Consider the following 72089-nt stretch of genomic DNA (forward strand, 5'->3'; position numbering starts at 1 on the left):
GTACATAAACGCAGCCACATTTCCATTGCCGTGCATGGAGAATGCGCCCCCAGGAATTAGCAAGCGGGGGTCAGGTAATATTTGCATGTAGCTGTGGAGTGGGCACTAGGCACCCCAGCACGACGCTCCATTGAGGCTGAACTCCCATCTCTATGGGTATGTGCACACACACTAATTACGTCCGTAATTGACGGACGTATTTCGGCCGCAAGTAGTGGACCGAACACAGTGCAGGGAGCCGGGCTCCTAGCATCATACTTATGTACGATGCTAGGAGTCCCTGCCTCTCCGTGGAACTACTGTCCCGTACTGAAAACATGATTACAGTACGGGACAGTTGTCCTGCAGAGAGGCAGGGACTCCTAGCGTCGTACATAACTATGATGCTAGGAGCCCGGCTCCCTGCACTGTGTTCGGTCCACTACTTGCGGCCGAAATACGTCCGTCAATTACGGACGTAATTGGTGTGTGTGCACATACCCTATGGCGGCAGATACGGACCATGACGTGTCAAGCCTGGAATAAGGGAAGTAACGGGCGCTGTGACTATTGGGGGGGAGGTGGGGGCTGTAGGGTATATGCTCCCCGAGTCACGTCCATACAGCAGAGTGGGGTGAGGGATGGAGGGAGGAGATACTCGGCAGGAACAAGATACAAGCAACAGCTCCACGACGCGCAGTTACCTCACAAGTCCGTCCTACGTTCCAGCGCTGACTGACACGCCACTCCGCCAATCAGAGAGCTTCCCGCCTCCCACGTCCGACGTCCTGTCCAGCGGCCCAGTCAGAACGCACCACGAGCGGCTCAGCCGGTGATATAAAGCGCATGCGCGGAGAGCGGCCCTCACAGCGCCACGTCCCGTACACCGGATCCGTCATGTTGCCCTCTGCAGTACTTTTAGTGCTCACCGCATTCCTGGTCCGGGCCGACATCCCCGAGGAAAATGATGTGTTGGTGCTAAGGAAGGACACGTTTGACAAGGCGTTGGAGAATGATTTCTTGATGGTGGAGTTCTGTGAGTGAGCTGGGACTGGGGAGGTGTGGAGAGCCGTATGCACTGGGTGGGATGTAGCGTGCTGCAGAGGCACAAGGGGTGACTTGGGTGCAATTTCCCCCTCCCCCGTCACTTACAACAGGATTGCACCCCAAATCCGGGCTCACCTGGGTGGGATACGGCAGGTCTACGTCCTGTCAGTGATGGACAGCGGCTTCAGCCAATCAAAGGGGTGCTTCAGCCAATCAGGCAGCGAGCTACGCAGTGGTGGGTGGAGCCTGAAGTTTGGTTGACGTGTACTTAGTAGTGGAGACATGTCATCCCTCGCTGGGAGTGTGACGTCTGGACTTTAGTCTGTAGCTGACACTTCATAGCTGCTGCTTCCATAGAAATCTGCCGTCCTATCACCGGGATCTCCTGTCCCGGCCCGACGTGACCCTCATAAGCTTTTCCATTAGCTTCTTCTGGGTTACCTGCCCCCCCCATTAGGCCCGGAGTTACATGGCACCTCCTATCCTGTGATTCCCTCCGTTGGTCAGATGATGCCAAGCTTATGAGATTTAAGGCCTGGTTCACACAGGCTTTTTGCAAATGTGTCACAGCTGTAATTGCCATGAAGCCCAGATCTGTGAGGAACCTGTGCCAGTCTGTGAAGTGAATCTTGTAGCTGGTAGTGCCACGCTCCTTGTGCATGATATAGAATGTGATCGTGTTGCTTGGCATGGGGTTTTTCTTGTGACGAGCTCACGTTACGAATACATAATTTATTGTCCATGATCTCGCGACTATTCCTGCTGTGTGGGACATAAGTATCGGGAAGGTTTATTTAGGTATTAAATCCCATCTGTACCAACTGTTTGTAGCTTAGGCACGAACATCATGGGGGGGGGGGGGGGCAATAATACAATAGCCAACTTACACTATCTCCATGTCATGGCTCCCGAGTATCACACTAAGGCTTTATTCAGACAAGTGTGGTGTGTGTGTGCGTGTGTAATCGACCGTTTTCTACGGCCGATTTGCACCCATGCGGGGCCCGTTTTCATGGATCCCTCATATACTGGAGTCTGTTGAGGGATCTGTGAAAACTGACAAATATAGGACATGTCCTATTGTTTTCATGGGCCCTTCACTCGGGCCCCTAAAACGTTATGTGAACAGCCCAATAGAAATATGGACGATTTACACGTGCGTCTGAATAAGCCCGAACACTAACACTCTGGTTTAAACCAAGCTGGCAAGTCAACCCAGGTTGGCAACCTTTGGAAATTTTCAGTTTAACACCGTAAAAAGTGATGGTCGCACAAAGCAATGGAGTCATCCCCCGTCGCTGCACATCGGCATCAATGCTTATAGGCATACTGCCAGGCTGCAATACACCGAAGCGGAGACCCATGGTGGTGCTGGTGCTGGCACCTGGTGAAGCTCCTTATCCAGTATACATGAGGCTGGGAATAATGTACCATGTAAGTTTTGGGGGGTTCAGCTCCAGTTTTATAATTGGATGCATGTTGGCATGACTTGGCAAGTGTCCCAGTGATTGTCTCCAGGACTTTACCGTCTCACTGAGCACATATCCTGTATGATATGAAGAGTTGGCTCTATTACTGTTTTTTTAGGATCACTATCGATGTGACAACCAACATGACATTACAGGATATAAAGGGCCGATGGCACCATAGGGACATCCTACAGATAGTACACTGTGTTTCCATCTCTTTATGCTAGAGACTCCATTCCTGAGGCTAGGATCCTGCTCATCTGGTCAAGTCAACACTTTATAGTGGGTAAAGTTTTCATTTAAAAATATTGTAGACTTTATGTAGTAAAACGACATGGGTGACTTGGATGAGGCTGTGGCAAGTCTTCCTGCCACACTCAAGAACATACCAAGTTACTGGTTAAATTGGCAGGAAGTGGCGAATCTGAACACTGCTGTGGTCCCAAACCTGTGACTCCAGCTATTGTTAAACTTTAAAACTCCCAGCATGCCCTGATGGTGCGCCACACACAGTGCCAGTATACTGGCACATGGAGTCCCTACAGTTCTGTAATATAAAGCCACTTGGATGTTAAATTCTGGGCCGCTGTCATCCACCTTCTAATCCTTTTTGTTTCTCGGATATTAGGAGCAAATTAGAAAACTATGAATTTGACCGGTTTTCTTTCACTTCCTGAATAATAAGACTCCTTGGATTATATGGCCACATGTGGGGCTAACTCGTCCAGCATTTGCTAGGTTGAATAGTTTAATGAAGGAAAGTAAATGGCGACACGTTGTTTAATACTGGGGGTCGTGTAGCTCTCGGCTCTCCCCGTTTCTGCCTATGGGTATCTGATGTGTTGCTGTGAACTCTGCAAACGGCTTATTTCTATGGCTTAAAATGTCCTGCTGTGAGATTAAAGGGATTGTCCAGACTGGGGGCTGTTTTTTATATATTGGATAGGTCAACAGTATATGATAGGTGGGGGTCAGACACCTGGACCCTGCACTGATCAGTGCACAAATGCTATAATATCAGTGACATATGGGGGGAACATAAGGGCCTCCTACACCACTATGGCAGTCCTATTACAGCTGTGTGCATGAGGCCTAAGTGAGGGTCTTCTCTGAATTCCAACCTTTATACTAGATTACCCATGTCCAGGAAGATGTCACGTGTAATCTGATGGGGCAGTATACTGGGTTCTCTGTGTGCCCGCTGGCATTAACACTTCATGGGCATCTTGTGTACCCTTGTTAAAAGTGCCAGTATCATGAGGTGTTCAAGAAAAGCGTATCTCTTTTGTTATAGGGTTGCCTCTGCTTAATGAGTATCTGTCACTAGTTTATTAATGCCCTATCTCCTAACAAATCTAATAGGCGCTGTGATACTGATAACTGCAGTGTATTTTATTTTTTTTCAAAAACTTTGTTTGCAAAGTTATGAGCGTTCTTCTAAATATGGGAATGTGGCTATACGTGCCAAATAAGAGGTGATTTACTTTTCACTCTGGGCAGTGTAATGTTTTCTATATGACACTGTCTGATCAGTGTACAGCTTCTCCCCCTTCCCAACTGTGTATTCAACTAGTGATATCTTCGCCTGTCACAGCTAGAACTGCAATCCTGTCATGTGGAAGATCAGAATCTCATCTCTCATATGACACCAGAACCGCTCATATGGCACTTGAGATATGTCTATTTGAAGTGATCCCCTTCCCTCCAGCCTCAGTCTCTCATACTGTGTGAAGCAGCTTCATGCTGATAGGACGGCGTCAGAGGCTGTGAGGTAGCTCCACCTCCGGAGAATCGCTGGTGTTGACGCCCACTTGTGTAGTATAGCCTCATTTGCATATTTAGAAAAAAGCTGAAAACTTAAAATCAAACTTTTTGGGACACAGTTTTCACTAGAATTATCAGTGTGACCGCGCCTATTAGATTAGCTAGGACTAGTGACTGATCCTCCAAGTGTAGATTTTCCATATTTTTTATTTATTTTTTTTTGGGTGGGGGGGACTGCATAAACAGCAATTCCCTAATGCAAATATTAGACTTATTCTACTATATGAGAAGGATTCTGGTCATGGGAATTAAAACTTGGTGAGCAGACTAGACTCTAAGGGTATGTTCACACTGCCTATTTCGGCCGTTTTTCAGACTGTAAAAGCCTGAAAAATCGGAAGCAGAACGCCTCCAAACATCTGCCCATTGATTGCAATGGGAAATATAGCGTTCTGTCTCCGATGGGCTGTTTTTTTTACGCGGCCGTTTTTCAAAACGGACGCGTAAAAAAAACTCACGAAGTGCAGGACACTTCTTGGGACGTTTTTGGAGCTGTTTTTTCATAGACTATTGAAAAAAAAACGCCACGGAAATCGCGAGTCTGAATCAGGAACTGTTTTCCCTTAAACAGCTCCGTATTTTGAGACTTTTTTTTTTTTTTTTTTTTTGATGGTCTCAAACACCGACGCGCGTTTCGCACCCTTCGTCACGAGACCATCAGTTTCACTTTGAGACCATCAATAGCCATCATGTCAGCCACAGGTAATTGATATGCAACTATGCTGAGCATTTATGTATGGTGGTCAATGCAGCCATTTTGATAGACTTTCACCCAGATAGTGGGGAGACTGATACGATTTGATCTGATATCAGCTTGGAGACTTTATATACTTCCCGCAATTGGTGTTAATATGTACTTGTTGTATACGATGTATCATTATAGCATATGGGACATGGTGGTGAATTGATTATCTTGGTCTCTGTTCGTTTTTAAGTGTTTTTAATTTGTATGTACTTGTATGGGTATCTTTGGGAGGGCATTCCAATTGTGGGATAATAAAATGTATGTTTTTGGACTAACATATGTCTGGAGGACTTTTTGTCTTGTGTATACATTAATATGAGGCGTATATAGGATTTCTCTATTGAGGCAATGCCTGCAGACCGAATACAGGTTAGGTGATGAATGTTAAATCTGTGGGGGTTTTACATCCCCACCCCTCTTTCATGAACTGGATTTGCGCTTGGGTGTCGGAGCTTCCTGCAGCATTAGGAGCTGTAATCTGTAAGTTTCCCTTTGAAGCCGTTTTAGGAACACTTTTTGTTAGAACGGTTTTTGGCTGCGCCGCTTCTGGTACACGTGAAGTAGAATATTTGGTTGTGGTGATAGATTCTGGTATCATCTTGTCTATCCTCTACCCTGATGTATTTTAGAGCAGTTAGGTTTGACTTTGGGCCCTGACCACTTAACCTGTTGCTTACATGCTAGTCCAGGCAACAGCAGGACTATTTGTAGTGTAGTGCGGTATGCCAGCTCCCTTAGGAATACACAAATACTTGTTGTACACAGCTGTCCTGACTTTTTTTTAGGACTAGGCATTAGAATAAAGCCATCTTCAGCAATGTCCGCTCTGTAATAAACGTAATGAGTGTTTAATGTCTGGTTCTCTGCCTTTCATGTTCTGCACTGTGGATAGTCCCTGAACTCACGGATCTGAGGTTAGTTGTGATCATTCGTGATTAACTCATTATTTTATATATTATTTCTGCTTTTCTTCACAGATGCTCCCTGGTGTGGACATTGCAAAGCTCTCGTTCCAGAATACGAGAAGGCTGCTAAGACACTAAAAGAGGAAGGTTCAAAAATCCGTTTGGCCAAGGTAGATGCCACTGAAGAGTCAGAGTTGGCACAACAGTTTGGCGTTCGAGGGTATCCAACTATTAAATTCTTTAAAAATGGAGACAAATCTTCACCTAAAGAGTATTCAGGTAAAGGCATGTGTGAATTGCTGTTCTGGTGGGGGGAGGGGTTTACTGGACTTCCCAGGAATTCTGTAGGGTAGTTACTTTTTGGGGGCTTTTTCTTGTATGTTTTTAATACTGGTCTTTCTCACAGCTGGCAGGGAGGCAGCAGACATTGTCAACTGGCTGAAGAAACGTACTGGTCCAGCCGCTACTACTCTTGCTGATGAAGCAGCTGTTGCTGCCTTGGTTGAGTCCAGTGAAGTGACGGTTATTGGTTTCTTTAAGGTAAGCTTAACTTTTCTAATCTTCCGCTCTAACAGGGAGTCTAGATCTAGACTGTGTGGGGACAATGAAGACACATTCAGCTAAACCAAACTGCAGCTCATAATAACTTGTTAGGGTATTTTCACAGTGTTTTCGGGCCGTAAACACCTGAAAAATCTGAAGCAGAACGCCTCCAAACATCTGTCCGTTGATTTCCCATTCTGTTCCGACTGGCTGTTTTTGTTTTTTTTACGCGGCCGTGTAAAAGAAAAACGGCTGTGATAAAGTGCAGGTCACTTCTTGGAACGTTTTTGGAGCCGTTTTTCATACTCTTGAAAAAAGCTCCAAAAAATGGCTGTAAAAAATGCAGTGAAAATCGCAATTGGCTTAAGTCTGAAAATCAGGCGCTGTTTTCCCTTTAAAACCGCTCCGTATTTTCAGACTTTTTTGACTCCGCTTGTGAACATACCCTAAGACTACTTTGTTAGAAGACTGCCTTTCAAATGGCTATACTTTCAGGCAGAACTATAAACTTGTATTTACTTTAGCCAAATTACAGACCACTAGTTAAAAGTAGAGATCATTTGACAGTCTTACACCCTAAGGCCAGGCTTACAGGTCTTGTATAGAGCCAATTATTCCCTATATTGAGAGAAAAACATTGTACTCTCCTGGGAGGAAGGTGTCCCATAGGAACGCATTGTGGTGATACTAGACAGAATGCCTGCCCAGGAGACTATAATATTTACTCTCCCAGGAGAATGGGGATAAGTATGATTTTGTTTTCCTCTGTTGATAAACTGACAAAATACAAAGCATATGCAATGGTATAGTGGACGTGCTCTTAAGACCCCCTCCTATGTTGTCAAATCATAGTATTGCATTAATATTAACGCCTGTTAGAGCTTAGTCTCACTCATCTGTTAATAACTTGCACATTGGGGATTTGAAAAATGGTTGATTTAAGTTTATTTTTATTCTCTGCACAGGACCCAGAGTCTGAACTAGCGAAGGTGTTCCTGCAGGCAGCCGAGGCTGTGGATGACGTTCCGTTTGGCCTCACTTCCAGCGATGCTGCATTCTCCAAGTATGAAGTTGAGAAGGACAATATCGTTCTCTTCAAGAAGGTGAGGACTTTATGTAATGTTCTGAAACTGATTCCAACAAACAGTTGTTGGAGACTAGACTAGTGCAATCCTAAAGAGGTCTGATAATCTGGAATACATCCATAGATTTTCTGAAGATCAGGTGTGCACAACTTTTGGTCGGAGAGCCACCTTGTCGGACTGTACGGCCCACATGGGCCACGATACGGCACTCCAGTGAGTCAAGGTGGCAACACATATGCACTGCTCTCTCCACTGTTTTGTTAGTTCCTTATATAAACTACAATGGGAAGTGCTGCGTTCACTTGTAGCCACCCGTCCACCTAATCTCTCCTCCTCTGGAGTGCCAAACTAATTTGGGGATCCCAGAGATGGCTAAGGGGTGCATGTAGCCCCTGGGGGCAGGCTGTGCACCCTTGCTGTAGATCCGACGTGCTGCTTTACTTTGTCTTAAAGAGCAACTATGCTTTCATGAAACTTTTGATATGTCAGAGACCTATCAAAAGTTTGGATCGGTGGGTGCTGAAACAAAGGTGCAGAAGCGCTCAGCTGAGCACTTGGCACCTTCAGCTGTGATCTCCCTGTCAGGCTGAAGATGCATCTCAAAGATGTTCTGTCAAATCACCGATCGCAGCCAAATGTGTAATGTGCTCAGCTGAATGTATCTGCAACTTGGTTTCAGCAACCGTGCAGGTCTCCGCACCTGGACCCCCACTGATCTAAACGTTTTGATGTGTCGCTTTTTCTCTAACTTTAATCTGTTAGTGAGCACCAATATGCCTTTTCACAGTGATCACTAACTGGTCTTAGACTAGGTTGCTGTGAAAAGAATGCAGCCTAGCCTAAGGACTGGATCACACGCCGTTTTTATGCAGTTTTTGGCTTAGTATTTGAGCCAAATTCAGAAGTTGACACCCAGGAGATGCATCCGTCTCTTCTTTATACCTTCCCTTCCTTTTTGGACCCACTACTGGTTTTGTTTAAATTCAAAGTTGACAATGTAGTAGGTATACGTTTCTTTTTATTCAAATATAAATATTCTGCCTGTGTAAACGTTTAAAATAAGTTTTAATTAGCAAAATTTATCATTAAAAATGTAGGGCATAGAGTGGCAAACAGATCCAGATACAGGCGTTGGCAAACAGATCCAGAGTGCACACGGAAGCTTGCAACGTACAGACATACAGATGGCACCTATACACAAGTGCCTGACATGTCCGATAACTCTATTGCATTATCTTGCCACGTGTGCTGACAAATATTCAAATTAATCTGATTGCCACAAGTATAACAGACACACTTCCCGACGCGTTTCTGAACCACATAGGGGAGCATCCTCAGGGGTATGAATTGTCTAGTTATTTCTATTAGTAAAATGCCGGTCAGCGTGTATTACGCTGTTCATTGAAATTTCGGCTCGCACAAGACAGCTGATATCAGTCCTAGTACGCGCCGGGGAAATACTGAAGTCTTATACACTCCAGACCCCACCTCCCAGGCCACGAGCAAACCGAGCCACGACAATAGGATCTTGCAACGTCAAAACCGACGCCCATCCAACCGGCCGGCTAACTAGTAACCACACAGCCAACGGGATCGATGCATCTCGCATCGTTAGTAACGGGGGAGCTACAGGTTCAAACCTGAGCCAAAAACTGCATTAAAACTCTGATCCTGGCCTAAGTCCTGTGCAGGTGCTTGGCGATCTGACAACCAGGCTCCTGCTTTACAGTAGCGATTGAAGTTTACTTAGATGGAGACCATTTAACCCCCTTAGCTGCCTTGGTCACTAATGGCCACGGAATCTAAGTGGTTTACCCAAGCATGCTTTGGCTATATGCCCATTGGGCCACGCCAGAGGCATGGCCTAATAATTGTTTGTCAGTTTACCAAAGAATTATTGCTATCTGTGTAAAACTAAGTATACCAAAAAATTATATCGGCAATCGAAAGTTTACAAAGTGAAGCCCCCCTAGTGGGACTGAAAAAAAAATAAATGAATGTCAAATAAAATTTTGTTAAAGGTGCACAGTAAGAAAAAAAGTTTAACCCCTTCCTGACATTTGACGTATCCATACGTCATAGCCGGGTAGGGGAAGTATGGAACGGGCTCCATATGATGTAACATACAGCCGACACTTCACAGTAACGAGCGGGGATTGAGCTTGAGCGCGATCCGGCTTGCTTAGCTGTTCAATAGCGACCGCGGCTTTTAAATCGTTAGAGGGGGGGGGCGACCACCTCCAGCAGATCATTGCACCCCCTGCAATGCAATTGTGGGGTGGCGATGGTTGCTATTGCTGCCTGGGGGCCTAATGAAGGCCCCCAGGTCCGCCATCTTTGTGCTCCTACTGAGGGTATATTCACACGGCAGCGTCCGTTACGGCTGAAATTACAGGGCTGTTTTCAGGAGAAAACCGCTCCGTAATGGCATATTGAGGCGCTTTTCGTTGCGTCCATTACGGACATAAATGGAGCTGTTTTTCCATGGAGTCAATGGAAAACTGCTCCATTTACGTCTGAAGAAGTGACAGGCACTTCTTTGACAGCGGGGCGTAAAAAAAATGACCGTCGGTGCAGAACATCGGAAGACCCATTCTAATGAATGGGCAGATGTTTGCCGATACTTTTGAGCCGCATTTTCGGATGTAATTCGGGGCTAAAACGCCCGAATTACGTCCGTAAATAGTGTGTGTGAACCCAGCCTAAGCCCTGCCTCTGGCCAGGCTTAATAGAAGCCTGTCAGACTATATACTGCAATACATTAGTATTGCAGTATATCGTGCAAGCGATCCAACGATCGCTGGTTACAGTCCCCTTGGGGGACTAATAAAAAATAAATAAAAGTAAACCTTTGTAAAATAAAGTTTTATGTAAAAAAATAAAGTTAACCCCCCCTTTCCCATTTTCCCCTTAGAGCATAGTAAAAAAATAAATAAAACTGAATTGGTATCGCCGCATCTGTATAAGTCAGATCTGTTACAATGTATCATTATTAACCCCCACAGTGTACACTGTAAAAAAAATATAAAATTGTAAACGCCAGAATCTCTATTTTTGGTCACCTCATCTGCCACAAAAAATGAAATAAAGTGATCGAAACATCGCATGCACCCCAAAATTGTATCATTAAAAACGACAGCTTATCCCGCAAAAAAAATAAGCCCTCATAGGACTATATAGAAAGAAAAATGAAAAAGTTATGGGTTTTGGAAGGTTCGGGAGGAAAAAACGAAAATTAAAAGGGAAGGGGTTAAAAAGTGGTATTATTTTGATGTGTGGTATTGCTGTTCTCACTCACCCATAGAATAAAGGGAACAGGATTATTATCATTGAAAAATACAACTCAGCCCTCGTAGAGCTGTCAACAAATATACAAATGCAACTGGAGAAAGAGAAAAATAATTGCTTGGTCACGAAGGCCTAAAAGAGGCTGGTCAGTAAGGGGTTAAGGCATCTTTACTAACCGTCATCTTTCTGTATGCTTAGTCATTCACTAAATGCCTCCATTTCTACAGAAAACTAAGTCTGTACATAGAACGTGTGACCTGTCAACAGCTCGGACTTGCTCCATACAGTTCCTTGTGATTCTGAGGCTTTGGACTGTTGACTTCTAGGAACTTACCCGGAAATGTGTGGAGCAGTGTAACTTTCCTATGAGCTCCGCCTGGCACATGTGCCACCTTCATCAGCATATTCAATCCAGCAGGAAGTTGCCTCATTTATTCAATTGGGCAATCCACTGGCTTCTGGTCTCGTTTGTCCTTGTCCTTTGTGTGACATGTTTTTGGGTGATGATTGGTTATATGCAGGTGTTTTTAAAACTGGCATAGTGACGTTTTCTGGTAGAATCTGTCTGTAAGAATGTAGGCATATTGAAGACCACCAATCTCGCAGGATGTCTGCATCACGTCGTGTCACTGGCTGAGATCTATAACCGGTTACTCTTCATTTTTACAGTTTGACGAAGGCCGAAACAACTATGAAGGCGAAGTGACAAAGGAACAAGTCTTAAACTTTATAAAATCCAACCAGCTGCCTCTGGTCATTGAGTTTACAGAACAGGTAAGTGAAGGGGCTGCACACAACCTAACTGGACCTGGGCCCATCACATTGTTGTTTTTTTCTACCAGATGGATGTTCTGCGTTTGGCTCATAATTCTGTTAGCCTTGTAGCCCTAGTATTTGCTTTCATGGCTTGCCTGTATCTAATAATTTCTCTTTTCTAGACCGCACCAAAGATCTTTGGTGGGGAGATTAAGACGCACATTCTGTTGTTCCTGCAAAAGAGTGAATCCGACTTCCAAGAGAAACTGGATAACTTTAAGAAAGCAGCCACAAGCTTCAAGGGAAAGGTAGGAATGGTCACACTGCAACCCAATGGGTGGAAAAGTAGACGCACACCCCGCATAAAGTAATGTTGTTCTAATTAAGAAATCGTAATGCTTGCTTCTTTATTTCCCAGATCCTCTTCATCTTCATTGATAGCGATCACACGGACAACCAACGTATCCTGGAGTTCTTTGGATTGAAAAAGGAAGAATGCCCAGCTGTTAGATTGATCACCTTGGAAGAGGAGATGACTAAATACAAGCCAGAGAGTGATGACCTTTCCGCAGAGAAGATCAAGGAGTTCTGTGACCGTTTCTTGGATGGCAAAGTCAAGGTCAGATCTATTGCTCTGCATCCATGCATAGTAGATCATTGTAATTTCTATTGGGTGGAGACTTTTTTTTTTATTTTTTTATTATTATGGGGGTAAGTGTCACTTTTGAGGCAACTATAATCTTCTTTCCATAGCCCCATCTTATGAGCCAGGATATTACTGATGACTGGGACAAGAACCCAGTGAAAGTGTTGGTTGGAAAGAACTTTGAAGAAGTGGCCTTTGATGAGCAGAAGAATGTGTTTATTGAATTCTGTAAGTATAGGCTAAAATTCAATATGGATTCCAAGGTTGAGTTTTTTTAAATGCCTAAACTATACCGACTGCTTTCCTGTTCAGATGCTCCCTGGTGTGGTCACTGCAAGCAGCTGGCACCAATCTGGGACCAATTGGGGGAGAAGTTCAAGGACCATGAGAACATAGTCATTGCAAAAATGGATTCCACAGTCAATGAAATTGAAGCTGTAAAGATCCACAGCTTCCCCACCCTGAAATACTTCCCAGCTGGGACTGATAAAAAGGTTGGTTATGACCCTACCCTATAAACTCCACTGGCGCTCAGTGGGTACGTACACCAGGATGGGTGGTTTGACTAATATGTTTTCACTAGGTGGTCGATTACAATGGCGAGAGAACATTAGAGGGATTTTCAAACTTCTTGACAAGTGGTGGGCAGGACGGAGCAGCTGATGAGGTGAGAAGGTCCCTACAGTCTAATGTGGTCACGTTCTACAATATATCCTGCATGTTCTTAATTCCACTTGTGCTGCTTGCAGGATCTTGAGGATCTGGATGAGGCAGATGAGCCAGAATTGGAGGATGATGAAGATGAACACAAGAAAGATGAATTATAAGGATGATCATGTTTATAACTGCAACAGCCAGAAGACACTAAGAGTGGAGGGGGGATAACTTCTAGGAATGTCTCACACTGTCCGAGCTCTGAAGGAAAATCCAGGGAAACTCACTTCATCCAAATCTGTACCTTGGGGGTTTTTGTTTTTCGGGGTAAAGGGAGCTTTGACCTTGTGTTTTATGGTCAGCAGAGGTTTGTGGTTTATTTTTTTTAACACTTCCTGTAACTTGACACTTGTTGCTTCCTGTCTTGTCCAGTCTTTATAATTTTTTTATTATATAATTGTGAATGTCATTCTGTACATGCAATGAATGCAAATCTGCATGGCTGCTGACCTGAAAAAAAAAAAAGGCTGTGCTTCCCCCATCTCAGCCACTCTTAGATTAAGTAAGTGGGGCTCCATAACAAGAGCTGTATATGCAGTAATGTCTCCACTTCCAGCACCTTTTCATGCTGCCCTTCAACGGTTTGGATGTCTGTGGCAGCTTTCAGTATTTGATGCAGTGTCCGGCCCTCCCTGGTAAAAAGCTCCCAATGGATGCAGCCCCCTTCACCGGTACAATAATACATTAATGCCATTTTGTGTTTTGTCCTGTCTTACGGGACCCCAGCCTCTTGAGATTGCAACGTATGACACTTTTTATTTTATTTTTTTGTTTGTCACTAGAGGTTTGAAATGACTGATTCTGAAAGCATTCCACCATATTTAAGTTGGGGTGTGTTGGCCAAATAAAATAAATTTTAATAAAATGGCTCAGGTTTTCTTTCTGCCACGGTCTGATTTCTGTGGCAAATCAGGTTATTTGTCAGACCAAAAGCTGGTGCCTTCTCATCAAAACAGAAAAACTATCTGTTGCTATGAGTAAAAATTTTAATGAAGATTTAACTTTTCCACAGTAGTTTAAGAAAATAAAGCGGTGTTCACATTGGCAATAATAGCCATTTTTGGGCTTTGGAAAAGATCCAAATGTGATTGGCAAAGTTCAATGGACAGAACTAATACTAACTTCAACACCCTCCCAAATTGGAGTTAGGTCCCTTAATAGAATAAGTCTATCATACCTCAGGTGTTCTAGCTATGGAAGTTTATTACAGCTGGATGCCTTGTAGCTCTAATGAACTTGGGTCACCAGAGGGTTCTATGGCAAACTTTATAACTCAGTCCCTGGATTCTAAATATGATTTATCCCGGATACCATCTACAGTTCCTGTCCCCCCTCCAAGCAGCTTTATTCTCACATCCAAAGCCCAGTGCCCTGGAAGAAGAGCTTCAGGTACTTCTAAACAAAACCAGTAATTTTTCTAGTGTCAGGATTAACTGGGTCAGAGTTTTTATTACCATGTTTTCCTCCTAAAGAAACCCAATGAGATATTCTGGCTAATTATAATCTAAATTGCTTCATAAGATAAAAAATTATTCTAAATTGGGACCTTTGCATCTACAGTGAACTTTCTGAGGGAATATTGCTTTAGGGTTAATAGTTCATTAGGATGCTTACTTTCCCATTCACCCCTAAGATCAAAAAGCGCCAAGTGTGTCAGACTGTTGTGGGCATAATGCATGTTCAATTTTCTGTCCTCACATTTGGGCTCTGCTGTGCCAAGAATTGTAGTTAATGGTTTCTTGTCCGTTGAATCCAGGCCGTCCTCTTCTAATCAGGTACTGCGAAGATCCTGGATTTTCTAAGATGGGTCTCAGAAAGGGCTTTAGAACCAATACACTTTACGCAGCGTATGGATGAGATTTGTTAAATTGCGCCCTCTTTGCATATTTTCCACCCGGAGAAAATGCTGCAATTCGACGTGTGGACAAGCCCTTTTGGTGCAAGTTTCAACTGTCCGTCCCTTCTGGGATCAAAAGCTAATGGAACAGCCTTGTATCCACAGGTGTATTGAATCTTCCCTGAATTCTGCCCCGGTTCCATTTGTACTACCTTGGGTCCTGCACATGGTTCTCTCTGCCTTACGGAAGTCATCCATTGGAGGAAGCATCTTTATCTGACTGTACTAGATAATAGAATTTGTTAAAATTACACCCACCATGTCCCCCAAAAGCTGTATCCACATTTCACTGCCAATAGATTTTGATTCCCTTGTTTTGGCTGAACATAATGGGGTTTTTACCATCAGGGACATTCATGACATATCCACAGGATATATTGTAAATGTCAGATAGCTGTGGGTCCTATCTCTAGTATGGGGCCCCCTAACTCCCATTCTACCTTTTTCTGCTGCTGCCTGACCACGTCCTGATTATATGGTCAGGAGTATGAAAACAGCTGAGCTCCGCTGTTTCTGTAAGTCCCATAGAGCTGAATGGTAGTCACGGAAACAGCGGAGCTCTCATGCTACGCTGCTTCCATAACAGGTATTCACTACTATGGGAGTTACAAAAACAGCTCAGCGAGCTCTGCTGTTTTCATACTCCTGACCATATAGTCAGGAAGTGGTCAGGCGGCAGCTGCAGCAGAAAAAGGTAGAATGGGGTTTAGGGGGCCCCAATCTACCTGAAATTTATGACATGTCCTGCGGATGTGTCAAAGGGTTTTTTCCTGTCAGGGACATTTAAGTCCCAGAAGTGAAGAGACGGTCTTTCTCTGAATGTAAAAAGATGTGTTGTCCTGTACTTGCAGAAAGCAGAATCATTCAGGAAGCACCATCAACTTCTATGCCAAGGCCTGAATGTCAGACTATGCCAGTAAGATCACCATCTCCAGAACGATCAGGTTGACTATTATGAAGTGTTACTAGGACATAGACAAGCCCCCTCCATCTCTAATCAAATTTTACTCCGCTAGGGCAGTTTCTACCTTCTGGGCTAGTCCAGACCAAATACAATCTTCAAACTTTACAGGCTGGATGTCCTCTGCATTCAAATGACATGGTGTCAAAGTGTTGTCTGTAGCAGTCCCTCCTGGGCTAGGATATCCTATATTAGTCCTGGTAGTGCTGTTGTGGAGGGGGTAGGGGAGTCCTATTGAATTACTGGAGAAGGTAAGGGGAGAAGGCTGTTTAAAGGGGTTGGCCGGGGGCACGGGACTGTATTCCATGCTGATAAACCATCCACAGGATAAGTCATCAGTATATGATCAGTGGGGTTCCGACACCCAGACCCCTCCCCAATCAACTGCCCTGGCTGCCTCCGGGTATGGGATGTTATGCACTGCATGCAGTGTTCGGTGCTGGAAGCAGATGGCTCCGCGCACTGCATAGCGGCTGGGCTGCAGAACGCCAACTCTTCCCTGGAGCCATCTGCTTCTGGCACGGAAATCCGGTGCAGCTGACCGATGCAGGGACCGGCTGTGGATAGGTCATCAGTAAGAAAAACAGTTCTGTGCCTGGACAACTCCTTTAACACTGGCCCTAAGAAAGCAAGAAAACCTTCCTGGTAGCGCTGTTGGCACTGTCCCGTACTGTAATCATCTTTTCAGTACAGGACAGTAGTTCCACGGAGAGGCAGGGACTCCTAGCATCGTACATAATTATGATGCTAGAAGCCCGGCTCCCTGCACTGTGTTCGGTCCGGGACTTGCGGCCGAAATACGTTCCGTCCATTACAGACGTAACATGCTCGTGTGAACCCAGCCTCACAGCAAGTTCTCTGATTCTATTACTACTCCTAGATTTGGCTGATTTCTTTGAAGTTAAAGAGATTCTGGATTTCAAGAAGGTTGGAGGGAGGACATTTTATCTTCTGGACAGGAAAGGTTTTGGTCCTGAGGAGAGAGCCTGGGAACCTAAAGAGAACATTGATGCTACCGCTCTCATCTAAAAATTCCTCTTATGCTCTGGACTGAAGAAGAGGGGGGCGTACAGTAGCACCGACTACTCTATTGCTTCCGGCAAAACAACGGGTCTGGTGCACAACAGAGACAAACGGAAACCACGGGCACCGGATCCGTCACCATTGAAATCAATGGTAATGGAAACGGAAACCTCTGGTTTCCATTTGTGTGAGTTTGTGTCTGTGCAGGGTCTCGTTCTGACGGAAAGCTTCGACGGAACGTCAGAACGGGACCCCAACGCAGATGTGAACGAGGCCTAAAAGACAAAATGTAGGTTTACTTTCACAAATTTTTATTAAAGATTTCACAGTGTTCACATCAAGGGAAAAAAGTATCAAATAATAAACATGTGAGGAGCGAAGCATACACATCTGAATACACATCTGCTTATGTTACAATATTAATACACTCTAAGGCCTTATTCACACGGACATGTCCGTTTTGCGAGCGCAAAAAACGCTGCGTTTTGCGCATGCAAAAGGTCCGTGTGTCATCACCATATGGTGCGTGGCTGCGTGATTTTCGCGCAGCCGGCATCATGATGACACTCTGGTTTTATGTTTACAAACAGAAAAGCATGTGGTGCTTTTCTGTTTTCATTCATTGATTTTACTACTGTTGCGCGCATCACGCGCGGCACCCGGACATGCTTCTGTGTGTGCGATTTGCACGCACCCAATGACTTCAATGGGTGCATGCTGCGCGAAACACGGGCAAATATAGGACATGTCATGAGTTGCACGCAGCGGACATACGCTGCGTAAAATTCACTGATAGTCTGAACGGCCCCATTCATTAACATAGGTCCGTGCGACGCGCGTGAAAATCACGCGTATAACACGTTCGTGTGAATAAGGCCTAACACTAAGAAAGAACAATCTAGATAATTGTTATAACAAGCTCAAGAAAAAAAAACAACCATCTTTATATAGTTGATGTAACGGCCGCGGTCGCGGACCGTCGCCGCTCCTTACCTCTCGATGGCCGCGACCGCAGACCTCTATCTTCTTGCCGGTGTCTCCCTCCCAAGAGACGCCAGCACACGTAGCTGCACCACTCTGTGGTTTCCACTAGGGTGTGCACGCTCGTCCCTGGTCAACGCTCACATGCATTAAATTATCCCATTATCCCCAGATCACCCTGGGCTCTGCCCTTTCACTCCTAGCCTGAGCGTTGTTGTTGTATTCCCATGTTAGTCTTAGCAAATGGTCCCTTAGTTGTATCCTGTTCCCATGTGCTGTGTTTGTCCCTGTGTCTTATCTAGTGTTGGAGTCGTGTTGTGTCATCTGACAATCTGGAATAATCTGCCACTCTGGATTAATCTGCCACGTCATCCTCCATCCGCGCCAAAGCTTCTGCTACTGTCTGGACTCTTACAGGTACTCCTGTGCTAAAGACTTTAAATACGCTGTTTTTAACCAGCTGCCACCCCGCCATGACGAAGCGGCCTAGTGGGTCCACATACCTCAAGATCGTGACAGTTGACAAGGTTGAAAAAATACACAGGTCCATCAAGTCCAACCTATAATCCTCTCGTGTTGATCCAGAAGAAGGAAAAAAGCCCCTATGAGTTTGATGCCAATTGCCTCATTAGGGGAAAATTTCCTCCCCGACTCCAAATATGGCAATCAGAATAAATCCCTGGATCAACATCTCATCTCCAGAATCTAGTATGCATAACTCGTAATGTTCTATTTTTCAAGAGATTCATCAAGGACCTTCTTGAACTTGTTTCAAAGACTCAACCATCACAACATCCTGTGGCAGAGAGTCCCATAGTCTCACTGTTATATACCCAGGAGTAGGCATTAACACACACAATAGGGAAAAAGACAAGACAGACAAGGGGAAGAAGGACAGGGAAATATACTCAAAACCATACTATTCAAAAGGGACAACTTATTGATTGTAAGATGAACCTTCCAGACGCGACACTCACAGTTTCCAAACTGAATCACATTTAGTTTGGGAGTCAGTCAGGTAACTTGTTCATCTGTCATTCACCAATATCTATCCTAAATTATTCTTATCTAAGAGCCCTTTTACACAGGCCAATCATTGGGCAAACCAGCGTTTACAGAACGCTCGTTCCCGATCATTGTCCTGTGTGTAAACAGGGAGACGTGCTGCCAACATGATAGAAATGTATGGGGACAAGCGATCTTAGTAACGTGCGCTCATCCCCATACATTGGGAAAGGACCAAACAAGCTCCGATCAATCTAGTTCATCGGCGCTCGTTTTCACGGCCAAAATGGGCCGGTGTAAGAGGACCCTAATTCAAAGGGCACTGAAGAGGTTTTCCAGCTCCCGGCTATGGCCATTTTATCTGTCAAAACAAAAAGTTAATCAATTTCCTAGTGTTCTTAGGTATAACCGGTATGGAGGCATTTAATAAAGCTTGTTCAGGATTTTCTACCAAGGTGGAATATGCAGATCCAAAATCTATGAATGTTTGGGCATTCCAACCAGATGTGATACTTTGTCCCTCTATTACTACACTTCCAAAAACACATTAGGGAGGATGTCGGGAACATATGGGATAATCTGGTGGGAACAAGGTACCACCTGAGTAAGATCTTCAAGCCGGCCTCAACCATTAACGTATTAATGGATATTTTTGTTGTACTTAAGACTTTTTCCGCCCAGTCTGAAACATACAAAGTTCTAGCTGTGTATGCCTCCCATTTACACATATCAAGTAACTTGCCTGAGAATAGGGAGAATGGTATATAAGGAAGATATTACACCTCTACCGCTAACATATCCGAAGCACATGGATGAACGGTCATGTTTGAGTGTCCGTTAATTTATGAATAGTGCGAAAAATGTAGCGAGATTTAACACAATGACTAATTCTCAGGAGCTCCTCCAGGCAAATTGTGAGAGATACAGGGTTCCAGAATACCAGAGCCGCTGGTTATGAGCACTTAGGATACTTAGAGCGAAACCTATCCCATGAGGAAAGAGAATGGAAAAGGGCAGGGCATAAGATGGTTGGCCTTTTCTTAGGAGCAGACAAAGGAAGGAGAATTAGGGCATGCACTAACTTCTGTCAACCACTATGGAACGTGAATTCTCGAGTGGACCTGCAAAAGCTGGACCAATCTGGCTGCATTATAATATTTTATAACTTGTGACTTTCCCAAGCCTCCCTTTGAGCCCCTCACAAAACGGGTCAGGTTCCTTTGCTTCTGCTTCATAGTGGCAAGGGAGACATGGACAGGTAGAGTATGGAAAGCATAAATGAATCAAGGTAAACTATTTTAACATATGCGGTTCTCCCCAACCATGAAACCGAAAGACTAAACCACCTATGCAGGTCCCCCGGGGTGGTTTTCCGTAAATTAGCGCTATAAAAAGGAGGACATAGAGTGAGTTAATACTATTCCCAAATAAGATAACTTTTCAAAATTAATTTTCAGCAGTTTATCTGTAGCTTTAGGTAAATTGATGTTTTTTGAAGCCCGAAATGTCTGTTCATTTCTGTATTAAATGGAATAGGCTAGGGAGGGTATTCAGGGGAGAAGATATCATCAATAGGTTATCAGCAAATAAAGCACAAAATGTATCCCCTTTAGAGCCTATTGTGACGCCTTTAACATCAACTCAACGTCTAATGAAAGAATCCAGCGGTTCCATATGAGAATGAGGGTCCAAAAAAAAGTAGCATTCCCTTGCCATGGAAATTCTGAGCATCCCCTCCCGATTGAATTAAGGAAATAACATCAATCACTCTGCGTGTCTGGTCAGCCGCTTGTCTTTCTTGTACAAAGACAACCGTATGGATATAGGTCGCTGAAAAAAAAAGTTGGTACTTGTAGCCAAGATTTTAGTTAGTAATTATGTTCATCAGAAACATCAGATCTTTGTTAGGTTTTGGCAAAACTTTTAGAATATGGTCATGTGAAGATTTCATTTATCCAAGATATGGTAAAGGGTAATATTAGAGTCACCACTTATGAGTAAAGAGCGGTAGCCATGAGGAAAAAGAATCCTAAAAAAACAGACTTGAGGAGAGTTAGGCGCATAATAACATATAAAGATTATTCCAGTCTGCAATCATACCGGTGACCAAGATATATTATCTATCTGGATCTATTATCGTGGCATGGTGGAACCAAGATATATTATCTATCTGGATCTATTATCGTGGTATGGTGGAACCAAGATATATTATCTATCTGGATCTATTATCGTGGTATGGTGGAACCAAGATATATTATCTATCTGGATCTATTATCGTGGCATGGTGGAACCAAGATATATTATCTATCTGTATCTATTATCGTGGCATGGTGGAACCAAGATATATTATCTATCTGGATCTATTATCGTGGCATGGTGGAACCAAGATATATTATCTATCTGGATCTATTATCGTGGCATGGTGGAACCAAGATATATTATCTATCTGGATCTATTATCGTGGCATGGTGGAACCAAGATATATTATCTATCTGGATCTATTATCGTGGCATGGTGGAACCAAGATATATTATCTATCTGGATCTATTATCGTGGCATGGTGGAACCAAGATATATTATCTATCTGGATCTATTATCGTGGCATGGTGGAACCAAGATATATTATCTATCTGGATCTATTATAGTGGCATGGTGGAACCAAGATATATTATCTATCTGGATCTATTATCGTGGCATGGTGGAACCAAGATATATTATCTATCTGGATCTATTATCGTGGTATGGTGGAACCAAGATATATTATCTATCTGGATCTATTATCGTGGCATGGTGGAACCAAGATATATTATCTATCTGGATCTATTATCGTGGCATGGTGGAACCAAGATATATTATCTATCTGTATCTATTATCGTGGCATGGTGGAACCAAGATATATTATCTATCTGGATCTATTATCGTGGCATGGTGGAACCAAGATATATTATCTATCTGGATCTATTATCGTGGCATGGTGGAACCAAGATATATTATCTATCTGGATCTATTATCGTGGCATGGTGGAACCAAGATATATTATCTATCTGGATCTATTATCGTGGCATGGTGGAACCAAGATATATTATCTATCTGGATCTATTATCGTGGCATGGTGGAACCAAGATATATTATCTATCTGGATCTATTATCGTGGCATGGTGGAACCAAGATATATTATCTATCTGGATCTATTATCGTGGCATGGTGGAACCAAGATATATTATCTATCTGGATCTATTATCGTGGCATGGTGGAACCAAGATATATTATCTATCTGGATCTATTATCGTGGCATGGTGGAACCAAGATATATTATCTATCTGGATCTATTATCGTGGCATGGTGGAACCAAGATATATTATCTATCTGGATCTATTATCGTGGCATGGTGGAACCAAGATATATTATCTATCTGGATCTATTATCGTGGCATGGTGGAACCAAGATATATTATCTATCTGGATCTATTATCGTGGTATGGTGGAACCAAGATATATTATCTATCTGGATCTATTATCGTGGCATGGTGGAACCAAGATATATTATCTATCTGGAGCTATTATCGTGGTTTCGGTGGGAGAAGGAAACACGGTTAGATGAACAGATCGCCTCTCCCAGTTACTTCTGGGCAGACGCCAAGGAACAGGAATGAAACCATATGGGGTAGAATGAAGCAAAACCTAGGTATAAATGCAAATATCAGTTTTAGTATGAGTCCTACCTACAGATATGTTGTCAACTTAACCGGGTATTTTAATTCTATTGTCGAGTTCAATCTTTATCAGCCGGTTTACTTGCTCTTAAAATTGCTTTTAACTTGTTTTGTAACGTAGTCCTTTCATTTCAAGCCGTACGCATTAAAGTCTTCTAATTCTTTTCTTAATCTGTCTTGCAATTTAAACCATGTAGCATTTGTCAGCAGGGAGATTTCTTTCTTGGCACTAGGAGAGCCATTTTTCTTCAGCATTAAGCCCACCATTTGCACTTCTTTGTGATGTGTATAATTTCCGACCTGGCTAGACATACTGACCTAGCTTTATTGACCCCTATTTAGTGAGCTACCTTCTAACTTACTGCTCCGTGGGTGGACAGATAACTGTTTAACCATGTCTACCGCGCTGTCACTTATTACTGTGGTAGCACTCTCCCCACCCCAAACTTGCAGCCAATTTTTGTATCTTGCTTATGACCCTGCGTAGCTCTGAGTAGCAGCTGCTCTCACGATCAGTTGACCTGGTAAGATGAGCCGCTCTTGAACTGCAGTGGGCGTCTGCCCTGGTCGTTTGCCTTACAGTGCGATGAGATGAGAGTCCCTTAAATAGATGGAAAGGCAGAGCTATAAAAAGGGATTTTTGTGTGCCGCTGCTCTGTGTGTGGAATTGGTAATCAGTATTCGGATCTGTGTTACAGGGATACAATCCCTGAAGGTGGCTCGGGAATTCACCACAATTTGTGGGAAAGGAGATAAACCTGATTCTGCTCAAGTGGAAATAACTTAATTGACAGCGCTGGCGCTAAGTTCACCTTCCGCGACTCCCGATCACGGCATCCTCAAGATGAGGTACTACCCTTCCCACAGGACTTCACGTAGCCTAAGGTCGGCGCGGACGGTGCGCTTTCCAAACGACGTGCTTTTTTTGGATCATATCCGACAGGGTGATCTGGAGCAAGTTGGGAGATTTATACGAGCTCGAAAGGTGACGTTGGATACAATCTACTTAACAGGTGAGGGTATCACTTATCATTAGGACTAGAGAAATATATCAAATTTAAAGCAAATACGAGATTTGGAGCAAGTAAGAAAGTAGTGTGTCCATAAGTAAAAATAGCCAGATATGTTATGCACAATGGCTCCCAGCCTCCTCGGACTTGTCCAGTCTTGGGCATATTTGCCAGGGCCTCTCCACCAATGACGGTTGTTTATTTGCGGTTGTTGAGTTGCACGGTTACCCGAAAACTTTCACACTGAAACCTATTAAAAGTCCAGTTGTCTTCTTCAGGTTTTCTAAATGTAATCTTGGCACTGTAGATAAATGTGTTCTATGCAAGTCTGACTATGCAAAGCTCTGAATTTGTATTATAGATGGGTTTACATTATTTTTGATATGTTTTATTTACTGGTGCGACTTTATACCTCCAGAATTGTGGTACTCATTAATATAGCTTCCTGCCTGCACCCCCTCCCAATTCCATAGTTGCCAACATTTATGTTTTTTAAACAGGGATAATTAGGGTGTGTCTTATCTGGTGGGTGTGTCTTATGGGGTGTGGTTTAACTGGTGGGCATGGTTTTCTTCCTAGAATTTCCGCATACAAACAAACAAAAATTAGTTTGGCTGACAACTACTGTGATGGCCAGTATCTCTCTCTGGTTTTCTGGTTGTATACAGGCAGATGATGTCTTACTTTATCACTAGGGCTAGGCGATATGTGCTGACCACTACTGGTAACATAAAAAACAGTGTAAATAGTGCCACACTCAGTGCCCTTTGTAGATGGTGCTCCATACTGCGACACACGGCTTCCTGTAGATAGTGCCACACAGCCCCTTTTTCGATAGTGCCATATGTCCTGTAGATTGGGCCACACACAGCCCCCTGTAGATTGGGCTACACCCCACTTGTAGATAGTGCCACACACTCCCCCCTTTATAGATAGTGCCACACTGCCCCCCTGTAGATAGTGCCATGGTGCCCACCAAACAAAAAAAAACGTATACTCACCTAGCCACATTCCCGCAAAGAACGGAGCTCCAAAGTCTCCTCAGTCCTGCAGAGTATAAGGTGCCGAGACAGGATCCTTGCGTAGGACGGCGCAGTTCAGTGACGTAATCGCGCCAGATTGCACAGGGATCCTGTCCAGCGTTTTATAGGCTGCAGGCCTAGCATGGCCTGTAACCTAGTGAATGGCAGAGCAGGGAGCAGGCTCCCTTCTCTGCTACAGTATTCAATTGTATTGAATACTTCCTGAGGAGGCAGATACAATTGAATGCGGTAGCCGCCAGTTCAAGTTGCCGGAACACGGTCCGGGACAGTAAATTGCCAGGATTGCCTCTGTAAATTTGGGGAAGTCCCGGCAAATTCGGGACTGTTGGCAACTATGCCATTCATATAATTGTGGTATACAACATGCTATTAAAATATCGCTCATTCGCTTCCCCCCCCTCTGACTGCAATACATTTCAGGTTATAGACTGCTGTAAATGATAGTCTCCCCTTATAGTAAGGGCAGGAGTGGTTGCTGGTACTTAGAATACCGCTGCAGCAAACTAAATGTTCTGTTTCTTAAGGAGAAAATTGTGGGGTATTAGTTTATTAGGGGGGTATTAGTTTGCACTAAAAGTGGAGCTATGGTCTAAATGTTTTGTGCAGAGGTTCTTTTTGCAACTGTACCCCCCTCCCCAACATTAAAAAATAGCATTGTTATAGCAGGCTGGTGTGGGGGTGCAATGATCTATCATGCCAACTATGATACAATAATCCTGGGAGAAGCAGTCTCACTATACAAATGAATGTATATAAAATATAGAGTCTATGCTGTGTGAGGACATCATGTTTAGTACTACGTGAAGATATCAGAGTTAGGTGGCTGCACAAAGAATAGCTTTTGAATCACAACTCTAAGAGCTACATGTTATGTCTCTGCTTGTCGGCTGGCCTGAGCTTAAAGTGTAACTAAACTTTCAAAAAACTTCTGACATGTCATAGTGACATACATTAGTAGTGATAAACGTAGATTTATTTCTTTTTTCATTTGGCAGTATATACCAGAGGCTACATGTGCAACGTTTCGGTCGTGAGACTTTCGTCTGGCACTGAGCCGTACTGGGGACTGGTTTGGCGATTATGCTGGCGCTACGGTAATAGAATATGGCGGCTCACCACTCTCTACTGGCGGTGAGCCGCCATATTCTATTACCGTAGCGCCAGCATAATCGCCAAACCAGTCCCCAGTACGGCTCAATGCCCGACGAAGGTCTCACGACTGAAACGTTGCACATGTAGCCTCTGGTATATACTGCCAAATGAAAAAAAAAAATAAAAATCTACGTTTATCACTACTAATGTGTGCCGAATACAATTCTTTTGACCTATAACTGGGTTGGGACCCTATTTCGAGCACCTGAGGAAACTGGTGCTGTCTGAACAAAACCACACATGTCATAGTGACATGTCAGAAGTTTTGATTGGTGGGAGTGCGAGCACGGAGACCCCCACCGGTCGCTAAAACGAAGCGGGCAGAAGCGCTCGTGTTAGCGATGAGCCGTTTGGTTTCTGATCGTGTTTTTTCGGAAAGCCGAGCAGTTGGTGTACGGGCTCAATAGAAAGTCTATTAACCCATATACCAACTGCTCGGGTTTCCGAGAAAAGCCGATCAGAAACAAAGTGGGTCAGCGCTTACGCGATCGCTTCTGCTGCTTCGTTTTAGCCATCGGAAGTTTTCTGAAAGATTAGTCACCCTTTAAAATTTTTATCATAGTCCAAGTATAAAGTGATTTTCTGTGTTTATTTGTCTGCAGAAAAGTATGTCACACATCTAGGCTGCCCTTGCCTAATCATGTAAGAACTTTGTGTGCAATATAACCCAGAGTCTTTATGTTTTACACACGGAGCATTGGTGGATAATATAGAATATTGTAGAGTTATATATCCTATAATTTTATAAATAATAGAATTTGCAACTGAGACATGTTTTATATCCTCAGGCATGGGTGCTCTGCATGAGGCAGTCCTCTCTGGAAATCTAGAGTGTGTAAAGCTGCTAGTGAAATATGGTGCGGACATAGAACAGAGGGATGAAAATGACTGGACTCCATTACATATGGCGTGTAGTGATGCTCATCCGCACATTGCAAGGTAAGGGTATGTGCACACAAGAAGTGCCTTTTGCGTCTGAAAAGACAGACTGTTTTCAGGAGAAAACAGCTGCCTCGTTTCAGACGTAAAAGCTCCTCCTCGCATTATGCATTGCGTCTTTGAAGCTCGTAAACTTGAGCTGCTCTTCATTGACTTCAATGAAGAACGGCTCAAATTACGTTGCAAAGAAGTGTCCTGCACTTCTTTGCGAGGCAGTCAATTTACTCGTCGTCGTTTGACAGCTGTCAAATGACGACGCGTAAATGACAGGTTGTCTGCACAATACGTCGGCAAACCCATTCAAATGAATAGGCAGATGATTGCCGACGTATTGTAGCCCTATTTTCAGACGTAAAACGAGGCATAATACGCCTCATTTACGCCTGAAAATAGGTCGTGTGAACCCAGCCTAAGGCAGCATCATGGGACCCTTGAATGACACCATATTCTCCTTTAAAGGGAACCTGTCACCATCATTTCACCTATTGAACTCTCCTCACCCCTCGCTGGCCGCTGCTGTCAAAAGTTCATTGCCGTTATCCCCTCCCCTAAACTCCTGCTCAGACCGTAAATAACGGTCTGCAAACATTTCGCGCCTTTTATGGTAATAATCCATCAGTCTCGTCCGTTCCTCTTCTTATGCTGACCCACCGCCGAAAACTGGCCCGCTCTGACGAAATGACGCATGTGCCCGTCATGTATGGTCCGACAAACTTCCCTGCTTCGTCCGGGCGTCAAATCTAGTTACTGCGCATGCGCCACTATGGTGAAAATAGACTTTCCGCTGCGGCAATAACGCACCATTTCCTGCGTATTTGACTGCTGAAAATGGTGAGTATGTTGCTGCGTTTTTCACAATGCTTGGAGATGGAGACATCTCTGAAAGACGCAGCAATTCAGTCCTCTTTCCGCAGCAGGAATTGATATGCTGCGGAAAGGAAAATAAATGCACTGCAGGTTCATTTCTGCTCTGAATATTTATGCAGCGTGTGAATGAGATTTGTTAAATCTCACCCACTTTGCTGCTAGTGTATTCTGCTGCGTTTATTCCGTCTGCAATTCTGAACGGAAGAAATGGAGAAATTCCGCTACGTGTGGACGAGCCCTAAAATATACATGCTCAAAAAACTGCACCTTTATTCTGTAGAGCCAGGGAGAGCTGCTTCAGGAAATTTGATTGCACCGCAGCCGCTCTACCCTATTAGGCTCCATGCACAGGACCAAAGATTTTGTCCGTAATTACTTCTAATTTCATTATAAATGAAAGTAGCAGTTAAACCTTAAACAAAACTACTACCAAGCAAAATCTGCACTCCAAAATCCAAATGACAGTCCTTCCGAGCCGGGCAGTGTGCCCAAACAGCAGTTTATGACTACATATGGGGTATTACTGTACTAGGGAGAACCCTCAACTATTAATAGGGTGTGTGTCTCCAGTAGCACAAGCTGGGCACAACATAGTGGGCACTGAAATGGCATATCGGTGGAAAAATTGCAATATCCATTAAACACTTATTTCTAAAATCACCCGAGGGGTCAAAATGTGACTACACCTCTAGATGAATGCCTTAAGGGGTGTAGTTTAAAAGAATGGGGCAACTTCTCAGGGGTTTCCACTGTACAGGTTCCTTCGGGGCAATGCAACATACGTCTAAAAACCATTCCAGCAAAATCTGCGCTCCAAAAGCCAAATGGCGCTCCTTCCCATCTGGGCCCTGCGAAGCGTCCAAACAGCAGTTTACGACCACATTTGGGGTATTGTCATACTCGGGAAGAATTGTGTAACAGATGTTGTGGTGCTTTTTATCCTATAGTCCTTGCAAAAATTGAGATAAAACTACATATTTGTTGGACAAAATTACATTTCATTTTCATGGCCCACTTCTAATAAAATCTATGAAACGCCTGTCTTGTCAAAGTGCTTTCTACAATACTAGATACAGCCCTTGAGGGGTGTAGTTTTCAAAATGGGGGTGTTTCTTATGTTTTGGCAACTCAAGGCCTTTTCAAACATGAAATGGTGCCTGAAAAACAACCCAATAATAGGAGGCCCCAAAATCCACTAGATGCTCCTTTATTTCTGAGTCCTGTGTTTGAGTAAAGTAGCACACTAGGGCCACATGTGGTATATTTCTACAAACTGCAGAATCAGGGTAATACATATTGAGTTGTGTTTCACTGTTGCAGTGTAACTGAAAAGCATTAAAAAGTTTTTACCATATTAAATACACATCAAATTGGAAAAATGGGGCTCCGTCTTTAAAGAGGACCTGTCACTAGGTCATATAAGTTGGTTTACTGACATGAATTGCGCAATATTCCTTATTCCAGCGCTGTTTTTCTTTTAATCCTGGACCTCCTATTCCAGAGATATGGCCCACTGTTGTGTTGGCTTGCTCTATGCTAATTTGCTATAGTTAGCCAACAGGCCGTGAACTACTCAAGCTGTCTTGCAATGATTGGTTAGTATCAGTCAGGGAAGCTAGCTCCACCCCAAAAGTCGTACAGTATATAGGGAACTAACACAACAGTGGTCCATATCTCTAGAACAGGAGAGTCCAGGAAAAAAAAGAAAAACAGCGCTGGAATCGAGGAGGCAGCGCTATTCATATCAGTTAACAAGTTCAACTTATATGACCTAGTGACAGGTCCTTAAGGCCAAAACTGGTTGCGGTGGCAAAGGGTTCTCTGTTTTGGAAAATACTTACTAGTTAGACAGGTCCCTTGACAATAAGCTGATTACAAAAAGTCCCCCATGTAGAACCCTCATGGATCAGCTGTTATCTGTGGGGGAATCCTGGCAGTAACAGGATCAATTTCACTGCAGCGCCACCACAGGGGAAATTAAGCATTACACAGTGCCAATTGAAATAAGTGGATTGTCTGAGCAACGCAGGACAGGACAGGTCCTCCAGAGCGAGAGACGCTCTTTGTAACCACTTCACTCTGGCCAAGAGATGAGGATCCTGTACAGAATCCTCTAATAGGGTATAGGGAAATGTGGTTTCTAATCCAGGCAATCACTTTAATTTCTTATATATGAAGGAGGTGACCTGTTACTTGCCGTTCTACATTTCACTAGAAGGAGCTTTGAAGAGACGTCCGGCATTGCATGTCTCCCTAGACTGTCTGCCCACTCACTAGACTGCATTTCCACCCCTTAGTTTAAAACTCCTGGAGGTCGACGTGACTCTTATAATTATTGGAGGTACACCTCACGTATATTTTTTGTATAAATAAGAGTAACAAATGCTCTTGAAGAGGACCTGTCCGCTCTTTTTCCTCTGTGGGAAAAAAAACAGCGGCGTGTACCAGTCCTCTCAACAATGGGGTCGTCACTTGTCAATTTTATAATTTTCCCTATAGAGGTAATAGGATACCCAAAATTTTGCCTTTAGGAATTACTTACTTTGCATGTGCAGCTTTTTAGCCAATCACATGGTAAGTAGATTTGCCTATTTGTCATATGATTGGTTGAAAATTTCATTGTGAAATAGGCGGTCGAGATACTTCGGTTGAAGGACTTGGGAATTTTTTTTTTTAACTGGTTGCCAACCTCCGGCTGTATATAAATGGCCGGCGGTTGAGGCCCTTAAAACCTGCGCCATAGTGCATATATGGTGCAGGTTTTAGCTGGCTGCCCCTCCCATTGGGCATCTAAATGTCAGGTGCCCGGCAGTCAGTGACTGCTGGGGATCCTGTAGAGAAGACAGAAGCAGCTTTCACTGCTTCTATCTTCTCTGATTGCTTGTACACAGCGCTCAATGAGAAATCACGTCGCTATCCCAACAAATAAAAAAGTTATAACCGTTTAACAAACACGTGCTAAAAATGGCTGAACACAGTCTGGTCCTGAAGGCTCAAAATAGCTCGGTCCTGAACCGGTTAAAAACACTGCAATCTGTAACGAATTAAATAATAATAATAATAATAATTATAATAATAATAAAAAACACAGCACATTTTATTTGATAATAGTTTCTTGAAAAGACCAAAGCCTGAGTAATCTCAAGATTTAAGTAATTTGAGACAAACTGGTTCCTAGGGTCATGTTGCCTAACAACTCTGTGATTGTTAGGCAGCATGTCCCTAGCAACCAGTTTGTCAGGCAATACCCAGCTGTTCAGAACAGAGCTAAATTTGCACTGTGTTGAAAGCAGATGGGGATGCAACTTGGCAAAAGTCAAGATACATTGTTTCCCATCTTAAATTTATGCAATGGGATAAATTACAACTCATATAATGCTGGAATGAAACCTTCATATACTGCATGAGGAAAGATCATGTGTTGGGCTTGTATCTGTCCTCTCTCACTCCGCCTCACATGATAGTCTTCTGCACAAGACCAGTCGTGGGTTCAAGAATAGGCTTTCCACTTCTTAAAAATGTCTGGTGGTATGTCCCCCCACCCTTCTCCTATTCCTTCTCCAAATCACATGTTAATGCAGAGTAGACATACCTATGGATATATAGCACCATCTAGTGGACACTTCACATATTATGACTTATTGTCAAACCCTTGGTTTCGAAGCATTAGTACGCCTCATGTAAACTTGTTTGACGATATATTTGGAGTAGATATTCACAGTAAAAGGGGGTTTTACACTGGGCAATTATCGTGCGGATGAGCGTTCATAGAAGCGATCAGCAGATGATAGCGATCAGCAGATGAACGAGCAAATGCTCAATCATCTGCTGGTTGTATCGTTTTAAAAAAGTTTAATATTATCGTTGTGGGCAGCACATCTCCCCGTGTAAACCGGGAGTCGCGCTGCCGACATGATAATAATGTATGGGGACGAGCGCTCGGAGTAATGAGCGCTCGTCCCCATACATATCTCCTTGTACCAGGAGCGGTCTCGTTCATCGGCACGCGCTGTACCGGTCAAAATCGGCCAGTGTAATAAAGGCTTAACTCTAGTCATTATTATAATTAAAACAAAGTAGGTCATAAAATTGTGGTCAGTGGGGGGGGGGGGGGGGGGGGTCAAACAGCAGCAGGGAGTGAGGGGCTGCTCAACTTCCCAACTTGAGATTAAAAAGAGGGGCAGGTATATGCAGCGAGATGTGTATGCCACATGATTTTTTGCAGTTGACCCATAACAAGGCTACCACAGTGCAACCCATAACATTCAGCCACTCTGACCCCACGCAGACTCTCACAGCACCCCTATAACAATGTCTCATTGACGCACAACAGACCGCCAGTGACTTCTAACACAGTCAGTAACACGTAATGTTCTCAAATTGTACATATCTCAAAAACCAATGCATCAACCAAGTTATTTAGCATGAATTGCTCTGCCTGGGGACTCCAGCACTTATAAAGTGGACATGTTCTGATTGGGAACTCCAGTGATAGAAAACCCCTGAAGTCACTGACCATATATGGACAGTGACATCAGGAGCAGGGCTGGAGTCCCCGGGCAGAGCATCAGCTGATTCTCTGCTCTCACCGAGCAGAGAATCAGCTGATGCTCTGCCCGGGGACTCCAGCCCTGCTCCTGACGTCACTGTCCATATATGGTCAGTGACTCCTGTGCTGCTGCCAACGTCATTGTCCATATATGGACAGTGACGTGGGCAGAAGTGCTGGAGTCCCCACCCCGGGCAGAGCATCAGCTGATTCTCTGCTCAGGGACTCCAGTGATAGGAAACCCCTGATTTGACCAAATATGGACGTCGGGAGCAGTGCTGGCATCCCGAGCAAAGCGCTAGCTGATGCTCTGCTTGGGAATCAAGCAATAGGCAATGTGACAGCCCCTTGCGGTCATGTCCACGAACAGCACATGAAGCAATCCCTCAGTCACATGGGGCCATGTCGGAGCGTCATCATTATTAGAAAAGCTCCAGCACTTCCGGTAACAATTCACAAGGTTTGAACTGCACCATTTAGTACAGAATTTTAAATTAAAGTACATTAGTAAGTTACTTCGTTTCACATAAATATAATATTGGAATGCAATTTTTGTTCCCCTGATAACCCCTTTAAGGCCCACTATTGTGTTACAACCTGGGCCCACCAGAGAATCCTCCAGTTTGACCCTGGATGAATGAAAGATCACATACCATGGATATGCCATAAATGTCTGAGATGGGAATAACCTAATAATGTAGAAGTGATAAGAGGAGAAAGTCATGGTTTAAGTCCTGCCAAGCTTCATTGCCCTTGATCTGCCCTCAGTTCAGTGGTAAATCTGCATTGAGCTGAGTAACTTGAGATTCTAGGGATGGGTCTGAAAACCCCATTAACAAACTGTGGTTGTAAGGCTGGATTCACACGGGCGTTGCGCATCTCGGACGTGAAAAACTTCAATTTTCCACGTCCGAGGTGCATCCATGCTCTGCGCTGCGGGACGCGATATCACGCATCCCCCATGGACTAGAGTCTATGGAGGGATGCGTGAAAAAATAGGACATGTCCTATTTTCTCACGGACCCCTCACACGGTCTGTTGAAACAACGGCTGTGTGAACGGCCACATTGAATTATATAGGTCCGTGTGACGGCCGTTGTTTCAACAACCATCACACGGATGTATAACACGTTCGTGTGAATTAGGCCTAAGGCAGTGTATCCCTTGTGACCAGACTGTCAGACATGAGCCAGCTGATCAGCTTAGTTGGATTGGCACTGTGTTGGCAGCAGAGAAGGAGACAAGCAACTTGGCAGCCATTGTGCAAAAGTCATTTAAAGGGTAATTAAAGTTTAAAAAAACAACTTCTGACATGTCATAGTGACATGTCATAAGTTTTGATCGGTGAGGGTCCAAGCACTGAGACCCCCACTGATCGCTAAAACGAAGCGGCAGAAGCGCTCGGGTTCCTGATCGGCTTTTCTTGGAAAGCAGAGCAATTGGTGTACTGGCTTAATAGACAGTCTATGAGCCCGTAAACCAACTGCTCGGTTTTCCGAGAAAAGCTGATCAGAAATGAAGCGGCTCAGCGATCACCCGATTCTGCCGCTTAGCTTTAGCACTGAGACCCCCACCGATCAAAACGTATGACATGTCACTATGACATGTCAGAAGTTTGTTGAAAGTTTAGTTAGACTGAAGTATCCGAACAAGTGCACATGTATAAGGTAAGCATTGGGAGCTTTTCACAGCGTATGCGTTGAACGTAAGGAAAAATGTGATGTGAATGGCCATCATAAAAAAAAAGAGATAACTGTATATACATTCATAAGACACATAACCCCACCAAAATCCTTCTGTTTCCACCCAGGTACCTTCTTTCTCTTGGAGCAGAAAAAGATGTTGTGAACAGCGAAGGAGAGAAGCCATGTGAACTGATAGACTCGGACTGCGAGGAGCTAGTTCAGCTCTTCTCGACAAAGGAGGGCGACTGACGTGAACTGTATGCCAGCCCCTGCAGGGTGGGCCTTTTTAACCTTTGCTGACCCATTAAAGGGTGAGAGCTACAACGCAGACTGCAGAGATTTCTTCCTGAGCTCTCACCATCTCAACCTAGCTGATGCCTGAGGAGTTTCTATAATGTCCAGCTACAGACACACAAATACTGGAAAGGACAGGATGATGAAAGAGCAACGCTAATCTTTACTGCTAAATGGATAGCCTGTATGGATTCCCTGTAAAAGCCGGGTGACTATCTGTGGACTTTTCACTGGTACGGAAGAGGACCTTCCTGGAGATGCTAGAAAATGGGCCACCACTTTGTACAAGGCTGTGTATGTTTTTGCACCGTGTACTAAATAGTCTTGGAATGTACATACATTTATACAGTATATATAACTGTGTGTTTAACTAGTCTGTGACTTCAGATTAAAGGAACAGGCTTAGAAGTCATAGTAATATTTATTAAACACAATGTCAAGTGCAGAGAAGATCTAGATCCTTACAGATTCTGAATTCCCACATGGGGTTTACAAATTGGTTGGTGCCCACAGTGGAAATGGCAAAATGTTCCCCCTTATAATCACTATGCCAACTTTCTACATGTAATAATCACACATATCTACATAGTGTGATTTAGGGGGTTAATCATCGTGTTCCTGATCATACTTGATGGTCTAGAGTGGTTTAGAAGTTAATATCGATTATCTCCAGTCAGCATCGGACTGGGGTTCCTTGGGCCCACCAGAGGAGATGATTCTGAGGACCCACCCTCCATCTATAGAGAACATGTACACGTCCACTTTAATTTCATCACGGTCCTTGTTGTTATCATTGTACACACGGGATATATCATGAATAAGGTCTAATAAATAATTTGTGATTCATCCCATAAGAAATAGTCCCTCGTGGCAAGTGATTGGCTCCACATGGGGTTGTCTTCTGCTGGATCTTTAGGGCCATTATTGTGTTAGAGCCTGGGCCCACCGGAGGATCCTCTGGTGGGCCAGTCCGACCCCGTCTCCAGTGGTGCAGAAGTTTAGGTAGTATTGGTGGTGCTACAGGGTGGTTGTGGATTATCACCGAATATTCCTGGTGGTGTAGAGTGATTAGGGGTTAACAACGAATATTTCTGCTGCACTGGGGTGGCTTATAGGTTAACACTTATTATAGGTTAACACTTAATATTCCTGGTGGTTTAGGGTGGTATAATCCAGTGTGGCCTATGGTAGCAAAGAGATGGCTAAAGTGTACATACAATATAATTTTATTTAATTTAAATCGATTCAAAATTCTATAATGATAAAAGATATAAAAGTATCTTCAGAATGGTTGGAGCTCTGTTTTTCTGACACAGATCCTCTGCTACCTGTTACAAAGCCATAGTTCAATGATATGATAAAATTCTGTCTGCCGGCAGCCGCCACCATGGTGAGCTCCGCGCATACATCTTCATACAGCTTCCACTGTACGCAATACTAGCTGCAGACGACCGCGTTCACACATCGCGTAAATATTCCGCAGGTCTACAAATCTGCACCAAAATCAGCGACGAAATCTGTTGTGTTACATAGCCAGCGGATTTCACTCTTTGCATAGCAATATATGAAATCCGCAGTATAATCTGTGTCATTTCCACAACAGGGGCATGATGTAGGTTTGAAAATCCGCTACAGATTTTTAAGGCTGTGAGTGAACGGAATTTGTTAAAAAGCCAACAACTTACATTGTGCTGTACTCAGTTGCGGAATTTCGGCGCGGATTTCAAAAACCAAACTTCTGCAACATATATGTGATGTGTGAACATAGCCGAAATCTGTAAGCAAGGAGCTCCCCCTAGTCATGGCTGCAGGTAGTAAGAATGTTATCTATGCTCTACAGGTACTTGTTAATAAATCGCTTGTCAGTATTTCTAAATGGAGTTCTATTAGCCATTTTTCAGGCGACCGTGTTCGGTCCGTGATATATGGACTGTGTGTTGGCCGTTTTTTCTGGACCAACCACAGTTCAGGGAGCCAAGCATCATAGTTATCTATGATGCTAGGAGTCCCTGCCTCCCCGCAGGACTACTGTCCTGTACTGTTATCATGTTTTCAGTACGGGATAGATAACTATGATGATTGGCTCCCTGATCTGTGATCGGTCCTGGAAATATGGCCGACACACAATCCATATATCACGGACCGAACAAGGCCTAACCCTAGGAAGTAGACCACCCCCATGCTAGGAGAACTTTATATTTACCACTTGCCACAAAGCAAGTCTGGAATAGTCTAAAATTGGGAGATCGCACAAACGGCATGTAGAGATATTTTTTATAAATGGTTATATTTATACATAAATGCTGATTGTATCCATGTATACATCTTTAAGTGGAAGCGTTCTTAGGACACAGCACTGTATCAATGCCCAGCAGACACTGATGTAGCTCAATGTCAATGTGAAGCTGAACTAGCTCAGTAATTGCAGGAGTCTCAGTCCAGCCTCAAATGGTGTGTGAGGATTGTACATCCCCACGGTATGCCGGAGTTCTTCCTATGTCCGTGTGCTTATTTTGTAAAGTGCATATATCATTTTTATTTGAATAAATCTGCTTTTGTGTGCACCCTGCTGAATTCTGAACAGCCTGCATTGTGGGATATATATGCCCTAAGCTAGTCATGTTGCTTACATCTTCTTAGATTGTGTAGGAAACGGCTTGCGGCGAGGGACAGAATTTGCACCCAAATAGGTGTATGTAATGCGCACCCGCCTCCACCTCTCCCCGCACCACCAAACCTGTGCCCTCTGTGCTGTGCTAAAGACTTAGGCTGGGTTCACACGAGCATGTTCGGTCCGTAATGGACGGAACGTATTTCGGCCGCAAGTCCCGGACCGAACACAGTGCAGGGAGCCGGGCTCCTAGCATCATAGTTATGTACGACGCTAGGAGTCCCTGCCTCTCTGCCGGACAACTGTCCCGTAGTGAAAACATGATTACAGTACGGGACAGTAGTTCCATGGAGAGGCAGGGACTCCTAGCGTCGAACATAACTATGATGCTAGGAGCCCGGCTCCCTGCAGTGTGCTCAGTCCGGGACTTCCGGACGTAACATGCTCGTGTGAATCCAGCCTTACGACTATTGTCCTCCTATATCAAAACCTCCAAGACTTCTCCCATGCTGCCCCTGAACTCTGGCATGTTCTCCCTAACATTCATGAAAGCGGATATTTCTTGTGGTTATTGTACTTCTTACACAACGCTGGGATAAGACCGGTCCTTCATTTTTATACCTTTTCTGTTGCAAATTTACAAAACACAACTACTTTTTTTTAACCTCATCCTCCTCCCCTCCCCTATGCCATACTCCTCTCCTCAGTCCTCTTTACACCTTTCCTTGAACAGATCAAAGATGGGTGACTGGGACAATTATTTTTATTAATGACTCCCTGGTGCTTACATGTGACTAATGTCAATCTGGGTCATGACTTTCATTCTGAGGTGACACATCATGTGACTACGGTGTACAGCAATTAGCCGTAACCCTATCACGGCATTCACCGTGCGGTAAAAACGGCATCTTAACTTCATTCTGCCGGTCAATACGATTATGGCGATACCAAAATATATGTCGTTTTTTTTTAAGTTTTACTACTTTTACAAGGAAAAAAATGATTTTATTTTTTGTGGGAGATGAAGGGACCACGAAACAGCAATTCTGACGGTTTTAATTTTTTATTATTTTTTTCCGCCGTTCACCTTGCGGACTAAATAATGATATATTGTAATAGTTCAGACTTTTACGGACGCGTCGATACCAGTTATGTTCGTTTTTTCTTTTTTTTACATTGTGCTTGAGGGGAAATTGGAAAAGTTTTATTTTTTTCTTTTAATTGTTTTTTATTTATCAAAAAAACTTTTACTGTTTTTTACTTGTCCCCCTAGGGGACTTTAACCAGCGATCGCTAGTTAGATCGCTTGCACGATATACTGCAATACTAATGTGTTGCAGAAAAATAGAAAAAGATGATTGCAAAGGTTCGCACAACGCTTTTCCACTGCGTTAGTTGATTCCACGTCTTAGGTATTACAGGTGCTCGAAAATACTCCAAAAAGAACCCTGAGTCGACAGCAGGTATACAAGGCAATGGAAGAGGACAAAAAATTGTTGTATCCAGCACTCTGGTAAAAAAAAAAATTGGCTTTATTTGGTCATTTTAAAATAGAACAATTAAAATGAAAATCCCGGGACCACGGTTACGCGTTTTGAACCTCTGGGGTTCTTAATCATAGCTTAGAGGTTCGAAACGCATAAGCGTGGTCCCGGGATTTTCATTTTAATTGTTCTGTTTTAAAATGACCTTACAATGATTTTACAAACATTTTTTAAGCCAAAACCAGAATTGGTTCCAGGAGAGAAGACATCCTTTATACATTTCTTGTTTAGGTTCCATTAATGGCCGCCAATACGCCTTTTCACAGCGCTATGTCATAAGCCTGGCACGGATGTCCCGTGACGGCAAGAACGGGTGCGTGTAACATCCGATCCTGGACATTTAACCCCTCAGATACTGCGGTCAATAGCGACCACGGTATCTAAGTAGTGTCTACCTATCGGCACCCCCACAACACGATCGCAAAGTGCCGATGGTCATGGCACCCGGTGACTTTGTGGAAAATCTGCAGCGCATTACAGCGACAGCAAAGTGGATGAGCCCTGGTGACGGTCACATTGCCTGCAGCGTCATCACTGGTGGTCAGCAGCACGGAGACCAGAGGTCGTTATAGCAACGCAAGTGAAAGTAAGTGGTCTTTTGGATATAATCACCCACGGGTCCTCAGTTGGATACGAACCCGATTATAGCGGCATTAAAAAAAATACAACTCATCCTGCAAAAAAGAAGTCCACGAAAAAATAAAATGGTTAAGGCTTTTGAAATGCAACGATTAAAAAAAACGAATGGTCATTAATGAAAAATCTGCACTGTGTGAACAAGGCCTAAATGCCTATCGGTTAGCGAAAGAGAGCGACTCCATTTACGGAAAGTGGTAAAACATGTGCACAGCTCGCATAGAACAGGTTCTGAGGGAAAGACGTAAATATATATTCTAATATGTTGCACTATGGATATAATTTCCAAAGGGTAGAGTCATAAACAAATGGGCACTGCCATGAACCAGACATGGCCTTGTGAGAAGCACTGGCACCTATCATAGAATCAGCATAACTGGAGTCTATCGCGCAGGCGCACGTACCAACAGACGTCACTCCTCCTCTCGGGGAAGCGCGCTCCACCTCTTGGCACTTCCGTTCAGGGGCGCGCATGCCGTGACGTCACTTCCGCTCCGGGCCTGCCAGCTGGGAACCGGAGAAACAACAACAATAACAGTGGTGGTAAGACGCCGGAAGTAGCGGTTATAAGCCGGAAGTAGTGGTTATAAACCGGAAAGTGGGGTTTCATCGTGCTACGGGGGTTTTCTTGAGCTGGTCGGTATAGCGTGAAAACCCCGGGGGTAGCGGCTGTAGCTCCGCTATGTGCGTTTAGCCGGGTCCGGTGTGTTGCAACTACAAGTCTCAGCAGGTTCGACATATCTGAGACTGTTCGGTCCCGCTGCTATAAGCGGCTCTTGAGTTCATGGCCGCTATGTCCGTCCGTGGCCCATCTGATCCCATTCATACCCCGTGCCCGCTCTTCAGACAGCTGCCCGTCATGGTGCCCGGAGACGTCATATTTTTGTTAATGAACCAGTTAATTTCATGGTCGTTATAAAATATAATATTCCTACTGTCTGCAGTACTAAAATAATAAGTTCTGGAAATCTACTCTGTCAGGCACAATCTTTGCCATTTTCAAGCTCACTGCTTGCAGTCAGTGAACGCAAGCATTCTTGTTCACATATAGAGGCCCATTTCACTCTGAGTATACCTCCGTTGTATGCCTTTAATGTGTGGCATACGTCGCCTGCAGGCTTCCAATGTAAGGAAAATAATAAAAATGTACACCGAGTGGTATACATTTTTTTTTTAATGGACAGGTCCATATGGAATAGCGTAGTCCGCTACATACCTCCCAACTTTGACATATTGTAAGCAATGTCACCGAAGTGGCACATGAAGTGCGGCGTGGCAATTTTTTCTCCCGTTAAGCCACGCCACTGGCCATTTCATGCAGATACACACCCAGTTCAGACCACACAGTATAATGCCCCCATATCCAGTATAATGCCCCTATAGTGGCTAATGAAAATAATAAAATACTCACCTAACCCTGTTTCCATGACGATTGGAGGAGATCCCTCTTTAGGCCTCCTCTAGTCTATGCTCTGTGTAGCTCGGCACAGACAGGCATGATGATGTCACTGCATCGCGCCTTTCTGCGCCAAGCCACTCACAGCTAGCATTACGTAGTAAATGGTGGAGCAGGCAGCTGACGGCTACCTGCTCCACCATTGGATTTAACTGTAACTGCGTCCTAAGGACGCAGATGCAGTTTAAACCGAGAATAATATGATATATATCGTAACAAACAGCAGCCAGCTGTGTGCAGGCCTAGGTCAGAGTGGGTTTTTAGCCTCTGAATCTAAACAATGACTCTTACAAAGCAAGCAGAGATCTTTTAAAATGGCGAGGAATTGACAGACTGAGTATATTACAAAATGACAGAACTTTTTTTTATTAGGCAATAATAACATTATATACATACGACTGAGCAATCCAATTAAAAAGGGGTTTTCGGATTTTAATATAATGACGAGGCTGCAAATCCCTAAAAAGAACTAACAGTAATGCACTTACCTTTAAATGATGAGTTCTCCCTGCGCCGTGGTTCCTTTCTGCGCCTTGTATACATCTGCGTGGTGACGTGTTGTACACACAGGTGACCAAGCCAATCACTGGCGCTGTCTCAGCCATGCCTGGTCTTATAATGGTCACAAGCCTAGAACAGACGACAGTCACATACAGTACACAGCGGATCCTGGTCCTGGAAATAATCTTCAAGAGGATCTGTGTGGACTGACCCTTATACAGCATAGTAATGTTAATTCTCCCATAGTGGTGGGTATGCTGGCCTGACCGCTGTGCCATGTACATGTCCGTGCCATGTGGATCTGACTGCTCTTTTCTTCTTCTCCTCAGAATCTCAAGCCTTCTGACCATAAAGTGCACATCGCTTTCCAGCAAAAACCCTGACTGCTCAGCAATGACCAGGTGAGCACGTGTTCACGATAATACAAAAAAATAAAAATGCTATATAGTCACTGAGATGAACATGTATGTGGAATTCTCCTTCACAGGGATTTTATGGCATAAGGAAAAAAAGGTATGCTATTTTTGCAGAAACAGCACCACACTTGTCCATAGGCGATATCTGGTATTGCAACCCAGCCCCATTCACTTGCATACTACAATACCAGACACAGCCCATGGACAAGAGCGGCCGTGTTCTTGGAAAATAACCTACCTTTATTTCCTTATGCAATAAAATCCACCTACATGTTAATCTCAGTGACTATATAGCAGTTAGGTCCTGTTGACGAATGCTTCTCTTTTATTAGCTCCCCAGTGTCTCGTGTAGTGTATAACCCGAAGCGGACCACCAGCAGCACGCGCTCTCCCAGCAGCAGCGAGATATTTACCCCGGCTCATGAGGAGAACGTGCGCTTTATTTACGAAGGTAAGAAAAGTCATTCCACTGGAAAGTTCTCTGGTGTGTCCGGCGATCCTGGCGATTTTCTTAAGTGTTTGGTCGCAGCCTGACTATTCCCCACCTTCTGCCATCGGGAGACGAGGATTGCGAAAGTTGGATTTCAGCATGGTCAATACATTGCTCCTGTTAGGCCCTGATCTACATTCAGCGTGTACTCCAGGAAGGCTCTCAACGTACAGAATAAACATTTCCATAGGGTGACATTAGCCCGTTGGAGGCCAAAAGAGTATCATTTTGGCCTCTGTCTGGCCGGTATACAGTAGTATACCTAAAATAAAAAAAATTGAATAGCGCAGTAGGCGGTATTTAGCAAAAAAAAAGCAACACATGTCACCACAATTGGCTGTATCTGTCAATATTCTTCTATTTACCAATTTTTTATGGAACTAAGTATTTTATCTCCCCTTCTTCTACCTGCCAGAGTTTAAGTGGGTTTCCCATCTTGGGCATTTATGGGATATTCACAGGATATGCCATAAAAGTCCGGGACCTGCATCTATCTCTAGAACGGGGCCCCCTGTCCCCCAATCTACCTTGTCTCGCTCCTGCTGCTCTCCGGCCACTGTCCGACGATGTGGTTGGGACTTCGGAAATAGCCGAGCTCTTACTGTTTCCGTAACTCCCATAGAAGTGAATGGGAGTTATGGAAATGGTGTAGATCAACGTTCTATGCTGTTTCCATTACCTCCATTCACTTCTATGGGAGTTACAGAAACAGTTTCAATCCGGCTATTTCCGAACTCCCGACCACCTCGTCAGACAGAGCAGCGGTAGCGAGACAAGGTAGGTCAGGGGGCCCCGTTCTAGAGATAGGTACATCTATCGGAAATTTATGGCATAACCCTGTGGATATGCCATAAATAGCCAAGATAGAAATAGACCTTTAAAGCAACACAATAGGCACAACTGATATCCTGTGTTATGCTAAATGCATGGCCTGAGGCAGAGGGTTTTCTCTGGTGTTACTGGGTCGTGCTCTGACACCACAGGCCCTGCACACGGCACAACACAGGGTATATCTACTATTTCTAGAGTTTGCAGGAGCCCCTGTAGGCAGTTTTTCTTTTTATTATTTTTTTCCTCATTAATTTCCAGGTTTAGTGCTCGTTTACGGGCTTTGTTTTGCAGTTTTTGGTCTCTAAACATTGTCTTCGGCATGCTTTTTATTCCTAGCGTGGCAGTGTGTGGAGCGGGACTTAAGGAATCAGGTATCTGGTGTGGACCGTGGACTTGTGGAAGAATATGTGGAGAAACAGCCGAGCAACAACCTGAAATGTGAGTATTGTCAGTATAAAATGAAGAAAACATGTAGTAAGGTTCATGTAATCTAGTATCAGAAGGACTCTGCGGCAGTTTACTGATGTGTCACTTCTATGTGTCAACGTATCCGTACAATTGGAAATTCACTGAAGTGATAATGAGTAAAATGTATAACTTTTATTTCATAACTCTCTAAAAACAGGGGTACAATCACCACTGTGAAGAGCCCAACCGTGTATTTAAAAACATATTAAACAAATACTCCAAGTCCTAATTCGTTTGCGAACCCTTTATGACTGGGTATATAACAGAGATATCAAATATGGAATCGGCGTTTAAACATTGGTGTAGCAGTGGTTTAGACCCTCGTACACACAGGAGCCTGCGTTAACCGCACCTGAATCTCCCAATGTACAGATGCACAACAATGCCACTGCCCCCTACGCAAAATTCCCTCACTTCACCCGAACCTACGCGTTTCTATACTTATCATCAGGGGTCTGTAGCTTGGTCAGTCTGGCCAGGATGCCAGTGATATTTTCTTCAGCAGCAGATATTCTACTGCACAACCCGGAAGCATGCACGCATAGATGTCAGCGGCATGCTTCACTACGGGATTCAGAGTCACTATGAACTGGATACTCCTCCCCCTGGCCTCGGCGGCATACTTCGAACCAGCCAATCACACCAGCCCACCACATCCGTGACGCTCAACCATGTGACTCCCGGCCGTCAGCTGACATACCCGGAAGCCACAGTGTAAACACCACAGAGCGTGCAGACTGAATGAGAGGCTGTACAAGTATCTGCTTGCCGCACTGAGCCTCCTACTATTCAAGGATAGAGTATAACAATGTTGGGTTGGATACATATTGCGGATCAGCTCAGGACCGCAATTGGACTACCACGATAGGAGCACCTACCCTGGAAATATATACTGTATGAATGGAAAGACGATGTTAATGTCAACCACACTTAGGACATTTGAACCACTCCTGGACTAAATTGCCAAGCCTGTTACTTTTAAATGGTATACTGCAAGTAACTGTGCTTGGATTAGGATTAAATTGCCATACCCCCACCCAGGGGACCGACAAAACCCTGTAACTTGGTCTAAGTTGTACTTTAAATAAAACAGGTATAATTTGTTTGCTCGTTTAAACCTTCAGGATGTACGCAAGCCAGTCTGTAGATCCATTGGGCCTCTTTGCGCAAAATGAGGTTATCCCAATCCCCTCCCCGTTTAGGAGGACGTACCAATTCAATTGCCTGAAATTTCAAACAGTCTGCCCGGCCTTGATGTTTTCCATGTACATGTTTTGATATGGAAGTGTCTCTTGAATTTGTAACATCTCCAACATGTTCCCTAATCCGGCGCCGAAACTGCCGTATCGTTTTGCCCACATAGTTCAGTGGGCACGGACATGTAATTAAATAGACTACCCCAGCCGTTTTGCAGTTCACAAAATCTCGGATGTCATACTCAACCTTGGTGGTAACACTTTTGAATTTTTTCCCACTTTGGATAAAATCACAGGCTCTACAACTACCACATCTGTGTGTACCCGGTATCTGCCTATCCAACCAAGTACCCGTATGGATTTAACTCAGAAGTAGTAAGCAATTTTATTGAACCTAGACTATCCCTAGCTGCTTATTTAAAGGGATTTTCTCATAACAGACAAACCCATTTAATATAAGACTGCACCGTGATCAGCGGATTGCCGCAGGTCCGGCTCCTGCAGGGTCAGATTGGATTAACTTGAGCTCAGCAGGACGTAAGACTGAGGGTCCCTATCCAGCTATACAGAACAGGTGTTTGTCCCCTTTAATTGCATTGTAAACTATGCTGAACCTCATAGGTCCTGTCGTGACTGGGGCCCATTACCCTGTTAGAGCTTGGGCCCATCGGTGAATCCTTCTGCCCTCTGGTGGGCCAGTCGGACCTTAAGGAGCTGATTTTGCTGGAGGAAGTTGCCATGGAGTGGACAGTTTCCCTACAGTGTCCTCTACTGAGGATATGTGGCATTACATGAGGCCATGTAAGACATGGTCTGTGAGAGCCATTGTAAATGTACAGAGGTTGAACCAGAAGGGCGGTAACTCCTAATTTCTTCAAGATTAAGGCCTCATGCACACGACTGTAGCCATGTGCACGGCCACGATTTCCGGGTCGGCCGGCCACGGAGTGACAGCCGCGAGCCGCCCACAAATTGCGGGCTGTGCACATGGCCGCGTCTATTATTTCCGATGAGTCTGGACCGCAAAACACGGCCGTAATAAGACATGTCCGTTCTTTCTGCGGTCCGGGCTCCTTGGCAATGCACGGACAGTGGAAACCACGGTCATGTGCATGGCCCCATAGGAATGAATGGGGCCGCAATTCTCCCGTGGATTTTCGGGGGAATTGCGGCCGCAAAAGCACGTTCGTGTGCATGGGGCCTCACACTAACTGGAAAAGTAGCTCACTAGATTGTTCTGCGTGAATTTGCGTTGACACATTATACGGCATCCACTGTCTCAATAAACAACTATGATCTACTGTTATTTTTATTTTCATACAATGAAGCGCTCCAAATCTAGAACACACCTCTGAACAGTTATTAAACTGCTCCCCATAGGCAACAATGGAGACAGTGGAAACTGTCCCAGGGCTTGCAGGGAGGCAGCAGTTGAGCTGTAGTAAAGCACGTCTGGACATCTCATTCAGGAAATGCTTACCTATTGTATGTATAACTAAACTAATAACACACAGATGTACTCTTATTGTCTTTTATTGAGCACATGGAGTAAACATCCACAGTGCAGGGAGAAAAAGTAAGTGAACCCTTAAATGTAATAACCGGTAGATCCTCTTTCGGTGTAAGTGATTACTTCCACCGAAAGTTTCCTGTAGCTGGAAATAAGATTAGCACATCGTTGAGGAGGAATTTTGACCATTCCTCTCTACAAATGTTTCAGTTCATCAATATTCCTGGTATGCGATGTGTGCACAGCCCGCCACTGCATCTCGATAGGGTTACGGTCGCGACTCTCATTTGGCCATTCCAAAACATACATCTTCTTTTCCAACCATTCTTTAGTTGATTTACTTGTGTGCTTTTGGTCATTGTCTTCTCTTCAGCTTGACATCATGGACTGCTGCCCTTATATTCTCCTAGAAAATATATTGATCCACCTTTTTAATTCATTGTTCCCTCAATGATCGCAAGGCATACAGGTCCTGAAGAAGCAAAGCCGCCCCAAACCATAATGCTCCCTCCACCATGCTTCATAGTTGGGATGAGATTTTAGTGTTGGTGTGCAGTGTTCCTTTTCCTCCAAACATAACTTTGTGCATTGTGCTAAAAAGTTCCACTTCGGTCTCATCTGTCCATAGAACATTTTTCCAGCGGCATTGTGGAACATCCAGGTGATCTCTGGAAAACTTGATCCGGCCCGTAATGTTTTTTTTTTGGACACCATGGTCTCCTTTTGGACACATGAACAGAGGTTTTTGCAGTTTGTAGAGTCTTCAGTAGGTTTTTTTGCTGTTAGTCTTTGGTACTTTCTCACCTCTAAGAGGATTACCTGTTGTACTCTTGGTGGGGTCCGACTTCTATTACTTCATCTTTTCTTCCCTGACAGTCACACAGAGATGCTTTGCTCCTAGGACCTATAACCCAGTCTTGTATAAACTTTTGTCATCTTTGCAAACTTAAAGGGGAACTAAACGTTCAACAAACTTCTGACATGTCATAGTGGTATGTCAGAAGTTCTGGTTGGTGGGGGTCCAAGCACTGAGACCCCCACCAATCTCTAAAACGAAGCGGCTGAGCGCTCACACGAGCGTTTCTGCCGCTTCGTTTTAGCGATTGATGGGGGTCTCAGTCCTCTCTATGACATGTCAGAAGTTTATTGAACAGTTAGTTACCCTTTAATGAATACTGATTTTCTAACCGTGTTTTGCCCTCTGTTTCCTCAGCTTTTAAGCCAGTTGATCTCAATGACTTGAAGAGAAGAAGCACACAAGATCCGAAAAAGTCGTAATTGCTGATTGTTCCTTCCGCTGACATACTTTGGACTCAACTTTCATTCTCTTCCATTGATGACATAACAGGACAACTTTGGGACTGTGCTGTGTGGACTTGGCAGAGTTGTCCTTCTCTAGCCCCCCCTTAAACCTCCAAGCCCTTTCCTATTCCCGTGTGTGTTCTCCCTTTTACCCACCCCAAGCATCTGATGCCCACATTCTGGTGGATCGTTGCAAACCCTTTTAATTGAGGAACTGATTTTGCGGGTGGTATGTATTAATGCAGTCTTGCATTGTGCTATACCCGGGTTACTGTTCACCCCTGCACCGAGATCTGCAACATCGTCAGGTTATTAAATGGCTTATAACAGTGTTCGGTGTTTGTCTGCAATATCATGCACTGTAAATGAAATGTAGCTGCCAGTGACGTACCAGTCACACCACATACCCATAATGGGTGCAGTGATACAAGTGTATTGACTTGATGGTCATTGTTCATCAGTCCTCCCCCGTTGTGTTCTTTTTTTAATTGTATGGTCAGTTTTTTGTGTTCTACCTGTCCAAGTGAAACCTGATAATCCGTAATGAAATGCACATCATACTTTGTGAAGGATAATAACTGGCCTTAGTTTATACTCCTAAATAAACGGATTGTCTGCTTTAGTCAACCCCTTTTTTTTTTCTGACTTATAAGGTTGTATTTACACCTGGCAGATTTATTGCAGAAATTTCTGCCACTGAAAAGCTGTTCCAGAAATGTAAATTTCTGCATCGTCTGCATGGATTTCTGCCAGCTTCATTCAGATGAAATTTCAGTTAAATGTCTGCAACAAATATGCCGCATGTGAATTAATGACTAATCACCGACGCTAGTTTAAAGGGGTTGTCCATGCACGGACAGCAGATGACCTGTCCAAGGGATAGGTCATCAGTATATGATCGGTGGGGGTCCAAAACCCGATCACGGGCGCTATGCAAAGTATGGAGCCATCTGCTTCCGGCTACGAATACTGCATACTCTGCATATCATCCGGAGGCAGCTGATCGGTGCGGGGTCTGGGTGTCGGACTCGCACCGATCATATACTAATGACCTATCCTGGGGATAGGTCATCAGTTGTCTGTACATGGACACCCCCTTTAAGCCATACAGTGGGTTTAAAGCTCCATTGATTTCAGTGGGGATCTAAATAAGGTAAAATTCCATGAATCCTGTACCCCTTAATGCAGAAATCTTTATAATCCAGCATTTCTTACCATCACATAACCATCAATTTCATAAGACCAGAGCAGAGAGAACCAGTTATCTCTTCTCATTAAAGAAACAAAGTGATAGATGTTGTTTTAGCATTTTATTCTGGACCGTCTTTCTCACGTCTCTTTCTCAAGGGGCAGATTACATTACGATGCACGGGAATGAGGTTTTACAAAGCACCAATCATATGCAGTGGAAAAAAAATAATCTGCACCAGTTTTGTAAGGGTAGACTCCGCATGCGCTGTATGTTGCAAATTTGGTCCGTATTTTTGCCACGGATTTCACCCTTTCTATAGGAAAACATTTTCACTATGTCTGAGTGTAGCATATGGCTCTGTTCACACTAGCATGGTTTATTATGAAGCCATGGCAGCTGTGACCGATATGTTTTTTGTTGGGATTTGGGTATTTTTGATGGCAAGAAAGCGCTTTAGACTAGGCTATCCTTGTAGTCAAAAGCAATAGAACCTCAAAAAAAAGGAACAAAGTCCTTAACGTCAATGTCACCCTTTTATCATTAGTTTTTTTTAGGTCCAAAATTTTGCGTTAATGGAAAAAAACAGCACCATAATCTGAGACCCATAACTTTTATTACTTTTGCGTCGATGGAGCTGTGTAAGGGCTTGTTTTCTGCGGGGCGAGCTGTCGTTTTAGTAATACCATTTTGGGGGTACAGGCGACTTTCTGAACACTTTTCATTCCGTTTTTTGGGGGAGTCAAGGTGACCAAAAAAAAAGCAATTCTGGCTTTTTTTTTTCTACGCCGTTCATCGTCTGGGATAAATAACATTATATTAGAATAATTCAGAGAGTGATGGATGCGGCGATACCAATTATATACATTTTTTATTGTTTACATTACTTCCAGGGAAAAGGGGGATTGTTTTAAATTTTAAATATTCTTTTTGTATGTTCCTAAATCGTTATTTATTTACATTACTTACATTGTTTTTTTAGTCCCACTAGGGGACTTGAACAAGCGATCATTAGATCGCTGGTACAATACACTGCAATGCTGCCTTCAATAAACCCCCCATGCATGTGTTATTAAAGTGTCCACTAGATGTCACTAAAGTAGCACTATTACTGCCAAGTGTAAGAAAACATAAGGGAGGCCTACTTGTTTTTGCTCCTTTACAAACATAACTATAAACAAGAGGCTACATTTTTTAACTCCTTGCCCTTTAAAGGCTACATTTTTTTATTTTAAGCACTTTTTTTAAATTGATTGTTATTAAAAATGTTTTTTACTTTTTACGCTACAGCTTGCATGTATCCTGTATGCAGAGTAGAAGCTGTATCGTACGCAGCTGATTCCGTCAGTTTACCTGAACTGATGGCTCGGCTGGATAGCAAGTACTGTGTGTCTCTGACACACACGATCCACCTAATATCGATCGCACCTAAGCTATGTGATCGATACTGGGTGAAATCCAGGTTTAATAATACTCACAAACCAAAAAGTAAAACAATTTAAAATCACATGAAGTCCTTATTAATTTGAAAGCGCCAATCCCGTTTTTCCCATTTGCTGCTTCTTCCGAGACATCACCCTATATATCAACAATACTGTTTTTTGTAGTCTAAATAATAAGGTCTTACATATGCGTACTCAATACAATTTTTCAAAAAGATCCATAAAATGTAATCGGAAAATGAAACGTCAATATAAAAGGTTGATCGGTGCTTAATGAGTATCTGTCACTAGTTTATTAATTCCCTATCTCCTAATAGGCGCTAGGATGCTGGTAACTGCAGTGTAAATTGTGTTTCAAAATCTTTATTATTTTCAAAGTTATGAGTTTTTTTCTAAATGTGGCTATATTTGCCAAATGGGAGGTGACACTTTTTTCTGTAGGCGGTGTTATATTTTGTCTCTATGATGCTGTCCAATCAGCTTCATACAGTTCTCCCCTTCCCAGCCCAGCATGATCTCAAGCTTCAATTGCAAGGTCACACTGTGCTGTCACTTCAAGCCGCAGGTCCTTCAACACAGCGACTCAGCGCTCCTACAGGAAGACGGTCCCTGCATCACCTCCAGCCGTGCCGACTCTCATCCACAGCAGCAACTGTGACCGTCTTCCTGGAGGAGCGCTGAGTCGCTGTGTTGAAGGACCTGCGGCCCGAAGTGACATCACAGCGCGATCTTGCGATTGAAGCGGAGCTCACGCTGGGCTGGTAAGGGAAGAGGAGAACTGTGTGAAGCTGATTGGACAGTGTCATGCAGAAAACATTACACCGCTACAGAGAAAACGAAGAGTTACCTCCCATTTGGCTAGTATAGCCACAGCATATTTAGAAGAAAGGTGATACCTAAAATAATAAACGTTTTGTGACACTATTTACACTGTAGTTATCAGTGTGACAGATTAGTTAAGAGATAGGGCATTAATAAACTAGTGACAGATCCTCTTTAAGGCTATGTTCACACTGAGTTTTTTTGCAAGCGGAATTTCTGTCTCAAAAACGCAGCGAAATGCACTTTCTCTGCCTCCCATTGATGTCAATGGGAGGTCAGAGGCGTAAACGCCCGAAGATAGGGCATGTCCCTTCTTGAAATCAATGGGAGGCATTTTCGGGCCGTTTTTGACGAGTTTTGCTGCGCGGTTTCCGCGTCACAAAACACTGTGTGAACATAACCTAAAGGCCCTTTATACAGGCCAATGCAAACTGTATGGGGACGAACAATCAATAACATCATTCATTCAGATCTTTCAGTCCCTATACAGCTTACATATTGTCGGCAGCACATCCCGTTTACACTGGAAGATGTGCTGCCAACCACAATGATTTTATAGGCTGCACAAAAATGTGATAAAATGAGTGTTTGCTCATTCGTCAGGTGATCGCTGACAGCTTTACACATAGGCCAGTGATTGGAGACGGCAGGGGCGGACATACTATTGGTGCAACCTGTGCAGCTTCACAGGGACCCATTATGTAAGGGGGCCCACTGTCAACTTATAGCAGCTTTCCTCTTTCTATAAGATTGCATGTATATGCCTGAGTTAATGAATTTTATGGCTAACAATTACTGATGGATTTTTAGAAAGGCATAAGGTGGTGATCTATGATCAGAAATTGGAGAGCAAGGGGCCCATATACTGTTCTTGCACGGGGCCCTTAGCTTTCTGTGTCTGCCCCTGAGAGATGGGCGTTCCTCTGTCCTATGACAAGTGTCCTTTATCAGAGTATTTCAACTCCAGTCCTCAAATACCCCTAACAGGTAATGTTGGCAGGATTTCCTTGGGGGCCTCTTACGTGGCCTGACGTGGGCCGTGTAAACGAGCGCTGATTAACGAGATATCTCATTGATTGGCGCTCGTTTGCTCTTTTCACAAGGAGTTACGTTTAGGGACGAACCATCGTTACTACCTCAGATCGTGGCTCGTTTGCCCGATAATTGGCCCGTGTAAGAGGGTCCTTAGTGTTGCACAGGTGATTTAATTATGGTCAGAGTATTAGGCATTGCCACAGACGTTCTCTCTATGGGATATCTTCATATCAAGAACTGTTGGGGGGTACTTTAGGACTAGAGTTGAGAAACACTAACATACTATAGATGACCATTTCTAGGCAAAAAATAGCATACAACCAAGTCCATTTCTCCTTGCAGTGGAGAATTACCTAGCCTTAAAATAGCTTACAACCAAGTCCATTTCCCCTTGCAGTGGAGAATTACCTAGCCTTAAAATAGCTTACAACCAAGTCCATTTCCCCTTGCAGTGGAGAATTGCCTACCCTTTAGACACTGCACCTTGTTAATGCATAGTTGGCACTAGAAAATTCAATTTATCCTCATAGGGCCATGAAAAGTACTTAGTCTTGATACACCCCCTGAAAATAAGTTGATACCTCCTGTAATCTGTGGGTGAACCTGGCATCTATTGTTCCGCGTCACCACGGGGGAAATTAAGCATGACATAATGCCTACCTGAATCAATAGACTTTCCGTGTAATGTACAGACATGCTGAGACCTCCAGATGCAGAGACACTATTTGTAGCCGTTCTCCGGTCTGGCTAATGATGGTGGTCCAAATGGGGGGGGGGGGGCACACTCTATTAATGAAGAATATCTAACAGAGTATTTGCAATGGGTTTTCCAAACCAGACAACCCTTGTAAGAATGTGACATTTTGTGGTAGGATATAAAACACTTTTTTCTTGTACTATTCCCGAAAAATGGCAACTTGCCACATTTCTACTTAAGAAGTGAAATTCACTATTAAGGGTGAATCTGCTATTGCGATAAAAACAGATTCATAATTTGGATAAAATTGAAGAACCTGCATTTGAGCAGAATGAAGGGGCAGAGGCCATTGCTATAGACGGAGCACAATATTGGACATACTTGGAAATGCGGCTTCTAAGAAAGAAATCAATGTTTAGTTCTCCTCTTCCTGTCTTATTTGGCTACGGCTGGTATTATGTGTCATGTACCGTGTATTATTATACGGCACAGTGTGTGTGCCCCGCTGGTGAGAGCGGGCAGCTCTTGTGTCTAATGACCATAACTCAATGTGCCTCCAGGGGCTGATTACTTTACATTTATTTACCACAAACACAATCAGGAGATGGGAGAAGGGCCATGATGATTTCTTTATGGCCGTCTAATGTAGTTTAATCAGGATTTGCAGCTGTAACTAGAATCTATCCCATCAAGTGCTGCCCCCACTTCTGCCCTGAGCTTCCAGTCCTGACTTAGGAATGGACTGAGAAAAACAGAATCGAGGATTTGTCCTTTTAAAGTTGTTCTTGTTTAGATCAATGTTCTAGTCATTAGTAAACAGGAAGTTAGTCATTAGTAAAAAGGACAATCATTTCAAGGAATGAGTCTCATGTGACACCTGTAATCGTGGAAGGAGCGCTGTAAACACTCTACAGTTTACTATTTCTTCTCAAGGGTCCGCAAATCCCAGACATCCGCCATTACATTCAGTGGAATTAAAAGTTATAGTGGCATCAGGGGCCCAAGCAGATTACTCAAAAAAAGAACCTGCACTCACCACCTACATAGGACCTGCACTCACCACCTTCATAGGACCTGCACTCACCACCTACATAGGACCTGCACTCACCACCTACATAGGACCTGCACTCACCACCTTCATAGGACCTGCACTCACCACCTTCATAGGACTTGCACTCACCACCTTCATAGGACCTGCACTCACCACCTACATAGGACCTGCACTCACCACCTTCATAGGACCTGCACTCACCACCTGCATAGGACCTGCACTCACCACCTACATAGTACCTGCACTCACCACCTTCATAGGACCTGCACTCACCACCTTCATAGGACCTGCACTCACCACCTTCATAGGACCTGCACTCACCACCTACATAGGACCTGCACTCACCACCTTCATAGGACCTGCACTCACCACCTGCATAGGACCTGGGCAATTTTTCCAATAAACAAGTCAATAATTTGGAAAATGAATGGTACCGGCCAGAAAGAGTGCACTTACATATCCCCGTCTAATCCACCACAGATGACAAAATCTGTAGGCCACTGTGTGTGCGAGTGGAGATAATATGATTTTTGTTGCTTTTTTGTGTTTTTTTTTGTAGTTGAGGTACAGTTAAAACTGCATAAAAAAATTGCGGTAAGAGCACATGCGGTTTTTCGATGCAGTTTTAACCGAACCTCAATGGCAACATCTGAATACACTCTGAATGCCTCCCCAGGATGATAACCAAATGTACACGATGGGATAGAAGAAGGAGGTGCCCGTCTTGTCTTCTAGAAGAGTGATCATGCTACCAGAATCACCTGTATGTTAAATCACCCGTCTACGGTGATGATTAGAAGCAGGACTGCTAATCAAGGCCTTTGGTCTGAGCCTGAATTTGGTCATCGTTTAGCTTTGCCTGGTTAATTGGGGTGGAGTAATTTGCTTGGGCCTATATATACTTCAGGGCTGGATCACTCATGTGCTGGTTATGCTCTTTCTAGTTGGCGACTTTGTTTTTTTCTATCTGTTTGTACTGTGGGACCTGTCTATTCATCTGTTAACTCATGACATGCTATTCACCTGCCGTCCACTCCATTTATACATTGCCTCCATCTTCTACTATCGTCCGTATTCTCGTGTCGCTTATCCACTGGTGAGTTATTGGTGCCTTTTGTTTTCTGTCTGTATTGATGCATGTGAAAGCTGTACCAGGATGCCTGCCTACCATGTGCCATTTACAATACAAGTCTTCTTATGTTGCAGAGTGGCCTTTGGTCCCTCTAAACCCCTAGGGGGTCCAGGTACGACTGCTACCTCTGCACCCCCTAAAGCTACACCCCTAAATAGAGGAGTAGATAGGAAGGGCTACAAAATAATTGTGAATGAGAAGTAAGGAGACTAGAAAGTGAAAGGGTCTCGGGTGTTGGTCTTTATTGTTCATTTTATATAGATTGTCTGATATTCGAAAAACAAGTTCTGCTGTTTTTCCAAAAATTCTTGGCACTGAGCTGTGACTGGTATTGTTGATCACCCACAATTATGTTGCTGTATGTGACCCAGATCTTGAATTACATTACTTTGCACCTCAGGATTGGTGCAGGAACACTGCTTGCATATTATGGGTCTTTGTAGAGCAATGTTATATTTTGGCCATCATGTGGCTTTCTGACTGGCCACATCCTTTACTCAATCGTGGGGATGTCTCTTCTGGTCTGTAAACGTTTCTTCACTGACACCTTCACATCTCCAGCTCCCTCACTGCTATTGCCAATATTTGGTAATCCAGGATTAGAAGAGCAAACCTTTTAACACCATCTACTAGCAGGTGAGTCATAGATTACAAGGCTCATGGCAGCCCCAAACTTTCCTTACTTTTCCACCATGGAAGCACTAACATTATTGTGCACATTGACCTTTTATCATATCACCCACCATGTCAATAAATCTTTTGAGGAGCTTTGACTGGGCATGACTGGTATATACTCTTGGCAAATATATCTCCTTCAGTGGGATTTGGTCACAAATACTTTAGTAGTAGGTTCTAGGCGCCCCTTTTGCGGAGAAACGGCAGGATTAAATCTTCATACTAACTCTCAAGTCTCCTATTAGGTCCAAATATCAGGAATCATCTTAAAACTTCGAACAAATGGTACAGGGTTCAGTTTACTTTAGAGAAACTTTTTCCAAACAGTACGCAATATTTTTCAGGCTTGGCCCACACCCAGGATTTTTGGGGATTTAGATGAGATGGTACAAAGACTGATCACGTTGAACCCATTTCTCCTTTCTCATGTGCCATTATTCTATGTTATTCTATGTTAATTTACAAGTATAAGAAATCCCTCCAATACCACCCCCTATACCTTCCTAAGGGGCTATTCAGAAGAGCGTTGTGCATGTCCGAGTGTAGAACTGACAGCACACTGACTGAACACTGACACATTAAAGTCAGTAGGCCAATTCACATGTTCGATTTTCCACATTGACCGTTGGTATGTCCAGGGAAAATTCCAACATGCACTACTTTGGTCCGATTCGCGCGCTAAATTCAAGTCAATGGACAGTGAACAAAACGAACAGCACACGGATGCCATCTGTGTGCAGTTAGTTTCTCACTGACGTGTTGCTAGCAGATCTATAAAAAGTGGCCTTTCTTCAGATCTCAACTGACGTGAAAAAACGATGATCACGGATGCTACACTAAAAAATGGACACAAGGAACAGACTGACACAATACAGATTGAACTCTGATATAAAATCGTCCATTGTTCCCTGAAGAAACACTGACAAGTTTTACAACTCTCATCTGAATACAATCTTAGGGCACTTGCACCGACCGTGCGTACTGCCCGTGTCCCGTCTGTGATCTGTGGAAAGATAGGACATGTTCTATCTTTCCACGGATCGGAGAGTTGGGTTCGTCTTCACGGACCAGATTCACCCACTGAAGTGAATGGGTCTGTGAAAACTATTGGGTGCCACTTGGATGCCGTAAAAAAAACGTCCCGAGTGGCAATTGGTCGTGTGCAAGATGACAGTGTAATTTGTATTCCAATCCGTTTTTCACTTTCCGAGTTATGAGCCATTGTCGTATTATGGTAATTAGGCTATACTAGCCCAAGGGGCGGTAATGCTGAGGTTTCCCTGTGGGCGGTGTCTGTGTTGGCTGTATGATGCTGTACTATCTGGGTCATACAGCTTCTCCCTTCCCTGCACAGCATGATCTCAGCTTCTATTGCAAGATCACGCTGGTCAGGGAAGGGGAGAAGCTGATAGGACAACGTCTTACACCCAGCACAGACACTGCCCCAGTGAAACCTCAGCGTTCACGCCCCTTTGGCTAGTATAGCCTAATTAGCATGATACGAAAATGGCTCATAACTCAGAAAGTGAAAAACCGATTGGGATATAAATTACAATGACATCATCAGCATGACAGCGCCTATGACATGAGGTAGGAAATTGGGCTTTACTGAACTGGTGACAGGTCCTCTTTGATACTAGTACTTTGAGTTCATGGCTTCCTCAGAATACAAATCCCTTTGGATGGTCATTCTCCTTTTCACAGTTGGTGGCTCCTGGGTCCCAGTGGAAAATCTGTTATTACATTTATTTTCTCTTAAGTTCTCACTGTTCTTTGTAAAGTAATGCAATGTAGAAAACTCAAACTTTTCGCCCTAGTTTGTAACACCGTACTTCATTATAATAATGGTCGAATGGCTTGGAAAGGGAGAGTGATATTGTCTGAGATTGAAAGTGTAATGATAATCCTCCAAAATGTTGGCCGTAATGATTTTTACGCTTTCTTCTGAATTTCAGGTATATTTCTTGTGATAATGAGTGTAGACTGATATAAACCAGGTTTCAATTCACATCAGATTGTGCTAGTGGGATGATGCTGAATGAAGGCCTCAATGGTAATGGTCTATTACTGCACAATTATGTTATTTTTATTGAGCAGGATAGCAAATAAATATTTTCCTCATTTTCTACTATACATACAGTTGTTTTTTTTATGCAATAACAGTGAATTTGATTGTTTATTTGCAGTCAAGACATGGCATAGAATTAAATAAACACATAAATGTAGGTATCTATTCAGACATTAATGAAATGCTTCTTAGTAAGCCACCATCAAGCAGTAGAGGGTCTGCGCCTGTTATGGAGTCTTTGGTGTCTGGAGTCTCCACTAGATGGTGCTTACTGCATATAGATTTATACAGCACCTATTGAGTTCAATGCTAGCTGTATAAATTCATATGCAGTTAGCTCCCCCTAGTGGTGGTTGCAGTAATTCAAAACTGTATCATTTATCAAATCAGCTCCCTATACAGATATATTACGATTTATGAAATTAATCATCTCAGAATTTTGGACCTAAAAATGGAATGGTGGACATGAACTTTAATATTCTTTATTTCTGTAGCTTATATAGCGCCAACATATTCCCCAGGGCTGTACGGAAGTTGTCATTACTCATTTTCCCCAGTGGGGTTCACAATATATGTGTGTGATGAAACCCTTGCCCTTGGTCTGATTCAAACCCAGGACTTCAGTGCCTAACACTGAGCCACTGTGGGTACTAAAGTTGTAGTTCATTTGGTGGAACTGTCATTGGGGAATTGGGCCCACTCTAAATCTTGCTATGTGAGTTCTATGAGTTTTGTGTATGTTCTTGCCACGAAGAGACTACAGAACATATTTCCATACCCCCAACTTTTAGAAATGGGAAGAAGGGTTTCTTACACTTTGGTGAATTTTTTAGATGACCCTTTTTAAATGTTTAGTGATCTTGAGGCTTTATATAAAACATTATACAACCTGATTTTTCAGTGTTGGACGGAGCTATTTTTTAACTGCACAATAAATATAATCTGCTTCTTCAAGAAAAAAAAACCAGTAGTTAATTACTAACCATTCTTTTTAGCAGGAGCCATACACGTGACTCCTGAGGTGTCATACGGTTTCCCCAGATTGGGCGGGGGAATGGAAGAAGAGTGGTGTTTTAAATGATAAAATTCTGCCACCACTAGGGGGAGCTAACTATGTATGGATGTATACATCTGGAAAAATTCAGTACGTAGTCAACTCTCCCTAGTGGTGGCTGCAGGACAAACACTATGACTGTTCAGTTACAATGGGCCCTGTAGCAGTCATGTGGTTTGCCTATGTGGTAGGTGCCATCGGGAGTCATCAGAAGAATACAAATTAGCTTAAAGGAGTCAAAATTCTGTAAATGAAATGCTTATATGGGTAGTTGATCATTGCATTGAGAGTACAGACTGCCATAAATAGTACCTAGGTTAATATTATTATCATAATCACTTTCTGATCTTTTCTGATCATAATCTTGCATAGCCCAGGGAGTTTCAATTTCATCCATTTCTCTGCAGGTTTATTATCATAAAATATTTGGATAATAAAATTATACGGGGGAATTGCTAGTCATTCAACTCCTTGATATTTTTCTTAAAGTGGTGGCACACCACTTTATGAGATTCTTGGAACTGACACCATTATATTTCTCTTTTCAGGACAGTTTATAACTAAACTATGGTGAAAAAACTGTTTGATGTACCACATTGGACTCCTAATAATTTACAGTTGACACGCCACCAGCAGAGGGCAGAGCAGATCAATCACTTACGCCGTATTCTCCTCGACTGTCGCTGTGTATTTAAACTTGAACCTTATTGATCCGCGACCCTGTGACATGTTAATATTTGTGAAACAGATATGACTTAACCATTAATATCCATTAATGTCCTGCTGAGATGTTGGTGTGTTTGCTCTCCACACGTCTCTGTATGTATAATACTTACTGTTGTGTATGTCACACTTGTCAGTACTTGTTATTCATATTTACCTACAAATAAGTCTGGTTAAACGAGGTGCCATAGTGCCGCCACTTTCTAGATGTTGGTTTTCCATCAGTTTATACTATAGTTTGACCTAATGTGTTATTTTCATGCATAAAAACATATGGCCTCTACGTATTTCTGTGAAGTCAATAGAGATCCGACAACATAGTTCGAGATCCCGAAATTAGACAATCGTGCTGAAATCTGTCTCGTCCCCTTGTTTTAGCAACTGGGGGGTGGTTCCAGTACTTGAACCCTCACCTATTCTATCTTCTGACATGTCTCCATGATGTAACAGGAGATGGTAAATTGTGAACCAACATTCCCCTTAGGTATACTTGCCTACTTTTGAGAAACGACATCAGGAAGATTACAAGAAGTGGTGTCATCAGCAAAATTGCTTACCTCATGGCACGTCCATTTCTATAGAACATGCCTCCAACGTAATACCTTTGAATCTTGAATCAAAAGTAGTGCATGTGGACCTCACATCATACCCTAAAGTGAATTCAGACCCAAATCCAAAAATGTTTTCGGACCTCAGACCAGACCCGCAGTTAGTTACCTCTCCTTGCTCCCGCAATGTGCAGTTCTCTTCACTCCCGATGCCGCTACCTACACAATGTCCTGACAACGAGGCCGTGTAAGGGAATGCTCGTTGGTCCTGGAGTCAGTATGTGAAGTCCAGCTTGGCTGTTCTTCCGGGAGTCTGGAAGGCCTCTCTTTTTTTGTGAGTCTCATGGAAATTCTGGGAGTGTAAGCAAGTATTTTCTAACGTGGTTTTAATAACATTTCATTAATAAAGTGGTTATGTTGTGACCAAAAATTATTAGTAGTGTAGTCACTGCGGTATGTGAGTACATGCGCTAATAAACATTACGGTCTTCCGTCATGCTGATTCTGAGATTTTCATAGATTTTTATAGCGCTGCCGGAGGGTCCAGAAGTCTAGTTACACAGTCTTCTTTTATGACGATACAGCTCTTCGTCACATGACCGACCGACATCAGATTATAGCGGGGCCAGTCACATGACGAAGAGTCGTATCGTCATCAAAGAAGACTATGCAACTAGACTTCTGGACCCTCCAGCAGCGCTATAAAAATTCTCTGAAAATTTCAGAATCAGTGTGACGGGGGACCGGAAAGTATATTAGGGAGTGTACTCACATACTGCTAATAATTTTTAGTCCCCACATAACTCCTTTAAGGAATTGTTACTTGAAAATGTTTTTCACGTTGCAGTTTCCCTAAGTGCGGAAATGAGTGGGGTAAGTGAGAACAGAGCTGCGTGTCCTAGTAGTATTTGGTGTTGTTTATGTGGGAGAGACTGGTCCACTTTTAATAAGACATCCGTCTCTTCATCATGTAAATACCTGAAAGCTGTTGAGGTCTAGTGTGTGCCAACAGTGGGGGTGCGTGTGTGTCTATGGTAGAAGGTGTGGGATGTTTGCCAGGGAAGGGAGGTACGGATCAGGGGGAGATAGTGTATGGCATGTAAATGTGTGCCAGGGGATTACCATAAAAACAGTCAGGGAGCACAGGCTTTAGTGATATGTACAGAAGGATGTGATGGCAGTAGAATTTAGACAGCGTGCCAAGTCTATTGCTAAATTAAAATCAGACAGATGGCAAGGTCTGTTATAACAGCAGTGCATTAAAAATAGACCAACGTATGAACTAAGTAATCAAAGAAATGATGCAGGCGGTGTACACACCTACACTACAAGTCTGTGGTATAGGCAGCTCACATGTAAGAAGATTTGTATGTGGAAATGTTACATGACACATAGAGATCCATCTGTGTTTGGGCACATATACATGTTCACGCTGAACGGCAGCGCATTGACAACGCTCTCAGACACCCGGCAGCGCTTCCAAGATGGCATAGACTACTCTGATACTGGATAATACCACATGGTCCTCCCTGCAAGACTCGGCTGAGTTGTGCTACTCATCCACAAAGAGCTCCCCTGTATGGAGCAACCACTGATTAAGGGATTATTCAGACCACAAAGAAAGTCGGCCGTGTGACGACCGTTTTTTTAACGGCCGTCACACAGCTCCTGCGGTAGGGAGAGACTCTACTAGACAGAGCATAGGATGGAGGGTGAAATACAAGCCCCCAAGGGGAAGAGGGCTGCAAAAATTGCCCAGCAGTTGCTGAAGCAGGATCTATGTGTGGACCCCTTTAAGGATGGGGGTTTTCCCCACATTCTAACAGACCTGCAAGCCATAGTAATGGAACTATTCCGACTACTGGCTCCATAATATCCCGGTGGAGCACCTTGAAATGACAGTATTCTCCAAGCCTTGATGGCTAAGAAAGTTGGGGGACTCCCCTGTGACATCATAATACAGCTCCATTTCTTTTGCACCAGGGAGAATATGCTTACTGGCAGCTTGCAAAGCATTCCTTCTCTTTCCAGGGGCATATGTACCAACTCTTCCCTGACCTGGCCCCCTCCACTATAGCAAAGAGATGTGCACTGAAGCCCTATCCAGAAGTCCTGCAGAGGAAGAATATTAAGTACAGATGGGGTCCCCTGCCCTTTAAATAGATTTTCTCTTATAATGATAAGGTTCACCTTATCCTTTCCATCGAAGAGGCAAAAAAGTGCTTCTCACAACTTTGACTGGATTTTGGCAACCATTAACCATAGACAATTATTGATAGGTAAAAAAACAGGTTTTATTTACACCTTGTAGGCTGGCATCTTTGTAACTTTTGTAAAATACAAGCTACGATGTTATTCCTGGACATCCACAAAGTATTCGACTCCTTTTCCTGGTTTTACCTATTTACAGTACTGTCACACTGAAACTTTCTTGCTGATTTCCTAAACGGGGTCAGGGGGCTTTATAGGATCCCATTAGCTTTAGTACGATATGGCGGCTACTGGTCTTCTCAATCTCGTGGTGCTCTTCCCCCTCCTCTTTATCATTGCCCTCAAATCCTTGGCTATACACCTCAGGTTGAAGTCCAACTATATATAAAAAGATTTGGGTGCTTGGGTGTGACCCGATCAGTTTTGGCAATTGGGGGGGGGGGGGGTGAACAACTGAGCTTACAATCTCCATCGATAACATCTTCTCACATGTCACTGAGTTTGTACCATGCCAATAAATGGTGAATTTCCCCTTTGAGATAAGTTTTCCATGATTTTCATTAGAAAACAAAATATATAATAATTGGATGATCAAATGCCAAACTAAGTTCTGCTTTACTGACGATCCTCCTCCACCTCCCGTCTCATCAAAATCTCGGACTGCCGCTCTATTCCTCCCCCATTCTTTAGACTGCAGCTCTGCACTTTTCCTTCTCTACTGTGTAAATACAGGTCGTGCACAAGCCCAGCAGTACATCATTTATAAACAGTTGTCATTTTGTTAGAACCATTAGGCGAGAATTTCTCTCTAACCAAAAAATAGATTCATAGTTTACCCCCGTGTAAGCTTGCCCATGCTTGAGATTAGGAAATTAGATAGTGACTCCCATTGGGGGCAGGGACCAATGGGAATTCATTTTCTGTTTCTTACCGTGGTACAGTTATATATTTTCAGACTGAGAACCCGTCGTCTTATTCCCATTCCAATGCAGAAATATGTATGAACTTTTTTTTCCGCCTAAACATTTAGTTTTATAATCCGAAAATATGGTGAATAAAGCATATTGAAAAAAATGAAGAAAATCAGAGAACACAAATTCCACTTGTGATACTCCGCTTCCCTCATGAATATAGCAGACGCATAACTATGAGTCCACTTTATTCTATGACACAATATTTTTGGTGTCATTTGTGCTAATATTACAGTGGACCTGTCCATTATGGCAAAATACTATGGTGGCAAATCTGCTTTATTTCCTGATAAAATGTATAATCGTAGGAAAAAAGTCACGTTCCAAAATAAAAAATCCAAATATAATATTCACTTCCCCCCAGATTGTGTGTGACACCAGGACATGGGTCAGAGAGTTGTGTTTCAGCCTATGTCCTGGATATTTTAACTTTGGCCCTTTTATTAAATATATCATCTTGTGTTTCAGAATCTGTGCCTTGTGGTTGTGTTTTTGTTTGCCAATATACTGTATGTATTCATATTCATTCACCTTTTAACACCATTTAATGTTTAGGTCTAAAATTCTGTGAGGATTAATACTATAATACTATATATAATATAGTATTATAGGGGTTGCAGCTCCGTTTTTCTCATACAGAGCTCCAAATACTTTGCTTAACTTCACACAGTCATAGTGTACGGCTTTATTTGGACGAAAGTGTGCCAAATCGGCCGTGAATTTGCACCCATGCGGGACCCGTTTTCTCAGATCCCTATTGAGAGATCCGTGAAAACGGGCAAAAAGAGGATGCGTCCTATTTTTTCACGAGTCATGCACGCGGTCCGTTAAAACAACAGCCGTGTGAATAGCCCCATAGAAATACATGCAGCCGCGGGATGGCCGTTGTCACACGGACAATTTCACCATTCCTCTGAATAAGCCCTAACATGGTAAAATTCTGGTTGCCTGCAACCACTACTAGAAGAGGCTTATTACATATACATTTATACAGCTCCCATTGAACTCAATGCAGGTTTGAACTCTCTATCCAGTGAGCTCCCCCTTTTGGTGGGTGAAAGTAACGAGAATTTTGGAATTTAAAGGGGTTTTCCTATCACAGAAATTGATGGCGTATCGCAGGGGACTGCAACATTAAAGTAATGGGGCTGTGCTGCGGTACCTTGCACAGTCCATGGCTTGGATCACCAGTGTGCCAGGAAAAACTGTTAAGGGGTCGCAGCACTAAACCAGCGCAGCAGCACCTTCATTCTGAGTTTTATGGGGGTCCCGGGAGTCGGACCCCACAGATCAGAAAGTGATGGCATATCCAAATGATATGCATTCAGTTTCTGCAATGGGACAATCTTTATGACTTTATGACCACGTGAAGGGAAGCAGCTGGAGAAGATGTTTGCTTCGGTGGAGGGAGATACCCCTAAAACTAACCTTAGGGTAATGTCCGACATTAGATAATGCACACTCACTATATGGTAGTATTAATATGGTACATTATGACACTATTATCTTTTAGTATTATAGCAGTATTACTATCCACAGATTTTAAGTCAAGGGAACAATCACTTTACTATTATTACTATTATTATTATTATTATTATTATGCATACATATAAAATTAGAATTGAAATACAAATGATATCAGAAAGTTGCAGAATTAAGTTTATTTATTTATTGGATTTTTGAAACCATCTTTCATTTATTGACTTTCTATCCCTTATTAGATACGGACATTACATCTTACATTTGACATAATATGTTGGCCTATTTGTTTTGCAGTGAAAAACTCTACTGCCCCGAAAAATAAGGCGCTCTAAATCTGGCCTTAATATGTATGGACAGCACTCCAAGGTCCAAAACATAGAAGATGTAATGCACGTCTTCTGTGGACTTGGTCCGTTTCATCCACGGATATATCCAATGTAAAAATCAACTTAATAAATTATATGTTTAATCCGGACATGCGATGTTGCAGCTACACCCATCCTTTGATAACATGAGAAGGCTATGAGTAGCCAAAACGTGGCATGTCTGAATTAGGCTAAGTTCACATCTGCGTTGTGCCATTCCGTTGTTCTGCTCTGTCAGAGGAGCAGAACAAGGGAATACTGGAACCAACGGTTCCGTTGCACAACGGACACCGCCGTTTGCGGACGGAACCCATTGACTTTATTAGGTTCCTTGGGCTTTCCCTTATTTTACCCTACACAATAGCGCAGCATGATGTGCTATTGTTTCCGGCAATCTCCGGTAATCACTGCCGGATCTGCGACAGATACCCTTACGGAGCCTCCGATGAGATCTAAATGAAGCCTTAAAAATATTGTAATGACGGGGTAGGGAGACAGACAGGTGAGTCCTAATCTACCCGCCACTCAGTCCCTGCCTACTTGCAACGACCCGTCCTAGGCGACAGGGTACAACTGGGCGACGGTCCCTACGCTCAGTAAGTGCACGACAGACAAACAGACAAGGGTACACAGAAGCAAGGGAAACGGGGCAGCTGCCCACGGAGACACCGTGAGCAACGAGAGTAGTGAACGAGCCGAGTCAAACCAGGAGAGCACAAGGTACAAAACGTTGAGCAGGAGAGTGGTCAGTAAGCCAAGGTCAATAACAAGCAGAGGATCAGTAGTTCAAGCAGCAGAGCCAGGAAACAAGCAGAGCAGAATCACAGCAAAGGAGGAACAGGAAAGGCAGGTATAAATAGACAGTGGGCGGGAGCTAGCTCCATCTGGCCAGGCTGTGATAGGCTCTCCCACTCCTAAGCCTGCCATCCTGAGTGGTGGAAGATGGAGTCAGTCTCTCAGACATAGGAGCAGGTGCAGACTGATTACCCACGGGCGTCGACACAGAAGCTGTGCCTGGCAGATCCTTTACACATATATTTCACATCTATCAAGTGAGTGCTGTACTTCATTATTTTTTTGACATTGTAAATCTGGCCATGTCAGTGTATCAGTATCTGTTCACATGTAAGGGTCCTCTTACACAGTCCGACAAGGGCTGTCTGAACAAGCGTCGATCAACGAGACAGCTCGTTGATCGGCGGTCGTTTGCTCCTGTCACAAGGAGCTATGGATGGAAACGATCGCTCATTACTACAGTCACTCGTCCCCATACAGTTCTATCCTGTCGGCAGCACATCTCCGTGTTTACACAGGGAGATGAGCTGCCGACAACGATAATATTTATTGCTCCATAAACGATACAGTCAGGCAATGAACGAGCGTATGCTTGTCCATCGGCTAATCGTTGCCCTCCTTACATAGGGTGATGATCGGAAACGATCGTTCTGTGAACGCTCGTTTGCCCGATAATTGGCCCGTGTAAAAAGGTCTTTACAGCCATAAACTTTATGCATGTTTCCGCCTTTATCCTCAGTACAAACAGCAGTGACTTCATTGTCTCTTTGTGCAGACAGATAATTGTAATCTGCAATTATTTAAAGAGCCACTTTTAGTCAAGTTGCATTGTGGGATTTGTAAATAGATTGAGATCATTAAAGGTCTGTTCCATGAAATATGCACTTCTCCCTTTTGTCCTGGAATCACTAGAACCTTTCTACTCATGTTTACTGTGTGTATGGCTGCTATGAGATGAGTGCGCTGTCACTGCACCTGTATGCATCATATAGGGTCATACATGGGTCTCTCAGGTCTATATTGTATCATTGCATTATGTATTGCTGTTCTCTCTCCATTCATGGCTATCATACATAATGGGACTGAAATGGGCCCTTTTTCCCTGTTGTCATACAGTTATCCTAGATTTCCTGCATGGCAAACCTGCCTGGTTATACAACGATACACAATTCCCTATATCACTGTGTAAAAAGACAGACTTGCTGCAATAAGAATTTTTGATTTCTAATATGAATCTGTTTCCCATTAATTCTAACAGCAGCACAATAATGGAAATTTAGCAAAAATTAACCTTATGGGAAGGCCTTCATGTAATAGAGAATTCAGTATGGACCACCCAAATGGCGTTCCATCTGAAATCCGTGAATTTAACCGGTAATAATAAAGGTAAAATGTGGGCTCCAAGAACCTGCACTACAAATCTGATCCATCTCTGCCCAGGAGATGAAACTTGCACGAGTTGAATGCAGGTGGATCAATATTTTGGGAGATCAATTCTAGTCTAATTACCTCCTTAATGCACCTAGCCATGGTAGGTTTTTAAGCTTTAAGGACTTTGTTGCTGCCTGAAAAGGGTATGAAGAATTTCCCCAATTTCCTGATCTAGCAAGACTTGTCTAGATGGATCCCCAAACATCTGGAGTGATCGAGGGAATGTAACTTCATCTCTTCCTCCTCTGAGGACTCTGGATGGAAGACAGGAAGGGAAACAACCTGGTTGTTCAAAGGAGGTGAAAGTAGGAAAAAACCTCAACAATACTCGAAGGCGGGAATGATTATATACGGTTCTGGCGCAGAAAATGCCTGAAGTTCCCGCATCCTCTTAGCTAATGTTATGGCTGGTAAAAACATGAGGCTAGGGCTACATAATGACTTTGGCCGCGACACGCATCGCAAATAAAAGTGAATGTGGCCACGTTGCGATCGCGACACGACAATCGCCATGTAGCCCTATCTTAAGGGATAGAATCTCCTCCAGGGGCTCAAAGGTTGTAGAACACAGGCCTTTCAAAACGACAGGCAGGTCCTGGGATTTGGGTCTGCCTAGGAAGGCGGACATAGAGGCAGTCTGACTCTGGACTTTCAGGGTAGATGTACTAAGACCCATGTCTAGGTTGTCCTGAAGATAGGGGATACATGTGTTTTGTGGGACAACCCCTTTAATGGCAGAACGGGGAGATACCTCCCTGCTCTGCCGTAGTGTTCAATAGTATCTGCGTGCTAAGGACGCAGATACTATTGAATGTAGCGTCGCTACCGCAGTAACAGCCATGGAGGCTGCTAGTGGCGCCACCGGTCATGGGGGGCGCCGTGACGACGGGCGGTACGGGCCCCCTCATGCCGCGGGCCCTGTAGCCATCGCTTTGGCTGCTACATCGGTAGTTACATTACATTACATTGGGACTGAATGTTACACCTGAATTCAATAATTAAAAGGTATGTCCCAATACTTTTGTTCTAGTTTATATATAGGAAACCAACAAAATCAACAGTGTGAGCATAAAACAAGAGATCTAAATACAGCTAAGTTGAGCAGAGATGTTCTTTAAATGGTCTCAAGCATTGCTGATCACCAGTGATGGGTCAGGATTGTGATAAGTGGATATACGGGTGAGAAATCCTTTAAAGGATGGGTGTCGCGAAAATTTTTTTTTTTAGATCAATTTGCTTTTAGTGTTTTATAAAAAAAATTGTATTTATTTGTGTGTTTGTGTTTTATTTTTATTTTTTTTAAACTTTTACTTCTCTATGGGGCTGCCATTTTTTTTTCATCTCTGTATGTGTCGATTAACGACACATACAGAGATGGAATACGGCACATACATCCCCATAGAGAATGCGAACGGGACCCGTTCCATTCACTATGCTGTACGCCGACTGTGTTGTGCCGCTCCCACACAGTCCAAATGGAAGGTCTTCGGCCGAGCGACATCCGGCGCCATTTTCTTGTGGACCGGAAGCCGCGGCCGGACAGTAAGATGACTACTTCCGGTCGCGGCTTCCGGACATGTGTTCTGAAGCAAGCACTAGGAGCAGACGGAGCGTACGGACCGGAGGGAGTGGCGGCGGCAGGAGCAGGTAAGTTATGTCAGTGTTTGTTCGTGTTTTACTGTGTGATTACTACTGTATGTAAGCCTACTACACTGTGTATTCGCTCAAAAAATGGCGGCACACAGTGTAGGAGGCTTGAACATTCAATCCCCTCCTTTCTCCTGGCACTAGCCAGGATAAGGGAGGGGGGATTCTGTGAGCACACTAGAGCGAGTGTGTTTACACCAAATTTGCAGCATAAAGCAATGTGGTTGCTTTACCACATGCCAATGCTGCAATTTTGGGAATTGCTCCCTCTTGTGACCAGCACAGGGAAATATCATAAATTAGAATCTAATTTATAATATTTCCTGACTTGTGAATTTTTAAAAAAAAAATTATAACAATGTCTAATCATGTATACACTAACTGTTTAACTAAAAAAAGAAATAAAAAAATTCTAGCGACACATTCCCTTTAAGCAGGTGAAAATCTCATACCCAGCAGTTTGTTGAATCAAACCTTTTACTGAGCATAGGCATAATCCCATGTTACTGTTACCTTGACAATCTGGACAAGATAATAATGAGTAATTATATTTACCTGCCTAGAAAGTGCCTGGTGCTGCGCTAATTTGCTTCAATTACACCGTGTATCCACGTGACAGCTCTGTGGTGATGTCAAAGGGGTCCAAAGATACATCAATCCTTCCATTTGTGTTTGTCTAAAAAAACATTGGTTACTAGAGGCTTGGTTGAGGGGTCTATTCACAAATATTTTTTTTTAGTTTAGGTAAAAGTTGAAAGAGTTAACTGCAGTTTTGTACGGAAATAGCCAGTAATGCGGAGACGTGAAAGATATTCGATCTTTTCTCAATCTTAAATAGTATTGTAGAGAATCCCATTAATTAGTATAACTTCAGCATTTGCAGATAATACTTGGCTCTGTAAAGTAATCAACACAGAGGAGAATAATGTAATACTACAGAGGGATTTGGGGAATCTGGAGGTTTAGGCAGAGAAATGGGAAATTAATTTTAATGTGGATAAATGTAAGGTTATGCACTTGGGCCGAGAAAACAAATTATACAATTATGCATCAAATGGTAAAACACTGGGTAAAACTGCTACTGAAAAAGACTGGGGGATATTGGTGAACAGTAAATTTAATTTTAGCAACCAGTGCCAGGCAGCTGCTGCCAAGGCAAATAAAATCATGGGATGCATAAAAAGAGGCACAGATGCTCATGACAAGAACATAGTTTTGCCTGTATACAAATCACTAGTCAGATCACACATGGAATATTGTGTACAATTTTGGGCACCTGTGTATAAGAAGGACATGGATGAACTTGTACGGGTGCAAAGAAAAGCGACCAAGGTAATTAAGGGACCTCGTGGATTGCAGCACCAAGTCAAGTTATCAAACTTGGGACTGTTCAGTTTAGATTTAAAGACGGCTTAGGGGAAATCTAGTTACAATGTACAAATATATAATTGGACAGTACAGAGATCTTTGTAATAATCTTTTTACACCTAGGCCTGTAACAAGGACAAGGAGGCATCCTCTACTAGAGGAGAAAATATTTCCCCACCATCACAGAAGGGGATTTTTTTACTGCGATAGCAGTGAGACTATGAGACTCTCTGCCACAGGATGTTGTGATGGTTGATTCTTTACTGTAAGAGCAGTGAGACTATGGAACTCTCCGCCACAGGATGTTGTGATGGTTGATTCTTTACTGTAAGAGCAGTGAGACTATGGAACTCTCCGCCACAGGATGTTGTGATGGTTGATACTTTGAACAAGTTCAATAAGGGCCTTGATGAATTTCTTGAAAAATATAATACTACAGGTTATGAGTACTAAATTCTGGAGATGGGACGTTGATCCAGGGATTTATTCTGATTGCCATATTTCGAGTTGGGGAGGAATTTTTCCCCTAATGAGGTAATTGGCATCCAACTCATAGGGGCTTTCTGCCTTCCTCTGGATCAACACTATAGAATTATAGGTAAAACCTGATGGACCTGTGTCTCTTTTCAACCTTATCAACTATGTAACTATGTAACATCATAGTGCCACTGTTATGCATACATCAGAATCCGTATTTACGGATGAAATTCCAGACCCATTAATTTTTATAGGCCACGGACACCTTTCCCTATATTTACAGATGTGTGTCCGGGCCGTAGAAATTATCCGCAAAATATAGAACATGTCCTATTCTTGTCCGCAATTGCGGAACCGACTCACCCATAGATGTCTAAGGGCACTTCCGCAATTACGAAGGGCTACGGATGTGCATCCAGATTTGTAGATCCGTATTTGTGGACAGTAAAAACCATTATGGTCGTGTGCATAAAGCCTTAAACAGTTGGCAGTAATTACACATGCTCCTACTAGTGGTAGCTCCAAGCAGCTAGAATTTTATCATTTAACGCTTTGTGTATGGAAGGGATTTGGAGCAATGTATAGAAACTCCTATATAGATATATTATAAAATTAACAATAAACAACACAGTGTTAAGTGGTGGACATTCTAAGGGTCCTATTACACGACTCGACGTGGGCTGTGTAAAGGTGCGCCGATCAACCAGACAGCTCATTGATCGGCGCTCGTTTGCTCCTTTCACACAGAGCAATCATTGCTTATGTATGGGGACGAGCGCTTGTGACCCCGATTGCTCGTCCCCATACATTTCTATCATGTTGGCAGCACATCTCTCTGATTACACAGGGAGAAGTGCTGCCGACAACGATGATTTTTAAATTCTGCATAAAAGAGCAGATCAGCCGATTAACACTCGTTTGTCCGATCATTGGCCTATGTAATGGGGCCTTAGTTCTCCACACATGGAGGGAAAGGCGCTAACTCACCATAGATATCATACATCTCTCATACATATTTTATGTTTTAACATGTATGCAGTGATCCTCAGATATTACACAAAATGAAAGGTCTCACAAATTCATGCAGGGATGAAATGTCCCATGGCCAAAATTTTGCTAGACTGGTAGCACTGTACCTAGAACAGAGGGGGCACCATATAAAAAAACAAAACATAGGGCCCACTGCGTCACATCATCTGTAATGGGAGAGGGTGGCCTGGCTGTTGTTGTCACCTTCCTCTTCCTATTCCTCGTAGAATCCCACCCAAAAACAAGACACACAGCCAGTAAGGATTCATTCACATCTGCGTCAGGGTTCCGTTCATGGGTTCCGTCAGAGCTTTCCGTCAGGGGAACCCATGAACGGAACCCTGACTGAAACAAACGGAAACCATAGGTTTCCGTTTGCATCACCATTGATTTCAATGGTGACGGATCCGGTGCAAATGGCTTTCGTTCAAGGGTTCCCCTGACGAAAGCTTCAATGGAACCCATGAACGGAGCCCTGACGCAGATGTGTACGAAGCCGAACTCTTCTTTGGACACTGGGTTCCCTTTGCATGTGTCATAGAGATAAAAGTCACCATGTGAACTTTAAGATTATTTGAATGATGTGTGTTTTAATAGCCCTAAGTAGTTTCGTACATCCCAAGACTGACTCAATGCTGTGCTGTTCCTTCCCTGCAGGGATTGTCCTATTACAGGGATGTTGGGACAATTCTCTGTTAATTCAATAAATGCCAAGGAAACTGGCCTAATATCATAAGCTGATTTCAGGTCTACGAGACATTCTCTGATGTAACAAGATTACAGTTCACTTCAACCCT

At 43.4% G+C, this 72089-nt stretch overlaps 3 protein-coding genes across 4 annotated transcripts; all 3 read left to right on the forward strand.

The window, feature by feature from the left end:
* Positions 1–801: 801 nt before the first annotated feature.
* On the forward strand, positions 802–13866 carry P4HB (prolyl 4-hydroxylase subunit beta). The gene is made up of 11 exons (XM_075846253.1): positions 802–1015; positions 6042–6248; positions 6376–6509; positions 7478–7615; positions 11555–11659; positions 11824–11949; positions 12060–12260; positions 12395–12515; positions 12600–12781; positions 12871–12954; positions 13037–13866. Exons 1-11 carry the CDS (start codon positions 826–828, stop codon positions 13112–13114), a joined length of 1566 nt encoding a protein of 521 aa, XP_075702368.1. The 5' UTR covers positions 802–825; the 3' UTR covers positions 13115–13866.
* Positions 13867–23365: 9499 nt separating this feature from the next.
* PPP1R27 (protein phosphatase 1 regulatory subunit 27) lies at positions 23366–34393 on the forward strand. Its single transcript, XM_075845795.1, has 3 exons — positions 23366–23593; positions 26574–26724; positions 33951–34393. Exons 1-3 carry the CDS (start codon positions 23425–23427, stop codon positions 34072–34074), a joined length of 444 nt encoding a protein of 147 aa, XP_075701910.1. The 5' UTR covers positions 23366–23424; the 3' UTR covers positions 34075–34393.
* Positions 34394–39343: 4950 nt separating this feature from the next.
* On the forward strand, positions 39344–47707 carry MCRIP1 (MAPK regulated corepressor interacting protein 1). Of its 2 annotated transcripts, none has more exons than XM_075845400.1 (5): positions 39344–39453; positions 41197–41268; positions 41616–41734; positions 42941–43042; positions 46992–47707. In XM_075845400.1, exons 2-5 carry the CDS (start codon positions 41261–41263, stop codon positions 47054–47056), a joined length of 294 nt encoding a protein of 97 aa, XP_075701515.1. In that variant the 5' UTR covers positions 39344–39453; positions 41197–41260; the 3' UTR covers positions 47057–47707. The 2 variants fall into 2 exon arrangements, with proteins under 2 accessions (XP_075701515.1, XP_075701516.1); XM_075845401.1 differs by lacking the exon at positions 39344–39453 and adding an exon at positions 39489–39640.
* Positions 47708–72089: the final 24382 nt, after the last annotated feature.

This window comes from Rhinoderma darwinii, chromosome 13, assembly GCF_050947455.1.
Source record: "Rhinoderma darwinii isolate aRhiDar2 chromosome 13, aRhiDar2.hap1, whole genome shotgun sequence".
NCBI lineage: Eukaryota > Metazoa > Chordata > Amphibia > Anura > Rhinodermatidae > Rhinoderma > Rhinoderma darwinii.

Bases quoted from the DNA above. Each gene is read 5' to 3' on its own strand.
- P4HB (XM_075846253.1), top strand. From the start codon at position 826: ATGCGCGGAGAGCGGCCCTCACAGCGCCACGTCCCGTACACCGGATCC. The intron at 12,261-12,394 runs GTCAGATCTATT...TTCTTTCCATAG, and splicing joins TCTTGGATGGCAAAGTCAAG to CCCCATCTTATGAGCCAGGA. The intron at 12,782-12,870 runs GTTGGTTATGAC...TGTTTTCACTAG, and splicing joins CAGCTGGGACTGATAAAAAG to GTGGTCGATTACAATGGCGA.
- PPP1R27 (XM_075845795.1), top strand. From the start codon at position 23,425: ATGAGGTACTACCCTTCCCACAGGACTTCACGTAGCCTAAGGTCGGCG. The intron at 23,594-26,573 runs GTGAGGGTATCA...TTATATCCTCAG, and splicing joins GGATACAATCTACTTAACAG to GCATGGGTGCTCTGCATGAG. The intron at 26,725-33,950 runs GTAAGGGTATGT...GTTTCCACCCAG, and splicing joins GCTCATCCGCACATTGCAAG to GTACCTTCTTTCTCTTGGAG.
- MCRIP1 (XM_075845400.1), top strand. The intron at 41,735-42,940 runs GTAAGAAAAGTC...TTTTATTCCTAG, and splicing joins CGTGCGCTTTATTTACGAAG to CGTGGCAGTGTGTGGAGCGG. The intron at 43,043-46,991 runs GTGAGTATTGTC...CTGTTTCCTCAG, and splicing joins GCCGAGCAACAACCTGAAAT to CTTTTAAGCCAGTTGATCTC.